This window comes from Pongo abelii, chromosome 18 (genome assembly GCF_028885655.2).
Source record: "Pongo abelii isolate AG06213 chromosome 18, NHGRI_mPonAbe1-v2.0_pri, whole genome shotgun sequence".
Classification (NCBI taxonomy): domain Eukaryota; kingdom Metazoa; phylum Chordata; class Mammalia; order Primates; family Hominidae; genus Pongo; species Pongo abelii.
This window is the reverse complement of record NC_072003.2, coordinates 33,265,674-33,319,823: the sequence shown is the minus strand read 5'-3', so window position 1 is coordinate 33,319,823 and position 54,150 is coordinate 33,265,674. Positions and strand designations below refer to the sequence as shown.

Genomic DNA, 54,150 nt, shown 5'->3' with positions numbered 1-54,150 from the left:
GAATCATGCTCTGTCGCCCAGGCTGGAGTGCAGTGGTGTGATCTCGGCTCACTGCAACCTCCGCCTCCGGGTTCAAGCGATTCTTCTGCCTCAGCCTCCCTGGTAGCTGAGACTGCAGGCGCGCGCCACCACGCCCATCTAATTTTTGTATTTTTAGTGGAGACGGGGTTTCACCATGTTGTCCAGGATGGTCTTGATCTCTTGATCTTGTGATCCGCCAGCCTCGACCTCCCAAAGTGCTGGGATTACAGGCGTGAGCCACCGTGCCCGGCCCGCTGAACCTTTTTAAAGGCTCTGGTACCTGAGGAAGCCAAGATGTGCCAATTTTCAGCGGGCGCTGCCCCCACTTTAACAGGGCAGAGCCAGAGCGGCCGCCCTGGTGGCCTGGAGCCGCACACTCGCGCTGGCCTAATGTCGCTCACCCCCCCCTTTTTTTTTTTTTTTTTTGAGATGGAGTCTCGCTCTGTCGCCTAGGCTGGAGTGCAGTGACGCGATCTCGGCTCACTGCAGCCTCCGCTTCCCGGGTTCAAGCGATTCTCCTGCCTTAGCCTCCTGAATAGCTGGGATTACAATCGCGCGCCACCACGCCCGGCTATTTTTTGTATTTTTAGTAGAGACAGGGCTTCACCCTGTTGGCCAGGCTGGTCTCGAACTCCTGACCTCAGGTGATCCGCCCGCCTTGGCCTCCCAAAGTGTTAGGGTTACAGGCGTGATCCACCGTGCCCAGCCAGTGCCCCATTTTTGAAGGTTGAAGAGCCTACTTGCCCTATTTGGGATACAGTTGGGGCGGGGAAAGCAGAACGGGTGTGTCCAGGGACAGCCCATAATTCATCCTCACAGGATAAAGTCTAAAGAAAGGAAGAGTTGGGCCGGGCGTGGTGGCTCACGCCTGTAATCTCAGCACTTTGAGAGGCCGAGGCGGGCGGATCATGAGGTCAGGAGATCGAGACCATCCTGGCTAACACCGTGAAACCCCGCCTCTACTAAAAATACAAAATTTAGCCGGGCGTGGTGGCACGCGCCTGTAGTCCCAGCTACTGGGGAGGCTGAGGCAGGAGAATCGCTTGAACCCGGGAGGCGGAGGTTGCAGTGAGCCGAGATCCCGCCATTGCACTCCAGCCTGGGGACCAAGAGCCAGACTCCATCTCAAAAAAAATAAAAAGGCCGAGTGCGGTGGTTCACGCCTGTAATCCCAGCACTTTGGGAGGCCGAGGCGGGTGGATCACGAGGTCAGGAGATCGAGACTATCGTGGCTAACACGGTGAAACTCCGTCTCTACTAAAAAAAATACAAAACAATTAGCCGGGCGTGGTGGCGGGCACCTGTAGTCCCAGCTACTCGGGAGGCTGAGGCAGGAGAATGGTGTGAACCCATGAGGTGGAGCTTGCAGTGAGCTGAGATCGCGCCACTGCACTGAGGGTTCTATGAGAGTCAGTAAAGGTTAAAGCCATTTATATATGTATGGTCCAACCATATACAATCGGCCCTCCATATCCGCGTGTCCCACCTTTGAAGATTCAACGAAGAGCGGGTTGAAAATACAGTGTTTAGGTGTGGTGGCTCACACCTGTAATCTCGCACTTTAGGAATCCAAGCAGGAGGATCGCTTCAGGCCAGGAGTTCAAGACCAGCCTGGGCAGCATAGAGACCTCCTTTCTACTAAAAATTTGGGGGGAAAAAAAATTAGCTGGGCCTGGGGGCCCGTGCCTGTAGTTCCACCTACTCGGGAGGCTGAGGCAGAGGGATTGCTTAAACCCAGGAGTTGGAGGCTGAGTGAGCTATAATCCCTCCACTGCACTCCAGCTTGGGTGACAGAGTGAGACCCTGTCTCAAAAAAAAGGGGGGAAAGAAAAGGAGGCGGGGCGCAGTGGCTCACTCCTGTAATCCCACCACTTTGGGAGGCCGAGGCAGGCAGATCACCTGAGGTCAGGAGTTCGAGACCAGCCTGGCCAACATGGCGAAACCCCGTCTCTACTAAAAATACAAAAATCAGCCGGGTGTTGTGGCGGGCGCCTGTAATCCCAGCTACTCTGGAGGCTGAGGCAGGAGAACTGCTTGAACCTGGGAGGCAGAGGTTGTGGTGAGCTGAGATCGTGCCATTGCACTCCAGCCTGGGCAACAAGAGTGAAACTCTGCCTCAAAAACAAAAAGACTGGGTGCAGTGGCTCACACCTGTAATCCCAGCACTTTGGGAGGCCGAGGCATGTGGATTACTTGAGGTCAGGAGTTCAAAACCAGCTTGGCCCACATTGTGAAACCCCGTCTCTACTAAAAATACAAAACAGTCAGGGGTGGTGGCGCGTGCCTGTAATCCCAGCTACTTGGGAGGCTGAGGCAGGAGAACTGCTTGAACCCAGGAGGTGGAGGTTGCAGTGAGCCAAGATCGCACCACTGCACTCCAGCCTGGCTGACACAACAAGACTTCATCTCAAAAAAGAAAAAGAAAAAAGAGGGAGGAAGGGAGGAAAAGAAAAGGAAAGGAAAGGAAATATTGTAAGGATGCAGAACCCACAGATCTGAAGAGCTGACTTCATATCTGCTGTTTGGCAGGGCTAACTGTAGGTAGGACTTGAACACCTGCAGATTTTCGTATTCACAGGCGGTCCTGGAACCAATCCCCAGCAGTGAAGCATGTATAACTATCAATCATATAACTATGTAACGGTTGAACTATCCGTCTTAACAATATACAAGTGTATTGCAAAGTGCCAGACAGGGTAGGTACTCAGTAAACATTCCCTTTGGCCATTCTCTGAATCTTGTTTGATTTATAATGTGGTTATTTGGCTTGGAAACAATTCTGAGAGGAGTGGAATGCTCAGGGCCTGAGGATGGGTCTCTCAGGGGTTACAAATCAAGAAACATCCAACAGGCATGGTGGCTCATGCCTGTAATCCTGGCACTTTGGGAGGCTGAGGTGGGTGGATCACGAGGTTGGGAGTTCAAGACCAGCCTGGCCAACATGGTGAAACCCCATCTCTACTAAAAATAGAAAAATGAGCTGGGCATGGTGGCACGCACCTGTAATCCCAGCTACTCTGGAGGCTGAGGCAGGAGAATCGCTTGAACCTGGGGTTGGCGGAGGTGGGGCAGAGGTTGCAGTGAGCGAAGATGGAGCCACTGCTCTCCAGCCTAGGCGACAGATTGAGACTCCATTTAAAAAAACAAAACAAAACAAAAAAACAATGTAGGTGCTCCACCCAGATCCTCTGGGAGTTGTTGCTCTTTCTGTGTGCCCATATTACCTTTGATGTGCTTTCAAAGGCCCACGCCAGCACCTGAGGCTCTTCTTAAAAAACCATCCTTAGGTTAATAGAGCTGTTTGCTTTCCCAACAGACTTTAACCAGTGACTGCCAAGTGGAGAAATTAATCAGTGACTCTGAGGTTTAGCTCTCTTACCTTCAACCCTGAGGCATAATTGACTGATTCTGGGCTTTTGCCTGAGGTCACATCCTTGCTTAGCTTCCTCCCCTTCCCCTTCCTGCTTCCCCTACTCTGTTCTGGGAGCACTTTCTTAAGAAATCATGTGGACATGAATCCTCTCAGGGACTCCAACCAGAAACATCCCTTCCCAGCTCAAAATCCACTCATGGGCCAGTTGCAGTGGCTCATGCCTGTAATCCCACCACTTTGGGAGGCTGGGGTGGAAGGATCATTTGAGCCCAGGAGTTCAAGTCCAGCCCGGAGCAACATAGGGTTTTGTAGAAACCTTGTTTCTACAAAAAATTTTAAAATTTAGCCTGGCATGATGGTCCCAGCTACTCAGAAGGCTGAGGTGGGAGAATCTCTTGAGCCCAGGAGTTCAAGGCTGCAGTGAACTCTGCAGCCACCATATTCCAGCCTGGGCAACAGAGCAAGACCCCATTTCTAAATAAATAAAAACTCACCCATGGATCCCTATGGCTCAAGATAAATCCCATGTTTCAGGGCCCTGGCCTCTGACTGCTACCTGCCTCTCCAGCCTCAGCGCCCTGCCCTGCAGCTGGCAGGATTTTTCAGTCTAGCAAGTCACTGTGGTTTCCTAGCCCCTGCCATTTGGCTTCCAGATACAACTTTCCCTCCATCACCATGAAGGGTAGGAGATGGTACAGGCCTAGAGCCAGCCTTAGGAAGTTTGCTGTGGGAGCTCACATGTGAAGGCAAGAGAACTTTCCAGTTCTCCTCCCAGCCCCACCAGGCCGCCCTTAGGCCTTTCTTCTTTCCTGGCAAGGTGGGTAGGGTATTCCCATCTAAGATGTCATCTGGAGTTCTGATTCAGGTCTAACCTTGAGCCTACCTGATATCTTTGCCCAAATCCTTGGTCCTCTCTATCAGGGCCCCACCTTTCCTTGTAGTGGGGCACCCAGTCCCTGCTAGGGCCTGCCAAGGCACAACCTTGTATGTTCTTTTCCTTGGCAGCAGCAGACACAGTATTTTTAACCTTACTCAGGCTCAGGAAGCAGTTGGCTCAGGAGTTTGCCCAGTCTGGTGACCTTCACCTCTAGAAACTGTGACTGCCAGGAAAGGAAGAGTCAAAACTGATGCCCGAAGCTGGGTCAGTCTGGGCCTTCAATATTATCTGGGACCCGGAAACATTTGTTCAACAAGATGAATGAAAGCTCTTTGTATAAGGTGCTGCAGTCATCCCACTCCCACCAAATCAAAGATGCAACAGACTTGGGACCCATTCTACTCCTGGCCCACCAGGCTCTCAGGGCAGGTAAGAGACTGGGACACGAACCAGTTCAACCCAAGGGCTCAGTGAACCTGAATGGGGGCAGAAACAAAAGTTCACCTGCCCTCCCCACACACGGGCCCGAGAGGGCATTCAAAATGTGAACTTTAATAACAAACAACAGGTCAGAGTGGGGGCTCCCCAGGAACGAGAATGACGGAGCTGGTGCTGGAGGCCTCAGGGTACCCACTTCCCCCCTCCAAGGTCTGGAGGCGAGGAGGCAATGGACCCTGTTGGGGCGGGGCGGTGCCCAGCTCCATGTAAGTCCATCTGTCTGGAGCCCTGAAACCCAAGATGCAGCAGTGTGTGGAGCAGGGGGCCACCCTGCCTGACCCGGGAGGTCCTGCAGGGAATGCGGCCCAGGCTGGTCGGGTGAGCAGGCCAAAGGCTGTGGGGTCAGATCCGGAAGCTTTCCTCCCGGCCATCGATGTGGCGGAGCCGCAGGTAGACGTCCGTGCCAATGCCCTGCAGGGACTGCAGCTGCAGAGACCCACCGAGGTACTCCGCGTAGGCCCGTGACGTGGGCAACCCGAAGCCAAAGCTGGGGGTGGGCAGGGGGACAGGACAGGAGGCTTCAGAGGCTTGAGTCTCCTGGGGTCCCCCACCCCTCCATCCTGGCCTGGCAGGGTCTCACCCGTGCATGGGTCCTGACTGGGCGCCACTGTGCATGTCCAGGTGGCCAAAGAGGGGGCTGATCCGGGGGTCCTGTGTGCTGGCTTCAGCGGTAGTGAAGTGGTAGTCCATGACCCGGTCCAGATCTTTGTGAGCAATTCCTCCACCACGGTCTGAGATCCTAGCAAGATGGCAACAACAATGGGCTTGGCTCAGCTTTGATGGGGTACTCACCACCCCCCAAGCAGACAGTGCAAAGTCTGCCTTCCTGTCCCTTCCACCCAGAGCTGGAATGTGGTCCACCTAGACCCTTGGGCCTTGTTTGTATCATCCTCACCCCTGCCAGGGCCACTGACTGCTTATACCTTCTCACAGGATGTGACATTTATCCTCGGCCCAGCATCCTAGACTGACTACTGACTGTTTCTCAATTTCAAGCTCCTCAGCTGCTGACAGAGGCAGGATACCTAGGCCTGCAGCTGGCCCCAGATCCATTAATAAGCAGCTCATGGCCATCTCAGGATCCAGAGAATAGTTTGTCTGGTCAGGGACCAAGTCCCAGAATGGGGCAGGAAGGGGCTCAAGGTCCTAAATCAAGTCAGAAACAGTGCCTAGACCCCCATCCCATCCACCTCAGCCCAACTCCCACTCGGAGCAAACCTGATGATCAGATCGACATCATTGTTGGCGATGGTGATGACCACATCTGGGACATTGTAGGGAGTGTCTAGGTGACTCTCCATTGTGGCTCTATGCAGAGGGGAAAGACCAGTAGGTAGAAGCACCCCGGTTCCTGTCCACCCCCAACCCAGCACATCAAGCCACCCCACCTCATGGCATTCTTGAGCAGCTCCGGCAGGATGTAGTCCAGTGGCATAGGGATGAAGGGGAACCGGGCAGCCACATGGCCATTGATGCGGACACGGGGCGCATTGCCATACTTGTGCTCACACAGGCGTCTGCGGACAGGAGCGAGGGTTCAGTCAGGGACCCCTCCACCAGTGGTTTGCAACTGGAGACAATTCTGCCCCCCTAAGTAATATACGGCAATGTGCAGAGACATTTTTGTTTGTCACAACTAGGCAGTACTGCTGGCGCCAGGGATGCTGCTGAACTTCCTAATGTGCATGGGGCAGCCCCTATGACAAAGAATTATCTGGCTGGAAATGTCAATAGTGCCATGGTTGAGAAACCCTGCTCCCCGCAGACCATGCCCCGGGCAAGGGCTCAGACCCAAACCTTCCCTGCCCCAGACGTCTGCCCACCCCCTGAGCCATTCTTGCCTCACCTGGCAAAGTCCACCCACTTCTCAATAATCTTCTTTGGTGAGAGACGAGTACAGATGATGCCGACAAAGTCAGGCTGGCCGGAGAAAGGAGGTCAGGACTACCCACGCCCCTAGCCCCACCGCAAGATGCTGGCAACTTCGGAACTGCCCCAAAGCACCAGCCCCACAGCCTCAGCCCCCAGGCCCTTGACCCGGATCCCCAGCCCAGTCTCCTCTGTCTCACTTAACGTTCCCAGGCGGGTCTCAGGTCCCAGAGCCCCACCTTGTCCTCGTGCAGCGCCAGGTGATGCGTGGCCAACATGCGGATTCCAAGCCTCGAAGTCAGCGTCTTGTCCAAGAAGTAGCGGACGAGCTTTTCATCCTGTAAAGAGTGAGGTCTCAGAATCCCGTGCCCTTCCCAGCCCCCAGCAGGCCCGGCCTCTCCTTTGCTGCCCCAACCTCTATGTGCTTCCGGCTCTCACGCAGGCCCTCTGCCAAGAGGGTCACCACATCCTTGTGGTCATCCAGCAGCTGTCGCACCAGCTGGCAGTACTGGGCCTCGTCCGCCTGGTCCTTGATCTGCAGGTCACAGAGTCATGAGGAAGGGTGGTCCAAGCCCAACCTCTTAGCCCCTCACCCTGCTCTGGCCCAGCACTCACCGGAGGGAAGTCTGTCAGCTTCTGGAAGGCACGGATGTATAGCTCATGCTGCAAGAAAGAGGTGTGGGAATTCACAAAGCCGCATGGGCACTGAGCAGAGAACAGCCACTCCCACCTACCCATGGGGGATCACCACCCAGCTGGTCGACCACGTGATCAAACCCCCACTTCGACCTTTCCAGGCTCCGTGAATACACACCTTTGGCTTCTGAAGGCCTAGGGTTGAATCCTGTGTGGCCCTGACACCTTTAGGCAAGCAATCGTCTGCCACTCTGGGCCCCAGACTCCCCACTTGCCCCCTGGGCAGGGTAGCCCGCTGACCTAAGGTCCTCTCTACCTTACCACGTGCAGTATGGTGGGGTTGCAGCCAATGATGAAAGGAAGGCAGCGGAAGCCCTTGATGCGGTGAGCAATCCTCACTGGAAGTTCTTGCTGCAGGTACCGAGCACTTTTCTAGGAGAAAAAAAGAAGGGAAGGCAGGGCTGGAGCCTGAGTGTCTGGGAGAACTCCAGGATCCACGAGGAAAATAGAGGGCGTGAATCTTACCAGAAGGTGGCTGCCGTCCTGAGAGCGGCCAGCGTAGAGCATCATGGTGGGCGTGAGGCGGACTGAGGGCTAGAGAGGGAGAGAGGCCTTGAGCAGAGAACCCCCAACACTCTCCCTCGCGCCCACATCTCGGACCCTGGGCTCGCCGCCCCCTTGCGCACCTTCTCCGCTGCCGCGTCGATGGCTGACTGGTTGTAAAAGGAGGTAACGGTCTTGGAGCGCTCCCGAGCCATCTCCACCTGGTGTGTGTCAGTGGCCGACGTCGAGCGGGCCCGGAGCGCGAGTGCGGGCCCCAGCAGGGGCCGGAGCGGAAGCCCGCCCCGGGGACCGCTCCCCAGCACCGAAGCCAGGATCATCGTCCTGCTCCTTTCAGACCCGGTGGCCGCTAGGACTGAGGATCCGCTAGGGCTGAGGACCCAGGCGACCCAAAATGGGGTAAGGGGGTGTGGGTGGGTAGGGGCCCTTCTCCGACTTCAGGGACCGCGGTGCGTCGAGGATGCTGACAGGCTCAGCCCGCGGAGAGCAGCTCCCATCTACCGGGGCGGGGAAGAGGAAGTTGTAAGGATCCGAATCCACAGAGCCCGCACCATCTCTCCACCTGTGCATCGGTCTCCCCAGACCCGGGCGACCTCCCACCGCCTCCCCAGACGCACACAGGCTGCGCCCAAAGGACCTAGCCTCCCGGGGCTTCTATTCCCCAACCCGAGGCTCTACTGGCGGTGGGAGGGCTGTCGGGGGAGGAGCGCCTCAGACCCTTCCAGCCCGAAAACCTCGCCCCGGCGCCCCGGAGTCCCGGGTACCCTTCTCAGGGGGCGGGGCTGCCCCTGCCTGCCCAGCGCCTTCAAACCCGGGCCCTGGGAGCGCGGCCAGCGGACGTGCTACACCAGCCCTGGGCCCCTGGGGCCGGCTCGGGAGGGTGCGGCACGGATTCCCCAGCGGGACCCCCCACGCGGGTCACTTGGTTCGGCCCGGATGCCCCCCATATGGTAGATGCCAGCCCCGTCTGTGCGCCCGCGCTGTGATGGAGGCTGCGGACGTGCGCCGCGGGGCCTCCGCGGACTGAGTAAGCCGGGGTCGCCCCACTTACCGCGGGGCCGGAGCCAGGGCCCGGGTCCCAGCGGAAGGGCTCGAACAGTCCACTCGCCGGGAGCCCAGCCGCCTGCGCCCTCCGCCGCCGTGACGTCGCGTGGGCGGCAGCGCCCGCTGGGTCCTGGGAGTTGTAGTTTGGTCTGAGGACGTGCAGCCCCGGGCGCCCGCGCATCCAGGCCACGCCCTTGCTCCCGGACCCCAAACAGCACCGCTTCCTCCACACGGCTCCCGAGGCTCTCCGTGTCCCTCCCGGCCTCTGTCTCCTGCTCTATGAAACGGGCTCCCTGGGAGCTGGAATATCTTATATGTAAAGCGCACAGATCACGCCCTACCTGACTCCTCGGAGGTCTTGTCCTCCTTCCAGTTCTTGGTTCATTTATGGGTAGCCAGGCTTCAAACCCCAGCTCGGCCCCTTAATATCTGGAGCAAGTTATTTAACTGCTCAGTGCTTGGTAAGATGAAGAGATATCATCAGTTTTGGGGTTGTGTGGATTTCATGAATTTATATGAGTGCCTAGAACAGTGCCAGGCGTGGAATTAGCACTATATAAGGGTTAGGCATTATTATTATTCACTCATGCCTGCAGAGAATGCAAGTCGCTGACTGGGTGTCTTTTCTGCACCAGGAGAGGAGATTGGGCAGTGAGTTGAATAGATCTTTCCGTGCCCTGCATAAGAAAACAGTTTCAGTATCATTGGCTGTGATGAGGACTTTCAGAGGAGGCTGCGGGAGCCTCAGATAGGAACTGAGACAGCTGGGTAGGTGCAGCCTGAGTAGGACTTGCAAGGGAGAGGGGTGGGAAGGGTGTGTGGCAGGACAGACAACAGCCCAGATGGTCTGAGTATATGGCTGGAGCCATATGGGATCTGGGAAGGAGAGGGGCGGCAGCAGAGAGCGAAGGATAAGTCTGCATTTGTCCTAGGGTAGTTAGGAACCACTGAAGGGTTTTAACTGGTGGGCTCTCCTCCTTAGACAGAACCCCTTGTCTGCAGTGATTTAGAGTGGGGCGTTTGGTGAGACCAAAGGCAGAGAAACCAATAAGAAGACAATTACTTTAGGCCAGGCGCGGTGGCTCACGCCTGTAATCCCAGCACTTTGAGAGGATGAGGTGGGCAGATCTCAGGAGTTCGAGACCAGCCTGGCCAACATGACGAAACCCCGTCTCTACTAAAAATACAAAAATCAGCCATGTGTTGTGGCGGGCGCCTGTAATCCCAGCTACTCGGGAGGCTGAGGCAGGAGAATCGCTTGAACCCGGGAGGAGGAGGTTGCAGTGAGCCGATATCCCACCACTGCTCTCCATCCTGGGCAACAAGAGCGAAACTCCGTTGCAAAAAAAAAGAAATTATCCAGACAGGAGGCGCTGGAAGGGAGACGTTTCAGTGTGTGCACGTGCATATGTGTGTAGTGTGTATTTGTACTAATTGCAGTTTTCTTTACCATGGTTATATATTTCCTAAGTATATTCAATAAAAAGTGCTAAGTGAAGCAAGTGACATCTTTGGAGGCTATCTTTATTTATTTATTTGGCGATGGGGTCTCGCTCTGTTGCTCAAGATGTAATACAGTCGCTCCATCGTAGCTCACTGCAGCCTCCAACTTAAGTGATCCTCCCACCTCAGCCTCTCAAGTAGCCGAGACTGTAAGTGTGCACCACTACCCCCAGGGTGATTTTTTCCCCCTCAAGCAATCCTTTTGCCACGGCCTCCCAAAGTGCTGGGATTACAGACGTAACCCACCATGCCTGGCCTATTTTTGTTAGAGCCGGGGTCTCGCTATGTTGCCCAGGCTGGTCTCAAATTCCTGGCCTCAGCCTCCTGAGTTGTTGGGGTTACAGGAGTGAGTCACTGGGCCTGGTGGCTGTCTTTAAACTTGGAGGTCAGCAGGGTGCAGTGGCTCATGCTTGTAATCCCAGCATTTTGGGAGGCCAAGGCGGGCAGATCACCTGAGGTCAGGAGTTCGAGACCAGCCTGACCAATATGGTGAAACCCTGTCTTTACTAAAAATACAAAAATTAGCCAGATGCGGTGGCACGCGCCTGTAATCCCTGCTACTCGGGAGGCTGAGGCAGAAGAATCGCTTGAACCCGGGAGGCAGAGGTTGCAGTGAGCCAAGATCGCGACAGTGCACTCCAGCCTGGGCGACAGAGGGAGACTCCGTCTCAAAAATAAATAAATAATAAACTTGGAGGTGAAAAAAATAAAAACTAATAATAAATATAAACTTGGAGGGAGGACCCCTCACCGTGGCTGGCCTGCCTGAGCAATTGGGGGAAGACCACGGGAAAGGGGCATCCTGCATCTCTGGGTTTCCTCTTTGCCCCCCACCCACACCATTCCCACCCGTTCTTTCCCAACGTCCTGGAGTACAGCCAGGAGGCGGCAGCCCCGAGGCAGGCACGGCTGGAGCCCGTGATAGAAGGGAGCGGGAAGGGTGCTCCTGGCGGGGAGGACAGGCTGCGCAAAGCAGCAAAGGACTGGCAGTGGTCTGTGCGCCAGAATCCGGCGCTCACGTGGCCGCGGCGTGGACAGGAGCCACAGGCGGAGGAGGCTGCGGCTGCCACCGAGGTGGAGACGTCTGGCACAGGCCTCACCCCATTTGACCCGGCTCGCTAGGCCCCGGCTCGGCCTGGACTCGCTGCTGCCCCCGGCGGCAGAGGTTGGACATGCACCTTGCGACCCCCTTTTCAGTATACTGTATACAGGTCAGGCGACTTTCTAAGCGCTTTCAATGTATTTTTAAAAATTTACATATACTCGATGTAAAAGAGAACTGTATGTATTTATTTATCGAGACAAGATATCACTCATGTCACCAAGGCTGGAGTGCAGTGGTGCGATCACAGCTCACTGCAGCCTCGAACTCCTGTTCTCAAGCAATCTTCCTGCCTCAGTCTCCCAAAGCACTGAAATTACAAGCGTGAGCCCCACGCCTGTCCTATAACATTTTTTATTTTATTTTATTTTGTTATTTTTTCTGAAACAGTGTCTCACTCTGTTACCCAGGCTAGAATGCAATGGCATGTTCATGGCTTACGGCAGCCACAGCCTCCCTGACTCAAGCGATCCTCCTACCTCAGCATCCCGAGTAGCTGTGACCACAGGTGCCTGCCACCACACCCAGCTGATTTTAAAAAAAAATTTGTAGGGACGGGATCTCCTTGTGTTGCTCAGGCTGGTATCGATGGACCTTCTGGCCTCAAGCGATCCTCCCATCTCAGCTTCCCAAAGTGTTGGGATTACAGGCGTGAGCCACTGGACCCAACCAACTTCTTTTTTTTTTTTTTTTTTTTGAGACAGAGTCTTGCACTGTAACCCAGGCTGGAGTGTAGTGGCACAATCTCGGCTCACTGCAACCTCTGCCTCCCAGCTTCAAGAAATTCTCGTGCCTCAGCCTCCCAAGTAGCTGGGATTACAGGTGCATACCACCATGCCCAGCTAATTTTTGTATTTTTGTAGAGATAGGGTTTCACCATGTTGGCCAGGCTGGCCTCAAACTCCTGACCTCAGGTGATCCATCCGCCTCGTCTTCCCAAAGTGCTGGGATTACAGGCATGAGCAACAGAGACAAGCAGGGCCTGGCCAACTTCTTACCATATAACTTTGACACTTCTTGTATCAAGAGGTGAGGGAGTCTGTGTTCCCTCCCCTTGGAACTGGGAAGGCTTGTGATTACAGTGGAAGGGATGCTATATGGCTTCTGAGTTTAGATCATAAAATATGTAGCTTCCACCTGGCTTTCTGGAGCACATGTGCTAGAGTCCTGAGCTGCCAGGTGGGCAGTCTGACTGCCCTATATTATTATTATTATTTTATTTTTAAATTGAGACAGAGTCTTGCTCTGTGACCAGGCTGGAGTGCAGTGGTGCGATCTTGGCTCACTGCAGCCTCCACCTCCCGGGTTCAAGGGATTCTCCTGCTTTAGCCTCCCACGTAGCTGGGATTACAGGCATGCACCGCCACACCCAGATAATTTTTAGTAGAGAAGGGTTTCTCCATGTTGGCCAGGATGGTGCCCTGTATGAATTATTTATTGCTGTGTAACAAATTACCTCCAAAATATAGCACCATGCTGCAGTGCAATGGCACGATCTTGGCTCACTGCAACCTCTGCCTCCCGGGTTCAAGCGATTCTCCTGCCTCAGCCTCCCTAGTAGCTTGGATTACAGGCGCCCACCACCATGCCCAGCAAATTTTTTGTATTTTTAGTAGAGATGGGGTTTCACTATGTTGGCCAGGCTGGTCTCCATCTCCTGACCACAGGTGATCCACCCACCTGAGCCTCCCAAAGTGCTGGGATTACAGGCGTGAGCCACACCATACCCGGCTCAAACATAACATCTTAAAAACATTTTTTTTTTTAATAGAGACAAGTTCTCACTATGTTGCTCAGGCTGTTCTTGAACTTGAACTCCTGAGCTCAAGTGATCCTCCCACTTCGGCCTTCCAAAGTGCTGGGATTACAGGTGTGAACCACTGCGCCCGGCCAATATCTTAAAACAATAAACACTGGCCGGGCGCGGTGTCTCACGCCTGTAATCCCAGCATTTTGGGAGGCAGAGGCGGGCGGATCACGAGGTCAGGAGATTGAGACCATCCTGGCTAACACAGTGAAACCCTGTCTCTACTGAAAATACAAAAAGTTAGCCGGGCGTGGTGGCGGGCGCCTGTAGTCCCAGCTACTCAGGAGGCTGAGGCAGGAGAATGGCGTGAACCTGGGAGGCGGAGCTTGCAGTGAGCCGAGATCGTGCCACTGCGCTCCAGCCTGGGCAATAGAGTGAGACTCTGTCTCAAAAAAAAAAAAAAAACAATAAACACTTATCACACACAGTTTCCTTGGGTTGGGAATCTAGGGGGGGTTCTGGCTCAGAGTCTCTCATGAAGTGCAGTCAAAATGTTGGCCAATGCTACTGTCATCTGAAGGCGTGACTGTTTTACAGAATCTGATTCCAAGGTAGCTCCCTCACATGCCCAGCAGGTTACTGCTGGTTGTTGGCAGAAGGCCTGTCATGCTCAGGGTTGGGGTCCAGCCCCAGCTGAGGTGTGAGAGGAACCAGTGGACGTGAGGCAGGGAGCTAGAAGAACACTCGAGAGACAGCAGGTAAATGAGACATGGCTTTATTCAGCAGCTCTCTCATCATCAGCATCTTACTCTAGCACTGTCTGCTCTGTCTCAGCTGCTTACTCTGGCAGCTCCCACACACACACAGCTGTGTGGCCAGCTCTCCCTTCAGGGTCAGCAGCTTCACTCTTTCTTTTCTTTTCTTTTCTTTTTTTTTTCCTGAGATGGAGTCTCGCGCTGTTGCCCAGGCTGGAGTGCAGTGGTGTGATCTCGGCTCACTGCAACCTCTGCCTCCTGGATTAAAGCAATTCTCCTGCCTCAGCCTCCTGAGTAGCTGGGATTACAGGCATGTGCCACCATGGCTGGCTAATTTTTGTATTTTTAGTTGAGACAGGGTTCACCATGTTGACCAGGCTGGTCTCAAACTCCTGACCTCGTGATCCACCTGCCTTGGCCTCCCAAAGTGCTGAGATTACAGGCATGAGCCACCACGCCCCACAGCCTTACTCTTTCTCCCTCTGGGCATGAGCGAGGTGAGCTGTGTCTTGGCTTCCCAAGACGGACAGCTCTGGCTTTCTTTCTTTCTCTGGGCACAAGCACCTGCACAAGAGCCATGTCCCATGTCAAGCCATGTTGGGCCGAGCCCTGTGCACAGTGTCAGCAGGGCAATTATACCTTTTACAGACAACAGTGGCTCAGAGCCAAGTGATGAGCCTTCCCATGTTATGGCTACACGGCTGTGATAACAAGTGGAGCTATATGCCTGCACTCTAAACTTACTGAGTCACTCTGGATGTTTACTTTGGCCTATGCCCACTTGACTGCAGCACACCCATGTTTCTTACAGGGCCTCAGTTCCTCACTAAGGAGACCTCTCCCTAGGGTTACTTCAGTGCTTTCATATCATGGTAGCTGGCTTCGTCTAGAATGAGTGATCTACAAAGGAGCAAGATGGAAGCCACAATATCTTCATGATTTAGCCTCTAAAGTCACACACTGTCATTTCTGCATTATCCCAATGGGCCAGTTCAGCCCCTTTCAATGTGAGAAGTGACTTCACAATGGTATCAATACCAGGAAGCAGGAATCACTGAGGACCATTTTGGAAGCTGACTATTAAAGCCTTGAGGCTGTGAGGAAGCCCAAGCTAGCCCATGCGGAGGACGACGACATGGATAGGCCCGGAGACTACTCAGAGAAAGGGAGAGAGAATGCTAGGTTATCTTTCAGCTGTTTTAGCTGCTTATTGTTCCAGCTTTAGCCACCATCTGACTGCAATTGTATGCGCCAGAAATAGCCAGGTAAAATTGTCTTCCCAAATTCCTAGTGCACAAAAACTGTCAGAGGCTGGGGGCAGTGGCTCACTCCTGTAATCCCAGCAGCACTTTGGGAAGCCAAGCTGGAAGAACTGCTTGAGCCCAGGAGTTAGAGGCAACATAACAACAACTCATCTCTAACAAAAAAAAAAAAAGAAAGAAAGAAAAAGGCCAGGCACAGTGGCTCACGCCTGTAATCCCAGCACTTTGGGAGGCCAAGGAGGTGGATCATGAGGTCAGGAGTTTGAGACCAGCCTGGCCAATATGGTGAAACCCTGTCTCTACTAAAAATACAAAAATCAGCTGCGCATAGTGGCTGGCGCCTGTAATCACAGCTACTCAGGAGGCTAAGGCAGGAGAATCGCTTGAATCCAGGAGGCAGAGGTTGCAGTGAGCCGAGATTGCACCACTGCATTCCAGCCCGGGCAGCAGAGCGGGACTGTCTTAAATTAATTAATTAATTAGTTAATTAATTAATTAAATGCTAGAAGAAAATATGGTCAAAATCTTTTATAACTCTTGAAGTGAGGAAGGCAATCTCGGCTCACTACAACTTCCACCTCCCGGGTTCAAATGATTCTTCTGCCTCAGCCTCCTGAGTAGCTAGGATTACAGGCACCCACCACCATGCCCGGCTAATTTTTGTATTTTTAGTAGAGACAAGGTTTCGCCATGTTGGCCAAGCTTGTCTTAAACTCCTGACCTCAGGTGATCCACCCACCTCAGCCTCCCAAAGTGCTGGGATTACAGGCATGAGCCACCATGCCCTGCCTAATTTTAAAAATGTTTATAAAGACAGAGTCTTACCACGTTGCCTAGACCTGTCTCAAACTCCTGGGCTCAAGTCATTGTCCTGTTTCAGCCTCCCAAAGTTCTGGGACTACAGGTATGCACCACCACACCCGGCTAATTTTGTTTATTTTTTATAGAGTGAGGGTCTCCCTGTGTTGTCCAGGGTGTCTCAAACTCCTGGGCTCAAGTGGTCCTCCTGTCTCAGCCTCCCAAAGTGCTGGGATTATAGGCATAAGCCACTGCACCCGGCCCCAATGTGTGTCTTCTGAGGCTGAGTCATAAAGAGATTGCGGCTTCTATTTTGCTTCCTCTTAGATCACTCATTCTGGGGGAAGCCAACAATAAATAACAGGAACACAGCAGGAGACCAGAGAAAGCTGAGATACAGGCCTAATGCCCAGGCCTCTGTATTCATTTCTAATTGCTGCTGTAACAAGTTACTGCACATTTAATGATATAAAACAACACAAATTTATCTTACAGTTCTGTAGCTTAGAAGTCTGACAGAGTCTCACTGGGCTGAAATCAAGATGTTGATAGTTCCTTCCTGGTGACTCTAGGGTGAGAATCCAGTTCTTTACCCTTTCTTGCCTTTAGAGGCCACCCGTATTTATTAGCTCACAATACCCTTCCTCCATCTTCAAACCAGAAACATTGCAGCTCTCTGTGTCTTTTTTCTTTACTCACATTTCCCTCTGACTTTCTTCTGCCATCCTCCTTCATTTGTAAGGACCCCTGTGGGCCAGGCACGGTGGCTCATGCCTGTAATCCCAGCACTTTGAGAGGCGGAGGCAGGCGGGTCACCTGAGGTCAGGAGTTCCAGAGAAGCCTGGCCAACATGGCAAAACCCCATCTCTACTGAAAATACAAAAATGGGGCCAGGCACGGTGGCTCACACCTGTAATCCCCATACTTTGAGAGGCTAAGGCAGGTGGATCACTTGAGGTCAGGAGTTCAAGACCAGCCTGGCCAACATGGTGAAACCCCGTCTCTACTAAAAAAAAAATTACAATAATTAGTCGGGCGTGGTGGCCGGCACCTATAATCCCAGCTACTTGGGAGGTTGAGGCACAAGAATTGCTTGAACCCGAGAGGGGGAGGTTGCAGTGAGCCGAGATTGCACCACCGTACTCCAGCCTGGATGACAGAGCAAGACTCTGTCTCAAAATAAAAATTTAAGATAAATAATACAAAATAAATAAAAATCAGCAAATTAGGCCAGGTGTGATGGTGGCTCATGTCTGTACTCCCAGCACTTTGAGGCAGGAAGGTTGCTTGAAACCAGAAGTTTAGACCAGCCTGGGAAACAAAGTGAGACCCCATCTCTACAAAAATAAAAATAAATTAGCCAGGTGTGGTGGGACATATTTGTACTCCTAGCTACTAGGGAGGCTGAGGTGCAAGAATCGCTTGAACCTGGGAGACGGAGGTTGCAGTGAGTTATGACAGTGCCACTACACTCCAGCCTGGATGTCAAGGGTCTTTGAAAAAATAAACAAAATAGGCTGGGCGCGGTGGCTTACACTTGTAATCCGAGCACTTTGGGAGGCCGAGGCGGGCAGATCACGAAGTCAGGAGTTTGAGACCAGCCTGGACAACATAGTGAAACCCTGTCTGTACTAAAAATACAAAAATTAGCCAGGCATGGTTGCACGCATCTGTAGTCCCAACTACTCGGGAGGCTGAGGCAGGAGAATGGCTTGAACCCAGGGGACAGAAGTTATAATGAGCCAAGATTGTGCCACTGCACTCCAGCCTAGGCAACAGAGCGAGACTCCGTCTCAAAAATAAAAATAAAAATAAATCAATAGAGCCTGGTGCGATGGCTCACGCCTATAATCCCAGCACTTTGGGAGGCCCAGGTGGGTGGATCATCTGAGGTCAGGAGTTTGAGACCAGCTTGACCAACATGGAGAAACCCCATCTCTACTAAAAATACAAAAAATTAGCCAGGCGTGGTGGCACATGCCTATAATCCCAGCTACTCAGGAGCCTGAGGCAGGAGAATCGCTGAATCGCTTTAACCGGGGAGGTGGAGGTTGTGGTGAGTCGAGATAGCACTATTGCATTCTAGCCTGGACAACAAGAGCAAAACTCCATCTCAAAAATAAATAAATAAATAAATAGGCCGGGCACGGTGGCTCACGCCTGTAATCCCAGCACTTTGGGAGGCGGAGGTGGGCGGGTTACCTGAGGTCAGGAGTTCAAGACCAGCCTGGCCAATATAGCGAAACCCTGTCTCTACTAAAAATTTTAAAAATTAGCCAGGCGTGATGGCGGGTGCCTGTAATCCCAGCTACTTGGGAGGCTGAGGCAGGAGAATTGCTCGAACCTGGCAGGTGGAGGTTGCAGTGAGCCGAGATCACGCCATTGCACTCCAGTTGGGCAACAAGAGCGAAACTCCATCTCAAAAACAAAAAATAAATAAATAAAATAAAATAAAATCAGGAGATTGGTCAGCTTAATTCCATCTGCAACCTTAATTCCCTTTTGGCCATTTAACCTATCATATTCACAAGTTCCAGGGATTCATGCAGGGACATCTTTGGAGACCATTATTCTATCTACCACACTCTCTAGAAGAGAGTAGATGTGAGAAAGAGCATCTGGAGAGGGAGGAGCCAGCAGGAGAGGGAAACATCACAGACGCCAGAGGAAGAGAGTTCCCAGAAGGGTGTGTGCAACAGTAAGGGATCCCTCTGGGAGGTCAAGCAAGAGAAGACCTGAAAAACAACCATTGGCCGCATGCGGTGGCTCACGCCTGTAATCCTAGCATTTTGGGAGGCCGAGGTGGGTGGATCACTTGAGGTCAAGAGTTTAAGACAAGCCTGGCCAACATGGTGAAACCCCGTCTCTACTAAAAATACAAAAATTAGCCAGACATGGTGGCAGGCACCTGTAGTCCGAACTACCTGGGAGGCTGAGGCACGAGAACCACTTGAACCCTGCAGGCGGAGGTTGCAGTGAGCCGAGATGGCACCGCTGCACTCCAGCCTGGGCGACAGAGTGAGACTCCGTCTCAAAATAAGTAAATAAATAAATAACCGTTGGGTCTAGCGTCTTGGTGACACCAACCACTAGGTGTCAGGGCAGTGCTGGAGGCAGCAGCTAGTTTATGGCGTGGGCAGCAAGGAAGAAGTGAGGAAGTAGAGACTGGGAGTGTAGAATCTTTCCAAAAACTTGAATGTGGAGGGGTAGATGGGATAATGCGGAGAGGGGAGGCTAGTGAAGGACCTCTTAGTGAAGGGAGATTTGTTGCTGTTTCTGAGATGGGAAAGAGGAACAAGTTGCAATGTAGATGGGGAGGATGGAGAGGTTGAAGGTGTAGGAGGGATGGGTCACCATCAGATGGGACGTCTGTGAAGGAGAGACCTCAAGCTGGCCCACAGATTGGAAAGGAGAGACTGACTGTTGAGTTGATCCAAGCTCAGGTGTTGCCAGGCGGGCACCATGATAGTAGAGAGGTTAGGATACTGTCAAGGGTGTGTGTGGCCAAAGGAGTGGTTCTGTGAATGTATGGGAGAAAGGGAGACCGACCAGCAGGAAGCACTGGTGAGGCAGGACCCGGGAGGATGGGAGGCTGCAGCCCAAATGGTGCCTGAAATAGTTTCAGGGGAAATGCTTGGTTCCCGAATCTGATCGCCGTATTCACTGGATCCCCTGATCCGCTGGTCTCTAGGTCCTGGATGCTGCAATTCTTAGAACAGGACTTGGCATAGGGTAAGCGCAAATGCTGTTAGCCACATTAACACACTTTTTTTTTTTTTTTTTGAGACATAGTCTCACTCTGTCGGCCCGGCTGGAGTGCAGTGGCACGATCTCGGCTCACTGCAACCTCCATCTCCCCGGCTCAAGCAATTCTCCTGCCTCAGCCTCCCGAATAGCTGGGATTACAGGCATGTGCCACCACGCCCGGCTAATTTTTGTATTTTTAGTAGAGACGGGGTTTCACAATGTTGGCGAGGCTGGTCTCGAACTCGTGACCTCAGGTAATCCGCCAGCCTCGGCCTCCCAAAGTGCTGGGATTACAAGCGTGAGCCACCGCGCCCGGCCAACACAGTTTTTAAATCTATGGAGACTTCATTTCCCTTGATGCCTTGCAGCCGCGCCGACTACAACTCCCATCATGCCTGGCAGCCGCTGGGGCCGCGATTCCGCACGTCCCTTACCCGCCTCACTAGTCCCGGCATTCTTCGCCGTTTTCCTAACTCGCCCGGGAACAGCCATTTGGGTCGCGGAGTGCGAGCCCGGCCGGCCAATCGCCGAGTCAGAGGGCCAGGAGGGGCGCGGCCATTCGCCACCCGGCCCCTGATCCGTGGCTGGTTTTCTCCGCGGGCGCCTCGGGCGGAACCTGGAGATAATGGGCAGCACCTGGGGGAGCCCTGGCTGGGTGCGGCTCGCTCTTTGCCTGACCGGTTTAGTGCTCTCGCTCTACGCGCTGCACGTGAAGGCGGCGCGCGCCCGGGACCGGGATTACCGCGCGCTTTGCGACGTGGGCACCGCCATCAGCTGTTCGCGCGTCTTCTCCTCCAGGTGTGCACGGGAGTAAGAGGCGTGGGGCATCGGAGCAGGGCGGCCAGGATGCCAGATGATTATTCTGGAGTCTGGGATCGCTGTGCCCGGGGAACGGACACGGGGCTGGACTGCTTGCGGGGTCGTTGCACAGGGGCTGAGCTACTCAGAGATACTGGTGTTCGAAATAAGAGTGCGAGGCAGGAGACCAGACAGTGCTGGGGACTGGGATTATTCCGGGGACTCGCACGTTAATTGGATGCCAAGGAATAACGGTGACCGGGAAAGGCGGGGAGGCAGGATGGCGGCAGAGATTGACGATAGTCTCAAGGACGGCGCGCAGGTGAAGGGGGGTGTTGGCGATGGCTGCGCCCAGGAACAAGGTAGCCCGGTCTGGCTGTGCGACATGGCCGGGCGTTAGCATAATGACGGAATACAGAGGAGGCGAGTGAGTGGCCAGGGAGCTGGAGATTCTGGGGTCCAGGGCAAAGATAATCTGCCCCCGACACCCAGTCTCTGATGCAAAACCGAGTGAACCGTTATACCAGCCTTGCCATTTTAAGAATTACTTAAGGGCCGGGCGCGGTGGCCCACTCCTGTAATCCCAGCACTTTGGGAGGCTGAGGGGGGTGGATCACTTGAAGTCAGGAGTTGACCAGCCTGGCCAACATGGTGAAAGCCTGTCTCTACCAAAAATAGAAAAATTAGCCGGGCGCTACGGCGGGCGCCTGTAATCCCAACTACTCGGGGGGGCTAAGGCAGGAGAATCGCTTGAACCCGGGAGGCGGAGGTTTCAGTGAGCCGAGATCGCGCCACTGCACTTCAGCCTGGGCCAGAGTGAGACTCCGTCTCAAAAAAAAAAAAAAGAGAATTACTTAAGGTCTAAGATGAAAAGCAGGGCCTACGGAGTAGCCACGTCCGGGCCTGGTCTGGGGAGAGGGGAGGATAGGGTCAGTGACATGGAATCCTGACGTGGCCAAAGGTGCCCGGTGCCTGGAGGTCATCGACCCTTGGACTAGGATGGGAGGTGGGGGAACAGAGGATAGCCCAGGTGGCTTCTTGGAAATCACCTTTCTCGGGCAGGGTCCAAGGCACTGGGTTGACAGTCCTAACCTGGTTCCACCCCACCCCACCCCACCCCTTTGCCAGGTGGGGCAGGGGCTTCGGGCTGGTGGAGCATGTGCTGGGACAGGACAGCATCCTCAATCAATCCAACAGCATATTCGGTTGCATCTTCTACACACTACAGCTATTGTTAGGTGAGTGGCTCCGCCCCCTCCCTGCCTGCCCTGCCCCTCATCCCCCTTGGTCAGTTCAGCCCCACTCCATGCAAGCTTGGTGATCCACACAGCTGACAGCCAGCTAGCTGCTCATCACGGAGCATCCAGCGGGTGGGGATGTGGGGAGGTAACTAACAGGAGTCTTAATTGGTTTAAGTACTGTTAGAGGCTGAAGGGCCCTTAAAGACATCCTAGGTCCCCAGGTTTTTTGTTTGTTGTTTCGAGACAGGGTCTGGCTCTGTTGCCCAAAGTGAGGTCTAGGATGCCCTTAGTGTGCACTGGCATGATCTCAGCTCATGACAACCTCTGCCTCCCTGCCCAAGTGATCCTCCCACCTTAGCCTCCCAAGTAGCTGGAATCACAGGCGTGCACCACTATGCCCAGCTAATTTTTGTATGTTTTTTTTTTTGGTAGAGACGGTGTCTTGCCATGTTGCCCAGGCTGGTCTCAAGCAATCTGTCTGCCTCAGCCTCCCAAAGTGCTGGGGGGATTACAGGCGTGAGCTACCATGCCCCACCAACACCCCAGTTTTGTGGAAAAGATGCCGAAATTCCTTTTTAAGGAGAAGCTGAGCATGAGCTATCTTTTATCTCATTTAGTGCTCAGCAGGAAAATTTGTATCTGGTCCCAGGAATTATTGAACAGAGAGAGGAACCAAGGGAGTGGGAGACGATGGTGCCCCAGGCCTTGCTGATGCCATATGCTGGAGATGAGACTACCCATTACCATCCTTCCCAGCAGGCTCCCACGCTCCCTTTGAGTCACCCTTCCCAGCTCCAGAGAAGGCATCACCGAGGGAGGCCCAGCACCATGGTCCTGGCTGACACATGGTTCAGACTTGGCCGATTTATTTAAGAAATTTTATTGCTCAGAACTTTCCCTCCCTGGGCAATGGCAAGAGCTTCAGAGACCAGTCCCTTGGAGGGGACCTGTCGAAGCCTTCTTTTTTTTTTTTTTTTTAAAGAAATCATCTTGCTCTGTTGCCCAGGCTGGAGTGCAGTGGCACAATCATAGCTCACTGTAACCTGGAACTCCTGGCTCAAGCGATCCTCCTGAGTAGCTAGGACTATAGGCATATGCCACTGCACCCAGCTAATTTTTTATTTTTATTTATTTATTTATTTTTTTGAGACATAGTCTCGCTCTGTCACCAGGCTGGAGTGCAGTGGCATGATCTTGGCTCACTGCAACCTCTGCCTCCTGGGTTCAAGCAATTCTCCTGCCTCAGCCTCCCGAGTAGCTGGGACTACAGGCGCGTGCCACCACATCCAGCTAATTTTTGTATTTTTAGTAGAGACAGGGTTTCACCATGTTGGCTAGGATGGTCTCAATCTCTTGACCTGGTGATCCGTCCACCTCGGCCTCCCAAAATGCTAGGATTACAGGCGTGAGTCAACCTCACCGGGCCTTTTTTTTTTTTTTTTTTTTTTTTTTTTTTTTTTTTTTTTTGAGATGAAGTCTCGCTCTTGTTGCCCAAGCTGGAATGTGGTGGCCTGATCTCGGCTCACTGCAACCTCCACCTCCTAGGTTCAAGCGATTCTCCTGCCTTAGCCTCCCCAGCAGCTGGGACTACAGGTGCCCATCAACACGCCCGGCTAATTTTTGTATTTTTAGTAGAGATGGGGTTTTGCCATGTTGGCCAGGCTGCTCTTGAACTCCTGACCTCAGATGATCCACCCCCATCGGCCTCCCAAAATGCTGGGATTACAGGCATGAGCCACCGCGCCCAGCTGAATTTCTAAATTTTTGATACAGATTGGGTCTTTCTATGTTGCCCAAGCTGGTCTTGAACTCCTAGCCTAAAGCAGTCTTCCCACCTCAGCCTCCCAGAGTGTTTGGATTACATGCATAAGCCACTACATCTGCCCTGGAGCCTCTTGTTTTAGAGACCCTTCCCAGCAGCTCCTGGCATCTAGGTGGTGCGGTGACATCATGGAGTGTTCGGGAGGTGGCCAGTGCCTGAAGCCCACACCAGACCCTCTTCTGCCTTGCAGGTTGCCTGCGGACACGCTGGGCCTCTGTCCTGATGCTGCTGAGCTCCCTGGTGTCTCTCGCTGGTTCTGTCTACCTGGCCTGGATCCTGTTCTTCGTGCTCTATGATTTCTGCATCGTTTGCATCACCACCTATGCTATCAATGTGAGCCTGATGTGGCTCAGTTTCCGGAAGGTCCAAGAACCCCAGGGCAAGGCTAAGAGGCACTGAGCACTCAACCCAAGCCAGGCTGGCCTCATCTGCTTTGCTTTGGCATGTGAGCCTTGCACAAAGGGGCATATCTGGGTCCCTAGAAGGCCCTAGATGTGGGGCTTCTAGATTACCCCCTCCTCCTGCCATACCCACACACGACAATGGACCAAATGTGCCACACACTCGCTCTTTTTTATACCCAGTGCCTCTGACTCTGTCCCCATGGGCTGGTCTCCAAAGCTCTCTCCATTGCCCAGGGAGGGAAGGTTCTGAGCAATAAAGTTTCTTAGATCAATCAGCCAAGTCTGAACCATGTATCTGCCATGGACTGTGGTGCTGGGCCTCCCTCGGTGTTGCCTTCTCTGGAGCTGGGAAGGGTGAGTCAGAGGGAGAGTGGAGGGCCTGCTGGGAAGGGTGGTTATGGGTAGTCCCATCTCCAGTGTGTGGAGTCAGCAAGGCCTGGGGCACCATTGGCCCCCACCCCCAGGAAACAGGCTGGCAGCTTACTCCTGCTGCCCACAGGAGCCAGGCCTCCTCTCCTGGGAAGGCTGAGCACACACCTGGAAGGGCAGGCTGCCCTTCTGGTTCTGTAAATGCTTGCTGGGAAGTTCTTCCTTGAGTTTAACTTTAACCCCTCCAGTTGCCTTATCGACCATCCCAAGCCAGTATTGGTAGCCCTGGAGGGCCAGGGCCAGGTTGTGAAGGTTTTTGTTTTGCCTATTATGCCCTGACCACTTACCTTCATGCCAAGCATTGTTTAAGAACTTGTGTTGGCTGGGTGCAGTGGCTTACACCTGTAATCCCTGTACTTTGGGAGGCCAAGGCGGGAGGATCACTTGAGGCCAGGAGTTCCAGACCAGCCTGGGCAAAATAGTGAGACCCCTGTCTCTACAAAAAAAAAAAAAAAAAAAAAAATTAGCCAGGCATGGTTGTTATGTACCTGTAGTCCCAACTAATCGGGAAGCTGGCGGGAAGATTGCTTGAGCCCAGAAGGTTGAGGCTGCAGTGAGCCATGATCACTGCACTCCAGCCTGAGCAACAGAGCAAGACCATCTCCAAAAAAAAAAAAAACAACTTGTGTTAACGTGTTAAACTCATTTAATCTTTACAGTGATTTATGAGGTGGGTACTATTATTATCCCTATCTTGATGATAGGGACAGAGTGGCTAATTAGCATGCCTGAGATCACACAGCTACTGCAGGAGGCTCTCAGGATTTGAATCCACCTGGTCCATCTGGCTCCAGCATCTATATGCTTTTTTTTGTTGGTTTGTTTTTGAGACGGATTTTCGCTCTTGTTGTCCAGGCTGGAATGCAATGGCACAATTTCGGCTCACTGCAACCTCCGCCTCCCAGGTTCAAGTGATTCTCCTGCCTCAGCCTCCCGAGTAGCTGGGATTACAGGCATGCGCCACCAGGCCCAGCTAATTTTGTATTTTTAGTAGAGGCAGTGTTTATGTTAGTCAGGCTGGTCTCGAACTCCCGACCTCAGGTGATCCGCCTGCCTTGGCCTCCCAAAGTGCTGGGATTACAAGCGTGAGCCACCATGCCCAGCCAGCATCTATAATATATGCTAAACCTTACCCACAGCTGCCTCTGTCTTGGGGTCAGGGTTCTTGAATGGTCTGGGCCAGCCTGAGTTAGGAGTGGGAAGAGGAAGAGGAGGCACACGCCCAAGTGTTCTTCCCGCCTGACCGAGTCCTCTGCGCCTGTGAGGAAGGTGGGCACTGCTGTCACCCTGTTTCCCCGGAAGCCAGCAGGCCCAGGGAGATACTGGGATTTGCCAAAGGCTCACATCGAGTGAGCAGCAGTGGGCGCTGGCCTCTCAACACCCAGCCTGGCACACACTGTCTCTGAGCAGACCTGGGAGAAGGCATGTGAAACCCACCCAGCCCTGGCTGGAAGAGAAGTAGGGGAGTGGAAATGAAAAGTGGGGAGTGGAAATGAAAAGTGGGGACTGGGAGGAGCTGCCCACGTGCCCTCCATGGTTCCAGGATGGCGCTTTCATGCTGGGAGTGAGCTTGCCCTGTGCCAGGCTGTCATTGAGGCGTTTTCCATTCAACAACTGTTTCTCAGACAAGGCGCAGGCAGGTTAGCTCTCCCAGGCCACTCAAGTAGTAAGGAAACAGATTTAAACCCAGACAGTTTGGCTCCATGGCTAAGGCCCAGAGAGGGATGATGACAAGCCCAGGGTCACACAGCCACAGCCCCAGAGCTAGGAACTGCTGGCTAGGGCAAGCAGACAGCTGACTCCTAGCCAGCTGGAGGTGGAGCAGAGGTGGAGCCAGGGAGACCCAGGTGGCCTCTCTCAGAGTGGAGCACAGGCGGCAGAGTGGCCCAGGGCAGCATGAAGTGGTGCTGGGGCCCGGTGCTGCTCATCGCGGGTGCCACGGTCCTCATGGAGGGTAAGCCGCCATGTGCTGGGGTATGGGCGTGGCCTGGTGGGGGCTCAGGGGCCATCTCTGCCCCAGCAGTCCCTGTTCCTTGGAGGGGGGACCGCCTGTGGGTGACAGTCCACTGGTGGGGATGTAACTCTGTGGGGCGGTATATGTAGCCACCTGTGTCAACATGGATGAGATTTTCTCGGGCCAGCTGCAGTTTGCGTTGGTGGGGCCTGTGGTCTTGTGTGTGTGTGTGATGCTGCCTGTGTGTGTCCTGTGCCTGCCTCCCCCTCGACTTCCACAATGACCTCAGGCAAACTCTGGGCTCCTCTGGCCTCAGTTTCCCTTTCTTTTCATCCATCCTCTGGGCAGCCCAGCTCAGCTGTCTCATGGGATGCCTGTGTGCCTGTGAGGGGCGGTGGGCAGGCGCCCTCTCTCTGGCGGGCCCTCAGGCAGTTTCTGGGAAGGTGGGAAAGACTGAGTCTCTAGACCAGGGTGAGGTAAGTCTCCATTTCTTGGGTCCCTCCCCACTTGGAAATGACGCAGGCCTCTAATCCTTCCTCTTAGGCCTCTGCTGCTAAGAGGACAATTAAGCTAATGCTCTCTACACACAGAGGCCGCCTGGCTGACTCAGTGGCGGGGGCAGGAGTTGGGGGTTCTGAAGCCTGGAGGAGGGCTGGCCTACTCCCAAGCTGAACCCCAAGCCCCGGAGTGCTGAGCACAGCTGAAGGAGAATTAATTACTGAGTGTGCACACTGAATAGGTTCCAATAAAAGCTGTCTCGACTTCATATAAATATTTTCATTCTGGGAGGAGCTGGTGAGGTAATCAGAGTCACAGGCAAGGACCCTGGGCCCGCCCCCCAGCCCATCCTCCCTCCTCCCCAAAGCTGGGCAGGCCTGGAGTCCCTGCGTCTCACCTGTGTCTCTCTCTTCCCAGGTCTTCAAGCCGCTCAGCGTGGTAAGATCTGGGGACACGGGGCCTAGGTCTTACTTGGTTCTGGGTCAGGACTGGGGTGAGGTCAGGACAGATATCTACTGTCAGTGTGACCCACCCCTCTCCACAGCCTGTGGACAGCGTGGCCCCGGCCCCCCCAAGCCTCAGGAGGGCAACACAGTCCCCGGCGAGTGGCCCTGGCAGGCCAGTGTGAGGAGGCAGGGAGCCCACATCTGCAGCGGCTCCCTGGTGGCGGACACCTGGGTCCTCACTGCTGCCCACTGCTTTGAAAAGTAAGTCATGGCTGGGGTCAGGCAGGGTCTCTGGCTCTGGGGGGTGGACGATTTGTCTCAAACCCCACAAGGCTAGTCCCTGCCTCTAGAGTAATAATAAAGAACCATTTACTGAGAATCTGCCATGTACTGGGTACATATTGTCAAGTTAATTTAACAACCACCTTTCATGGTAGAAGATTTACAAATCAGAAAACTCAGGTTGCAAGGGAATGACCTTGCTTAAAGTCACAGACTGAGGCCAGGCACAGTAGCTCACACCTGAAATCCCAGCACTTTGGGAGGCCACGGAGGGAGGATCGCTTGAGCCCAAGAGTTCAAGACTAGCCTGTGCAACATAGCAAGACCATGTCTCTACAAAAACTATAAAATTAGCCAGGCATGGTGGTGCACGCCTGTAGTCCCAGCTACTCACAAGGCTGAGGTGGGAGGATCGCTTGAGCCTGGGAGGTCAAGGCTTGCAGTGAGTCATGGTCATGTCACTGCACTGCAGCCTGGGCGACAGGACGAGACCCTACCTCAAAAAGAAAAAGCCGTGGAGTGCTCTCTGCTATCTTCCACCTACCTGTGGGGTCTCCCATGGTGTCACTGTCTACCCTTGCACTCAGCGGCCTGGACCTTGTCCTTCCCCTTCCAGGGCAGCAGCAACAGAACTGAACTCCTGGTCAGTGGTCCTGGGTTCTCTGCAGCGTGAGGGATTCAGCCCTGGGGCCGAAGAGGTGGGGGTGGCTGCCCTGCAGTTGCCCAGGGCCTATAACCACTACAGCCAGGGCTCAGATCTGGCCCTGCTGCAGCTCGCGCACCCCACGACCCACACACCCCTCTGCCTGCCCCAGCCTGCCCATCGCTTCCCCTTTGGAGCCTCCTGCTGGGCCACTGGCTGGGATCAGGACACCAGTGATGGTAAGTGCTGGCCCAGACTGAAGCTCGGAGAGGCACTCTGCTTGCCCAAGGTTACAGTCTCAGCTCCCAACTGTCCTGGCTTCCAGTCTCCCTTGCTTCCCAGATCCCAGACTCCAGCCCCAGCCCCGTCTCTTTCACCAGCTGCTGGGACCCTACGCAATCTGCGCCTGCGTCTCATCAGTCGCCCCACATGTAACTGTATCTACAACCAGCTGCACCAGCGACACCTGTCCAACCCAGCCCGGCCTGGGATGCTATGTGGGGGCCCCCAGCCTGGGGTGCAGGGGCCCTGTCAGGTTTGATAGGGAGAAGAGAAGGAGCAGAAGGGGGAGGGGTCTAGCCCTGGGCTGGGGGTTGGACTCACAGGACTGGGGGAAAGAGCTGCCATCAGAGGGTGTCTGCCATAGCTGGGCTCAGGCATCTGTCCTTGGCTTTGTTGCCTGGCTCCAGGGAGATTCCGGGGGCCCTGTGCTGTGCCTCGAGCCTGATGGACACTGGGTTCAGGCTGGCATCATCAGCTTTGCATCAAGCTGTGCCCAGGAGGACGCTCCCGTGCTGCTGACCAACACAGCTGCTCACAGTTCCTGGCTGCAGGCTCGAGTTCAGGGGGCGGCTTTCCTGGCCCAGAGCCTAGAGACCCCGGAGATGAGTGATGAGGATAGCTGTGTAGGTACGAGTGGGGCATGCTGGGAGTGGGTGGAAGCCACTGTGAAGCAAACCTCAGTTAGGACTAGAGAACTGGCACAGGCATCCACACCACCCAGCCCAATTAGGGGGGTCCTTCATCTCCTGGGATGGCAACAGCCCCATTAGGGCTGAGAGGCGCAGGCACTTTGGAACTCTACAGGTTTGGAGTTTAGGTGAGAAGAGTAATCTCTGAGACCTGACTTGGGTTTCTGGGGAAGTGGCAGGCTTCCAGCAGGGACCCAGCGAGCCTGCACAGGGTAGGGCTCCCAGTCAGAATTCTGGCATTAAGTGACTGGCATGCAAATTGAATGCAAAGTAATTCCTGGGATGGATATTATGTCTTGATGGTAAGAGATGCACTAATGAGCGGAGGCAGGCCCAGCCTGGAGGGTGCAGACGGGTGGAGCAGGGGAGTGACAAGTAGGGGCATTCCCACGAGGCTGGGACAGGGGTCCCATCAGACCAACAGGGCTAAAAGCTCAGGCCCTGGCTTGTGAATCGCAAGTCTGCCACTTGCCTGTAGTTACAGAGCAAGGAAGTCTCTAAACCTCTCTGGAACTTTGGTTACCTTCAGTAACGAGGGGAACAAAACTCAATTTCAAAAGATACTGTGAGGATTTGACGGGAAGTGGGAAGCGCTTAGCAAGAAGTCAGATGAGGCACTCATCTGTTTCAGCCTGTGGATCCTTGAGGACAGCAGGTCCCCAGGCAGGAGCACCCTCCCCATGGCCCTGGGATGCCAGGCTGATGCACCAGGGGCAGCTGGCCTGTGGCGGAGCCCTGGTGTCAGAGGAGGCGGTGCTAACTGCTGCCCACTGCTTCATTGGGTGAGTCTTGGATCCCTCTCTGCTGTGCCCCCTGCCCTTGCCGGCAGCCCTGTCACCTGGTGCCGTCCACACTGCCTCTGCACAGGCGCCAGGCCCCAGAGGAGTGGAGCGTAGGGCTGGGGACCAGACCGGAGGAGTGGGGCCTGAAGCAGCTCATCCTGCACGGAGCCTACACCCACCCTGAGGGGGGCTACGACGTGGCCCTCCTGCTGCTGGCCCAGCCTGTGACACTGGGAGCCAGCCTGCGGCCCCTCTGCCTGCCCTATGCTGACCACCACTTGCCTGATGCGGAGCGTGGCTGGGTCCTGGGACGGGCCCGCCCAGGAGCAGGTAGGCGGGCACAGGGCCAGGGCCGCTGTCCATCCAACCTGCAGGTCGGGGCAGCCAGCTTTCCCTTGCTCCACAGGCATCAGCTCCCTCCAGACAGTGCCCGTGACCCTCCTGGGGCCTAAGGCCTGCAGCCGGCTGCATGCAGCTCCTGGGGGTGACGGCAGCCCTATTCTGCCGGGGATGGTGTGTACCAGTACTGTGGGTGAGCTGCCCAGCTGTGAGGTGAGCCCCAGGCCCCCACGCCTTACCTAATAGGCCCCGGGCATCCCCTCACCCGGTAACTCAAGAACGGACCTTCCAGGCTTGGCCTCTGGACCCACCTCCCACCCGAAACTAAGCCTTTTTGCCAATTAGCCCCCAAACAGCCAGAGCTTCCCTAGCCCGCTCTACCGTCCTGCACAGCTGCCTATAAAAAGTCACCCAGTGTCACCTGACCCCTGACAGGGCCTGTCTGGGGCACCACTGGTGCATGAGGTGAGGGGCACATGGTTCCTGGCCGGGCTGCACAGCTTCGGAGATGCTTGCCAAGGCCCCGCCAGGCCGGCGGTCTTCACCGCGCTCCCTGCCTACGAGGACTGGGTCAGCAGTTTGGACTGGCAGGTCTACTTCGCCGAGGAACCAGAGCCCGAGGCTGAGCCTGGAAGCTGCCTGGCCAACATGAGTATGTGGCCCTGGGGCCTCCTGCCAAACCCTGCCTCTCCAGGACCCTTCTCTCTCCAGTGAGAACGCGCCGTTCTAACCCACTCCAGTTGCCCTGGGTAGAGTGGAGCAACAGGCAGACCCATTTGATTCAGATTCTGGTTCTTTGTCATCGTGTGACTTGGAGCAGGCTGCTCAACCGCTTTGAGCCTCAGTATTCTCATCTGTCATGGCGGCCAAGACAGACCCTGTTCCTTCGAGGAATGGGGAGGGAGGGAGGGACCAAAGCCGTGAGGATGAGGACAACTCCACCCTCCTTCCTTCCCCACAGGCCAACCAGCCAGCTGCTGACAGGGGACCTGGCCATTCTCAGGACAAGAGAATGCAGGCAGGCAAATAGCATTACTGCCCCTGTCCTCCCCAGCCTGTCATGTGTGATTCCAGGCACCAGGGCAGGCCCAGAAGCCCAGCAGCTGTGGGAAGGAACCTGCCTGGGGCCACAGGTGCCCACTCCCCACCCTGCAGGACAGGGGTGTCTGTGGACACTCCCACACCCAACTCTGCTCCGAAGCAGGCGTCCCAGCTTTCCTCTACCTTTACCCTTTCAGATACAATCACGCCAGCCACGTGTTTTGAAAATTTCTTTTTTTGGGGGGCAGCAGTTTTCCTTTTTTTAAACTTAAATAAATTGTTACAAAATAGACTTTAGAAAATAAGTTACAAATTGTAGCAAAAGGCTCCCTTCCACAGGCAACTTTCCCACCGGTGGGGCTCTGCATCCGCCTCTCCCTGGTGTTGCAATCTGGCTGTTGAGGGTGGCACGGCATCTCGGCAGAGGCTGGCACTGGGAAGAGCACGGTGATGAGGCTGGGGGAAGGAGGTCCTTCAAGGACAGGGACTCGAGGAACACCCCACCCCCTCCTTGGGAAAGAAGCCAGATCTGGGTCCTCTTCACAAGGGGAGAGGAGAAGATATGGGGATGCCCGAACTACTCCTGAGAAAATGTGGAGATCAAGCCCCTCCCTGCACGCACTCCCTCCCCCAGATTCTGATCTTTGGAGACTTGAAGTTCAGAGGGAGAAGCTGAGGTCTGCAGGCCACTGGGGTGAAGGATCCAGGAGTGGGGTCGTGGGGGTGGGTGGAGGGGGCAATGGCAAGTCCCCTCTGCCCGTCGCTGGTGCCACTGGGGCTCCTGGGGGGAGAGAGAGAGGAAGTCACTGAGGGGCAGACCCCGCACAGCGTGTACCCCATCCCAGCCCTGCAGGCCATTCCCCCGCCCATGGCCCCGGAGGCCCAGATGAGAACAGGGATTCTAGGCCTCCTAATTATTTTCCCAGCCCTGGCAAACTGGCTCCTCACTCATATCCCTTGAGGTCATGAGAAATCTTCTATCCTTAAAGCCATTCCTTCAGCTTTCAGGTGACTCCCACCCGCCCTCTGCTCTGACAAGGCCTGTCAAGGGCCTACCATCTCAGGGCAACCCACCCTCGGTGGCCACTAGATGGAATGGGTCCGCCTCTACTAGAGGAGGTGGAGAGGCCAGCCCAGGTCCTGCTGAGGGAACCGGCCGCCCCACTCCCTGGCAGCCGCGGCCTCTGGCAGTGCTGGGTGGAGGCGATTCCCCACGGAGATGCCCTCTGATCAGGGATGTGACACGGGCTAATGACTGTTGTTGCTGCAGCTGGGCCTGGACTTCAAGGAAACAATTATCTGTGACTCAGTTCTCCAGTTAAAGGTGTGCAGAGGGTGGCAGGGTGCGCAGGTGGAAAGGGTGGTTTGGTTGGATCCTAAAAAGGCCGTTGGCAGCAGAGGGAGAAGGGGTTGAATTAAGGTTAGAGAAGAGATGGGAGCAACACTGACAGGGAGATCTAGTTTCCAAGGAGAGGAGCAGCAGCGACAAGGCGCAGGGAAAGGGACAGGGAGTAGGGTGCCAACCCAAGTGACCCAGTTTCCGTGGCCAAGTCAGCAGGGAAGCCGTGGAGCCCATGCCCAATCCCTTGTTCCTTGGCACCCGGCCTGCTCTAGGAAAGAATGGAACCTAGACCAAACCAATGGCTTCCTCTTTCTCTGGAAGTCATTACTTTACTGGCTGACTCAGGAGGGTTTCCAGACACAGCAGCCAGGGGGTACCCAGTGACCTTCCCCTGAACAGAAAGACCATTCCATTCTGGCCACAGTGTAATGGAGGAGCCCAGGCAGCAGCCTCGGCCTGACCATGCCCCCGCGTGCTGCCCAACCCACCCTATTTGTTATACCTTACCTGCGGGTGCTCAGCTCAGCACATCCTCAAACTACTTCTCTCACCCCATAGCCAAGCCCCCACCCACCTCTTAGAATCCCCGGGGCTCTCTCCTCTCACTTCTTGCTCCCCCACCCACTTTGGGGCCGGACTTCACCCTCCACTGTGTGCCCACCTCCTCCTGGGACCCATCATGCCCCCTACCAGAGCCGGCCACTGTCCACTCCTCCTGGTGCTGCTGCTGGTGCTGCACGAAGCTGATTCGGCGGCGGAAGTGGCGGGGACAATGGGGGCAGGTGAAAGGCCCCTCCCGGGGTGCGTGGACCCGCCCGTGGCCCTCCAGCCGGGCAGCTGTCCGGAAGGCCTTGCCACAGATGCTGCAGCAGTGGCGCTTGGGGTCCGTGTGGGTCCTGCTGTGGTTCTTAAGAGACAGCAGGTTAGGGAGAAGTTTGGGACAGAGGGAGCAGGGGTACAACCCTGTGGTGTGGGCCTTCTGGTGGTTCAGCAGGCTGCCGGCGTGGCGGTAGGAGCGCCCGCACTGGGCGCAGCGGAAGGGCCGCTCCTTGTCCTCAGCCGCCATGGACGTCACCGCTTGTTCTCCCCTGGCTCTCTCCACACTCTCTCCTGGGCCTCTGGGGGTTTCTGATGGGGCCTCCTGGGCTTTCCCTTGACCAGGGAGAACCACCTGGTCCTCCCCAGTCCCAGCTTTGGGATCTTTGGCCTCTTCCATCTGGGGTGGCACCTGGCTGTGGCCCTGGGCATGAGCCTGCAGGTGGCTGGCCAGTTCCTGGTGGGACTCAAAGGCCTTGCCACAGTCAGGACAGGCAAAGTTCTGGGCATCTATGTGGTTGTGGCTGTGGCTCTTTGTGGCCACAGGATTCAAGAACTCCTTGGAGCAGAGCAGGCAATAGTGTCGGTCTGTCTTGTGGGTGTTGTGGTTCAAGAGGCTGCCCGACTGGCAGTAAGTCTTGCCACACTGGCTGCAAGAGGAGGAGTGGCTCCCTGGCTGCAGCTGAGAGCTGTTGTCTCTGTTGTCCCAGCTATCCATGTGACTCAGAGTAGGTCCATTGAGCTGGCAGTCACCAGCGTGGCAAGGACTCCTGTGGACACTGTCCTCTGGCTCCTCTGACCTGGTCAGGAACTGAGGAACCCAGCCTCCACTATGATTCCCCAGTCCCCCACATACTGGCCACCCACCTGCCTTCCCTGCGCCCCAGGACAGTGGCTCTGGGGCTTCTGAGCTTGCTGCCCTGATGGGGCTCTGACTGCGCTCCCCTGGCCTCGGGACTCCATCCTCCAGGTGGAGTACTGGCTCAGCACCACCCAATTGGGCCTCTAGTCCCTGGCTGCCAGCCAGGTTCGCCTCACTGGCCGCTGTGCCATCCAGGCCTCCCTGGCCATTGGCTGGCTCCCTTTCTGTCTCCTCCTCATGCTCCCGCAGGTGCCGCTCCAAAGATCCCCGGCCAGGGAAGCCGCGGCCACAGAGGGCGCAACGCACAGCTGCGCGCCTGGACCGTCCAGCCCGTCGCCGCCGATTCTCTGAGTGCAGCCTCTGGTGGTCCTTCAGGGCCATGCGGTTGGAGTAGGTCTTGGGGCAGGTGGGGCAGCTGTACTGGCCCGTCTCGTGGCTGCGCCGGTGGTTCAGGAGGCTGCCGGCGTGGCGATAGGTCCGCCCGCACTGCCCACAGCGGAAGGGCCGATCTTCCCGAGTCGCCTTTCGGGTGCCCCCACCCCCACGCCGCTCCACGTGGACCCGCTGGTGGCTGGCCAGCTGTTTCCGCAGGCGGAAGGCCTTCCCACACTCGCTGCAGCGGAAACGTCGGGGATCTGCATGGATGCGCCGGTGGTTCTTGAGGGACATGAGGTTTGAGAAGCCCTTGGAGCAGGCCTGACAGCCAAAGTGGCCGGTCTGGTGGCTCTGCCGGTGGTTGATGAGGCTGCCGGCGTGCTTGTAGGATCGGCCACACACCTCGCAGCTGAAGGGCCGCTCAGAGCTGGCTTCAGTCTGGCAGCCCTTCTCGGCGGTCTCCAGCCTGGGCTCTATCTCCTCCCCCTTCACAGTGGTCTCCTCCCACACCTCTTCTTTCACCCTGGCCACTTCCTCCAGGGGCTCCACTTTAAGTTCTTCCTGGAGCTTCTCGACTTCTGCTTGCCCCGGCCCCTCCTCTGCCATGTGCTGGCGCTTGCTGCTGCCTCCTTCTGGGATGGGCCCAACCTGCGGCTCACTGCTACCTGCTGCCTCTGGGATGGGCCCAACCTGGGGCTCAGAGCCTTTGCAGCGAGGGTGGTTCCGCAGATGATTACGGTAGGCAGCCAGGTTGGGGTAGCAGCGGGAGCAGACAGGGCAGAGAAAGTCTCCAGTCTGGTGGATCTTGCGGTGGTTCACCAGGCTGCCCCCATGGCGATAGGTCTTGCCACACTGGTTGCAGCGGAAGGGGCGGGGCTGAGCCTCCAGCAAACTTTCCCCACCCTGGATGCAGAGGCCGTCTCCCAAGGGGGTGCCTGCTCCCTCTTGAGACTTGGCATCTCCACCCTCTCCAGAGACAGAATTCACTGTGTCCTCCAAGACACTGTCCACGACCATCTCCGTGGCATCACCTGCCACTCCCAAGGGGCTGGGAGCCTTGTCTGCAGTAGTCCCGGAACTCTGACTTTGGTGGTGACGCTCCAGGCTTCCCAGGTCATCGTAGGTCTGACCGCAGCAGCCACAGATGTGCCCATACCCTGCACTGTCCAGCGCTTCCACCTCCCGCTGCAGCTGATTCAGCAGCTCTGCTTCCGAGAGCTGCAGTGGCGGACTGCGTGCAGGTGCTGCCTCTGCCACTCCTTCCTCTTCCCCCTCCTCCTCTGAGCCCTCAGTCATGCCAGAGGAGCTGTGGGCCTGGCGCCGGTGAAGCCTGTAGCCAGCCCGCCCGGGGAAGATCATGCCGCAGAGGCAGCAGAGGAAAGGCTGTGCTGAGGTCGCCTCCCCAGGCCTATGGTTCTGGAAGTGGCTGCGGAGGGCAGGCAGAGAGTCAAACTCCTTCGGGCAGAGGGAGCACTGATAGATGCCTGGTGGGTGGCAGGGCCTGTGGCTCAGCAGGCCAGTGGCATGGGGGAAAGAATGCCCACAGTCAGAGCATGTGTGAGCGGCCCCAGCCTGCCAGCCAGTGACAGCGTTGGCAGAGTGGGAAGAGGAGTTGGGTTGGCCAGTGGCTGGCTTCTGGTCTTCATCCACCCCAGTGAGGCCATCACAGAAGCGAGTCCCACCACCTTCCTCACCCGGGATGTCCAAGTTGTCAAGTAAATTGGCATCCTTCCTTTCCAGTCCTTCCCCAGTGCCTCCGCTCTCTTTATCACCCTGGAAATGGGTCTCATCTCTCTGAAGCCCACATTTGTGCCCTTCAGATTCAGCCTGCAAACAGTCCCCATCACTTTCCAGGTTGCCTTCAGCCCCGTGAGGACTTTCCCCTGAAGGGTCTTGGGGAGACTCCAGGCCTTCATTGTCTTCTAGCTCCCGGGTCCAGCTCTCCGCTGCCAAGAGTTTGGCTTCTCCCCCACCACTGGCACCACCAGCCCGCTTCCGATGCCGCCTGCTCCGCCGCCGACTGTGCCGGCGCAAGTGGTTCTTCATGGCAGCCATGGTGTGGAAGTGCTTGGCACAGGCCCCACAACTGAAGTCTCCTGTCTGGTGGGTCTGCCTGTGGTTGATAAGGCTGCCGGAGTGGCGATAGCTCTTTCCACAGTCTCGGCAGGCGAAGGCCCTAGGAGGTGACACTGTGGTCTCTGTCCTGCTATTTTCCTTTTCCCCTGCCCCATGAGTCAGGCCATGATGTTCAAGGCTCTCAGGGTCTTCAAAGAGCAGCCCACAGATGCTACAGATATGTGCTGCTGTGCTGTCTGCTGCTGGGGTGATGTCTGTGGCCTCCTCTTCATGTTTGCACACATGGTCCTGATCTGTGTGTGGGGCTGCCTCTGCCTCCACTGGGTCAGGCGGGAGTTCTACTTTGAGGTGGCTGGGGGCACCCTCAGCCCCGATGTCTGCACTTCGGCGAGCAGCCTTGCAATGTACCCGCACATGGTTGCGCAGGGCCATGAGATTGGGGTACTTGCGGGGACAGAGTGAGCACTGGTACTCTCCAGTCCGATGGCTGTGGCGATGGTTCACCAGGCTCCCCCGGTGGCGGTAAGCACGACCACACTCACTGCACTTATATGGCCGATGGTCCAGGGTGGTGGTGGGGTCCTCTTCCTCTTTGTGGGTGGTCTCAGCCAGCAGCAAGGGAGCTGGTGGGACTGATGGCTGCCCATTTTCCCCAACTCCTTGCCTGGGCCTGTGATGAGCCCGCACATGGTTTTTGAGGGCAGCCGCATTGAACAGCTGCTTAGAACAGAGTGAGCAGGGGTAGACACCTGTCTGGTGGCTCTTTCGATGGTTGATGAGGCTCCCAGCATGGCGGTAAGTACGGCCACAGTCCCCACAGCGGAAAGGCCGGTATTCCTCCAGGCCACTGTCCTCCAGCTCCCCAGAGGTGCTGAGCTCCGCAGAGCCATTCAGCATCTGTGCACTGGGGAGCCGGTCCTGGCTGCTCTCATCTGTGTGCCCATTGGTGGTGGGTATCCCTTTCTCCTCCCAGGGTGGCTCCTGCCTTTCACCCTCATGGGACTGCTGGTGTTCCAGCAGCTCCCGGGGGAGCCGGAAGGCACGGGGGCAGTGGGGACAGTGGTAAGGCCGATACTGGGCATGCAGTCGAGAGTGGTTCTTCAGAGCCATGAGGTTAGAGAACTCCTTGAAACAGACGGCACAGGGGTAGATGCCCAGCGTGTGGCTCTGGCGGTGGTTGGTGAGGCTCCCGGCGTGCTTGTAGGTCTTGCCACACTGACTACATTTGTACCGCCGCTCCTCCTCGGCAGGAGGGGACTGGGTGGGCTCCTGGCCCCCTGTGAAGTTCACTACTGATTCAGCCAGATACTGTTCCAAGTTGCTAAGGAGGCTGCTGGCTGGGATGGGGAGAGGAGGGGCTCTGGCAGAGTTAGTGGAGGGTCCCCAGCCGTCTGCACCATCCTCAGGACCTGGGTGGCTTGCCAAGCCTTCTCTTTGTCTGGTGGGCAGATCTTCCCATGTACCCGAAGCTGCCCTGGGATCAGGTACAGATTCACAGTTAGGTGTCTCTTCTGTATGTTTTGTCTGGTTTTCCCAGCCTTCACTAGAGCCAAGCCTTTGGCCCCAGGAGTCAGTGGACACCGTCTCACCCTGGAGGCATGGAGTGGCTTCCTTGGGGCGTGGGGGCCTGTGCCTGCGGCGGCCCTCAGGAGCATGAGTCCTCATATGGCTCTTGAGAGCCATGGGATTACAGAAGTCCTTGCCACAGGTGGTACAGGGGAAAAGGCCAGTCTCGTGGGTCCGACGATGGTTAACCAGGCTCCCGGGGTGACGGTAGCCCCGCCCACACTGCTGACAACGGTAGGGCCGAGGGATGTTGTCAGCCTCCTCACTGTCCTGGTTGGGAGATGGATGGAGCAGTTCTCGGTGCCGAGAGAGCTCTGGGAGGCTGGGAAAGTGGCGCTGACAGTCAGAACAGCTGAGTGAGGGGGGTGTGTCCTCCATGGGGCAACGTAGCAGAAACCTGGAGGTTCAGAAGGAGCAGACACGTGGCAGCACCTTCCTCTGGTGGAGGGGCCGAGGCCTAGGAAGAGGGGGCAGTGGTCAAAAGGAAGGCCTGAATTAACTTCGCCTCTTGGCTCTACGAGCAACAAGTTCACCTGAAGTCACTGAGAGGTTCCCCAAGCATCCATGCCCAGTGACCTGCTTTCTACTAGACCCAATCTGCAGGCACCATCATTTAAGGCCTCCCTGTGTACAAGCTTCCCAAATATAGGAGCTCCCATAGGCTTAAGTCATCCCTACAGGTATAGCTAAGTCAAGAGAGATGCAACCTACTTCTGATCACAGACCTGTTATCATGTTCTTCAGACCAGACTCAAAAGGCATTACTGTCCTTTAAAAACAGTAGGAATCTGCTCGCTACAATCCTGAAACAAAAATTTTCTGTGACATCTTAAAAGGACACTAGAACCTTCTCTAGGCCTTTCAATAAGAGAAGTCCAAATCTTCCTCCTTCATCTCTCAGCTAAACAGAGTAGCTGAGAAGCACTGAAAAAGCAGCTGTTTCCTCCAGTTAACAGCTGAGGACCTCAGAGAAGAGGTTAGAGGCCTCCTTCAGGGAAAGGGCTGGCTTGCTCCCCCGCCACCCCGAGTCATTTCAGTGTCACAAGATCGCTTTTCCTTGTGACAAGAGAGTTAAGAGAGTTAAGACTCTCTTAACTGGGCCAGGCGTGGTGGCTCACGCCTGTAATCCCAGCACTTTGGGAGGCCGAGGTTGGCGGATCACCTGAGTTCAGGAGTTCAAGACCAGCCTAGCTAACATGGTGAAACCCTGTCTCTACTAAAAATACAAAAATTTGCCGGGAGTGGTGGCGGGCACCTGTAATTCTAGCTACTCAGGAGGCTGAGGCTGAAGAACTGCTTGAACCTGGGAGGTGGAGGTTGTGGTGAGCTGAGATCCCACAATAGCACTCCAGCCTGGGTGACAGAGCGAGACTCCGTCTCAAAAAAACAAAAACAAAAAACCCCAAAAGACTGTCTTAGCGACTTATTTTGTCTACTTCCCTTGAACTCAAATTATCTTCCATGTTGGGAATAACATCAATATCAGGTTGTAATGTCACTTCATTGCCTACCTTTTCTCTCCCATGCCTCCTGATCTTACCCTCACCAGTCTTTCTCATTTTTTTCTTCTGCCTCCTCTCTTAATACTGATGATGACAGCAACTCATGAAGAGTATTATATTACCATGTGCCAGGCACTGTGCTAACTATATTCATTGTGTCACTCAATCCTCAGAACACACAGCAATGCCTGTTATCCTAGTTCACGTAAGAGCAAACCCACTGACTGAGGCGGTCTTCATCCCAAAGCCCTTGCTCTCTCATGCCTCCTACATCCTCTTGTCCTTCTCCAACTCTGACTCTTCTTCCCATGGGACCCCAATACAACTGTATTGGGGTTTACAACTGTAAACCCCTTCACTGAACCCGCCCCCGGAATTCTCACCTCACAAAGCCCCTTGATCAAAAGTCCCCTCCCCTAGTCAACCACCAATGAAGTCCTCTGACCTCACTCATCTCGTCTGCCAATTTCCTCTCAGGACGCCTACCTCGCACCGGCGGCCCCCTCTCCTTCCCGCCGCGGGCGCGTCAGTTGGGGACCGCGAACGGGAGCGCGCCTGCGCACTGGGACCCTTACCCTAACTGCAGCCGCGCGCCCCAAGGGGTGGCTGTCGGGGGGCTCTCGCGCTCCCACACACGCACACTCAGCCAGGGTTCCCGGGAGGTGGGAGGGAAGGGAAAGAGGGAAAGGAGAAGGGGGAAAGAGGAAGGAGGTAGAGAAAAGAGGGCGCAGCTGGCATGAGCCAGGAGTCTACCCCCAGCTCTGCGGACACTTCCTATTGTTACTAGGAAACAGGAAGTGTCCTTAAGTGCAAAAGCTTCCCCGCGAAACTTCCGCTTCGGGAGCTCTGCCTGTCCCGCCTCCAAGCCGCCGTTTTACGCAGACACACTTCCGGCGCTAGGTTCTAGCTCTGCACGACTGACTCCGCCCACGTAGGTCACAACGCGGCGTCTTTGCACGCTATGCTAGCCACACTTCCGGCAAGAGCAGCTAGAATCGTTCCGGTGCATATTGAATAGGCGCAGAAGAGGGAGAAAAAGATTCTACAGCCCTGGCCACAGTACTTTGGTGACACTTTTCCTGGGGCTCCCTGGAGGACTTTTCCCAAGGCAGATGGAGAAAACTTCGTGAAATCCACTCCTTGCTATTAAAGGAAATGTTGTGGAATATAATTGGACTTAGGTTTTGCAGAGCTTGAGCATGGCCTTTTTGTCCTCCCACCTTCTGGTTCTTGAAGACATTGCCGGTGACCTGGCCCCAGACTAACACGAGGCGGGCGTATATCGTCAGCCTGCCCGGCGTCCCCTTGCCTCAGCACACACAGAGACCTCTTGCAAGATGCTTCTCTGCCGCCATAGGCTGGAGATTCCCCGGGAACTTTCCCTTCCTTCCTAGCTGAGGAAGATCCCTCACTTCCGCTCGCCGCGCCACCGGTCCCACCTCCCCGCCCCCCGCTGGGTCCTAGCGCCGGCCCCTCTTTGGCAGAGTCCGGGCTCCGTCGGTGCGAGGAGCCGACGCCGACGCCACGGAGTCAGCACAAGTCTCATCAGGTAGGAAACGCCGGCGGGAAGCCGCGAGGGCCCTGGGCAGCCCCCACGCGGCTGCGATCCGAGCTGGCCTCAGTTTCCCTGCGGGCGCCGAGGGCGGGCCGGGTTGGCCCAGCGCGAGCAGCGCGGGCGGGGCGGGCGGTGAGCGGCCCCGGGCGCATTGCGGGCCCAGCAGGTCCTAGAACCCGCCGGCTGTCTCCGCGGTTCTGGGCTGCGGACACCCAGGCTCGGCCCGCGCGGCTGCCGGCCCGGCGCGGTGCGGTCCCGTGGGTCCTAGAGCCCGCCATGTTGCGGGTTTTTGTCTCGGCCGCGCGGCCCGCGCTGCAAGATCCCCGGCGCCGGCGGCCCCCTCCCCTGCCGAGGCCGGGCCACCACTCCCGCGGTCCTAGAGAACGCCATCTTGCAAGCCTTTGTCCCTCATTCGGCCCTCTGTCCATTCATTTGTTCATCTCCTCATCCTTCGTTCAGTTCTCCTTGCCACGTCCTCCGAGGCCACGTTTTCTGAGGCTCATAACCGGGGTCCTGCCCCCCAGGGGCTGCCTGGCTGGCGGGGGCGCCGCGTACAGACGGTTGCGAGGAGCGAGGAGCTCTGGGTTTCTGCAACTCTCGGCTCCTCGGCGCGCTTCGTAGGCCCCACCGCCCTTCAAACTCCCACAAACTTAAGGGACTCCATTTTACTGATGAGGAAACTGAGGCCCAGAGCGGCGTGGGGCCCTTACCTCTCTACTGCCATTAAGTATTCCTGAGGGCACTGGGAAAAGGGGTTCTTGAAGGATGTAAAGGGGCTTTCCCGTTGGAGAAGGCAGGCAAGGGCTCCCGAGCCCAGGAAACTGCATCTAGAGGTGGAGGGTTGAGAATTGTGGCTGGAGGTTCGGTCGCTGCCGGGAGGAGGACTCTGTCGCTGGAGCTGAGGCTGGAAAACTAGGTTGGGATCAGGTTGTGAACTGGCCCGGTTGGAGGCCTAGGATATGATTAGCGCTCACTTCTGCAGGGTTCATCTGCTCACTAGGTCACTACTGGCCGTGAGGCCTGTGTGGTGACTGCTTGTTTAGAGATGGGAAGATTGAGGTGCCTCCTTTTTCTCCTCATCCCTGCCCCAGGGTCCTAGCCTAGGATTTTTGAAAATTGAATCTCTGCTTGCCTAGTGAGACAGCAGAACTTCATCCCCTTCCTAAGCCAGTAGTGAGGCAAAGCAAGGCTTCATCGCCACGACAGGGAGCCCACTGTGGGATATTGGGGCAATAGTTGGGCCTTGTGGACTTGGAAAGGTGGAAGTATTTAGTTAATAAACAGTTATTGGTGGACATTCTCACAAACTCCTACCTTGGAGGAGGCAGAGGCTACAGACCTGGGTTCAAATTTCATCTGAGGTTGGTTCTTTCCATTTGTTTTGGGTCACCACACAGGGTTCTGGGTGTAGAGGAGGCAGATGATCGGTTTCCTAGCCCTTTGTCAGCCTGGACTCTGGTGCTGGTGATGAAGAATTAACAGCCAAACTATAAGATGTGTAATGCTAGCAAAGCAATAGTCAGGGCTCAGAGAGCAGGTGTTGGGATTTGAACACTGGCTGGGACCGTGACTAGTAAGCTTGTTTCTTTGTGGTGTCACTTCTCATAAGAACGCTAATCCTGTTGGACCAGGGCCATACCCTTATGACGTCATTCAACCTTAATTACTTCCATAAAGGCCTTATCTCCAAATACAGTCACAATGAGAGTTAGAATTTCAATATATGAATGGACAGGGAACACAAACATTCACTCATAATGAACTTCTAGGCAGCTGTGCAATTGGCTTGAGTAGTTGAGTATTATGCACAAAATGCTTAGAATGATACCTTGCCCATGGTAAATGATACCTTGCCCATGGCAAGGAGTATTGTCCAGATGACACCATAAAGGAAATTAGAGAGGAGGGGGCTGGTCACTGTGGCTCATGCCTGTAATCACAGCACTTTAGGAAGCCAAAGTGCAGGAGCACCTGAAGCCAGGAGTTCTCGAGACCACTGTCGGCAGCGTAGTGAGACCTCCATCTCTATATACAAAGAATTTTTAATAAATTAGCGAGGTGTGGTGGTGGGTGCCTATAGTCCTAGCTACTCAGGAGGATTGCTTGAGTGCAGGAGTTCGAGGCTGAAGTGAGCTATGATTGAGCCACTGCACTCCAGGGTGACAGAGTGAGACCTGATCTCTAAATAAAAATAAAGGCCAGGCACGGTGGCTCACACCTGTAATCCCAGCAGTTTGGGAGGCTGAGGCGGGCGGATCACTTGAGGTCAGGAGTTCCAGACCAGCGTGGCCAACGTGGTGAAACCCTATCTCTACTAAAAATACAAAAGTTTGCCAGGTGTGATGGCTTTCACCTGTAGTCCTAGCTCCTCGGGAGGCTGAGGCTGGAGAATCACTGGAACCCGGGAGGTGGAGGCTGCAGTGAGCTGAGATGCAGCCACTGCACTCCAGCCTGGGCAACAAAGACTTTCTCTCAAAGAAATAAATAAATAAAAATAAAATAAATAGACCGGGCATGGTGGCTCAAGCCTGTAATCCCAGTCCTTTGGGAGGCCAAGGTGGGTGGATCACCTGAGGTCAGAAGTTCCAGACCAGCCTGGCCAACATGGCCATCTCTACTAAAAATACAAAAAATTAGCTGGCCGTGGTGGCAGGCACCTGTAATTCCAAATACTTGGGAGGCTGAGGCAGAAGAATTGCTTGAACCCAGGAGGCAGAGGTTGCAGTGAGCCGACATCACACCATTGCACTCCAGCCTGGGCAACAGAGGGAGACTCTGTCTCAAAAAATAATAATAATAAATAATAAAATAAATTAAATAAAAATAAGCCAGGCACGGTGGCTCATGCCTGTAATCCCAGCACTCTGGGAAGCCAAGGCGGTGGATCATCTGAGGTCAGGAGTTCGAGACCAGCCTGGCCAACATGGTGAAACCCCATCTCTACTAAAAATACAAAAAATTAGCCGGGCGTGTTGGTGGATGCCTGTAATTCCAGCTACTCGGGAGGCTGAGTCAGGAAAATCTCGTGAACCGGGGAGGTGGAGGTTGCAGTGAGCAGAGATCGTGCCATTGCACTCCAGCCTCAGCAACAAGAGTGAAACTCTGTCTCAAAAATAAATAAATAAATAAAAATAAAAACAATTTTTAAAAAGTAAAGAGGGCTGGGCACAGTGGCTCATGCCTGTAATCCAAGCACTTTGGGAAGCCAAGGTGGGTGGATCACTTGAGGTCAGGAGTTCAAGACCAGCCTGGCCAACATGGTGAAATCCTCTCTCTCCTAAAAATACAAAAATGAGCCGGATGTAGTGGCAGGCGCCTATAATTCCAGCTACTCGGGAGGCTGAGGCAGGAGAATCGCTTGAACCTGGGAGGCGGAGGTTGCAGTGAGTAGATATTGTGCCATTGCACTCCAGCCTGGGTGGTAGAGTGAGACTCCGTCTCAAAAAAAGGGCCAGGCGCAGTGGCTCACACCTGTAATCCCAGCACTCTGGGAGGCTGAGGCAGGTGGATCACGAGGTCAGGAGATTGAGACCATCTTGGCTAACACAGTGAAACCCTGTCTCTACTAAAAATACAAAAAATTAGCCGGGCGTGGTGGCGGGCGCCTGTAGTCCCAGCTACTCGTGAGGCTGAGGCAGGAGAATGGCATGAACCCAGGAGGCGGAGCTTGCAGTGAGCCGAGATTGTGCCACTGCACTCCAGCCTGGGCGACAGAGTGAGACTCCGTCTCAAAAAAAAAAAAAAAAAAAAATAGCCGGGCATGGTGGTGGGCACCTGTAGTCCCATCTACTTAGGAGGCTGAGGCAGGAGAACTGCTTGATAGATAATCATGAGATTCCGTCAAAAAATAGTAATAATAATAAAGAGTAGATAGAGAGTGATTATCAGGGGTAAAGATAGCATTGAGAAAGGTAGTCATTCGGTGCTCCTTGGTTGGTTAAAAAAGGAAAAAATTTGGAATATTAAAAGGGGGGAAGAAAAGGAAAGGTGGTCAAGAAAGCTCTTTTTGAGGAGGTGTCTGGGAGCTGAGATCCAAATAACACCAAAAAAGACAGCTACACAAAGATCCTGGGAGAAGAGTGGCTCAGACAGAGGGAACTGCTAGTGCCATTGCCCTGAGGTGGGAAGGAATTTAGTTCTTTGAGGAGAAGAAAGGGGGCATCTGTGGGTAGAGCCCAGTGGGCCAGGGAGAGGAGTGGGAGGTGAGGTTGGCAGGATTTTTTTTGTGTGTGTGTGTGTGTGTGTGTATTTTTAGTAGAGATGGGGTTTCACCATGTTGACCAGGCTGGTCTCAAACTCCTGGCCTCAAGTGATCTGCCCAGGTAGGCAGGATTTAGATGGTTTGGGGCTATGCTGGCCATGGAAAAGATATTGGTCTTTTTCCTGGGAGCAGTGGGAAGTCTCATGATTCAACCTGGGGGAGAGAATGGAGACTTGGGTTCGAGTCTGGCTCCTTGGCCAGCTGTGTGTCCTTGTGTACAGTTTTTCCTTTATGGGGGCCTTAATCTCAATATCTGAAAAAGAGGTGTAGTGAACACTTAAAATGCTCCTCTCCTAAGAGCTTGTGGAGACCTAAGGATGTGTGTTTGGTTCTTCAGTATTGGTTGGGCCAGGCATGGTGGTTCATGCCTGTAATCCCAGCACTTTGGGAGGCTGCAGTGGGAGGATCACTTGAGCCCAGGAGTTCTAGACCAGCCCAGGCAACATAGCAAGACTTCATCTCTACTAAAAATAAAATAAAAATTAGCCAGGCATGGTGGTGCATGCCTGTAGTCCCAGCTCCTTGGGAGGCTGAAGTGGGAGGATTGCTTGAGTCTGGGAAGTCAAGGCTGCAGTGAGCCATGATTGCACCACTGCACTCCAGCCTGAGCGACAGAGTGAGATCTTGTTTCAAAACCAAACAAACAAACGAAAGTATTGGCTGGAATGATCCAGAGTGTATTTAAAATACAGATTCCTGAGGCCTACCTCAAGCTCTTTAATAAAAAAAAAAAGACCAGGCGTGGTGGCTCACGCCTGTAATCCCAGCACTTTGGGAGGCCGAGGCGGGCAGATCACAAGGTCAGGAGATTGAGACCATCCTGGCTAACACAGTGAAACCCCGTCTCTACTAAAAATACAAAAAATTATCCAGGTGTGGTGGCAGGTGCCTGTAGTTCCAGCTACTCGGGAGGCAGAGGTTGCAGTGAGCCAAGATCGCGCCACTGCACTCCAGCCTGGGCAGCAAAGTGAGACTCCATCTCAAAAATTATATATATATATATTTTTTTTTTAATGGTGGGATGTTAGACAGAGACCTAGCCTACCTGGCCTCTTTGTGTAGCTGGGCACGTGCTGAGACCAACCTGGCACTCCCCTACCTTTTCCCCTGGGAAGTGCCATGGGAGGAGGGATTTCCCCTCCAGCTACCTGGTGTCTGACTCACAGATAGGGAGGCTGAGACCCAGAGCTGGCAAGAGGCAGTAGAAGGGCCAGAGCTCAGAACCACTGGGCCAACCCTTCTGAGAGGGAAGCAGAGACATAAAGGGTGCCGGCCAGGGTCTCAAGGCAGTTCTGCAAGGATGAGAGAAGACATACGTATGACCTGAGCTCAGGGTTCTGGTCACTGTGGGGCTGGCCGAGGCAGCAGACAAGCCTAAGAGGCCCCAGACCACTGAGCAAGACCCCAACAACTTAAGGCAAATTAAACACCTGGACTGAAGTCCCAGCTGCTTAGGTTACCCATTGTGGGACCATGGGCAAGTCACTTAACTCTTGGAACCTCGATTTATTCCTCTGTAAAGTAGGGACAAGAATCCCTATCTCAGGAAGCTGTAAGACATTAAATTAAATAAACTAGCACACCCAGCAATGTGTCTGGCTCTGAGAAGACTCTGATAATTGAGGACAGTAATTATTTTTGACTCATTCATTCCTCACCCAACCCTGTCAGGTAAGTACTATCATTATCTCCATTTTTCAGATTAGAAAACTGAGGTTCTGAGACATGCAGTACATTACACAAGGTCACATCAGCTGGGAATTGATGGAGGCAAAATCTGAAGCCAGACAGTTTGGCTTCAGGGACTGGGCACTTAACAAAATACTGAACCATTTCTCTGGACCTTGGTTCCCTTATCTGTGAAAATGGAATAACAGAACTTTCCTCATGGGATTGCCATGAAGGGTAACTGAGCTAATACACATAAGGAGTTTAGGATACTGCCTGGTATTTGGCGAGTGCTCAGTAAATGTGAGCTATCTTTTTTAATATTTATTTATTTATTTATTTATTTATTTATTTTTGAGATGGGGTCTCACTCTGTTGCCAGGCTGGAGTGCAGTGGCACCATCTTGGCTTACTGCAACCTCAGTCTCCTTGGGCTCAAGCATTTCTCCCACCTCAGCCTTCTAAGTAGCTGGGAGTACAGGCATGCACCACCATGCCTGGCTAATTTTTGTATTTTTTGTAGAAATGGGATTTTGCTATATCGCCCAGGCTGGTCTTGAACTCTTGGGCTCAAGGGATCCACCCGCCTTGTCTTGAACTCCTGGGCTCAAGCGATCCACCCGCCTTGGTCTCCCAAAGTGCTAGGATTACAGGTGTGAGCCACTGAACCTGGCCCAAGCTATCATTTTTATTAAGGAGGAACATTATCAGGCAGACTCTCCAGAAACCATCTGGAAGAGGTAGTGAGTACCTCATCCAGAAATAGGGAGGGATCCCTTGGAAACTGTAGGAAGAATTCAAGTCATCAGGAAGGTTAGAATTCAGTCCCTTTAACTTATCTTCAAGCCCCAGGATTGATTGATTGATTGATTGATTGATTGAGACAGTGTCTTGCCCTGTCTCCCAGGCTGGAGTGCAGTGGTACAGCCTTGAACTCCTGGGCTCAAGCAATCCTCCCACCCCAGCCTCTCAAGTAGGCAGGACTACAGGCACATGCCACCACACCTGGCTAATTTTTATTTTTAGTAGAGATGGGATCTCACCAGGTTGCCCAGGCTGGAGTGCAGTGGTACGATCATAGTTCCCTGCAGCCTCGAACCCCTGGGTTCAAGGGATTCTCCCGCCTTAGCCTCCCACGTAGCTGGGACTTCGGGAGCCTGCCACCACACCTAGCTAAGCCCTAGGATTTAGTGGGAAAAGTGAAATAACCGAAAAAGTGAAATAACCAAGTGAGGATAGAATGGAGTTTTGTAGGACTGGGGCCAAACCCAAAGGGGAGATGCTTGAGGATCCTCCTGGTGGAAGTGGGGCTCCAGTGAAGGACTTGTCAGATTTGGAACAAGTAGGAAGAACCTGGGGATTTGCATGGTGTGGTGGAAGCCACGGAAAGTTCTTGAGCAGGGAACAGGAAACATCATTCATTACTTTTGGGAGAAGACCGGCTGCATGGGGTTGGGGAGGGAGGGCAGCGTGCAGGCCTGAGGCTGGGACTTTAGGCAGAAGGGTGCTGACTCTAAGGATGTGGCCCTTGCCACGCGTCAGGGGCTCCTGTGTCCTCCCTGGGTCAACCATGTAAGCTGCTTCTCCTGCCCTTTCCTGGCATAAGGGGCCCTGAGTCTCTGTATTTCCCCTAGCACACTTGTGGCTCAGCTCAGTTTCCTCCTCCTGAACCCCAGTGTCATAACTTAGAAGCTACAAACCCCTAAGGTGTTCAGATGAGGAAATAGTCTTTTTTTTTGAGATGGAGTCTCACTCTGTCGCCCAGGCTGGATTGCAGTGGCGCGATCTTGGGTCACTGCAAGCTCCGCCTCCCGGGTTCACGCCATTCTCCTGCCTCAGCCTCCCGAGTAGCTGGGACTACAGGCGCCCACCACCACGCCCGGCTAATTTTTTTTTTGCATTTTCAGTAGAGACGGGGTTTCACTGTGTCAGCCAGGATGGTCTCGATCTCCTGACCTCGTGATCCGCCCCCCTCGGCCTCCCAAAGTGCTGGGATTACAGGCATGAGCCACCGTGCCCGGCCGGAAATAGTCTTATGTAAACAACACTCATTTCACTGAGGTCTCATAGTAATCCAGGGGGCTGAAGTAGAACGTAGGCCTCCTAGCCTCTGGGCACACCTGGCTCCCTGCAGCCCCCACTCCTCAGACCCCTTCCCCCAGCAGCAGCTACTGAGCACTCCTTAAGTGGATCTGCCATAATCCTCTTCCCTTCATCCCACAGGGAGGATGAGCTGGTGTTAAGACTAATACAGCCATTAATCCTGTTTCCTCCCAACCGTGATCCCCAGGAGCAGCTGGGTGGAGGGCATCTGGGTTCTGGACCACAAAGTAGGGATCTCAGCTAGAGCTGGTATCCCAGGAGGCCATGTTAGATCAGATACATCAGTTATGATTCAGAAAGAGGCTTCTAGCTGCTAGCAATGGCTCAGGCTGCCTTGAGTGATTCTCCATTACCAGAGTTGTGGGAACAGGCCAACAAGATTCCAGAGCAGAGAGTGGACAGATTCCAGTCTGGGGCGGAGGCCCATACAGCTGTGCAAGGCCAGAATTCTGTGTGAACAATTGCTGTCTCTGAGGGCTAACCATCCAGAGGAGGAAAGAAAACACAAATGCTGGGGACCTGTCACTTCTAGACAGTGCCAGCTACCAGATTTAGCCCATTGGCTCAGCCCTTTTCTGGTCCCAGGTCTGTCTTTTCTGGGCGCTTGGAGACCTTCAGGCCAGGCCCATGTCTGGGTACACTCTTTATCCTGGCATATAGTTCTTGGACACTGAGCTGAAGAAGGAAGATGGTGAGACAGATAGAACCTGGGCCTCTGGGAATGCCACAGTGTTTGGAAAAGCCCGTTGAGGGGGGAAGTGTAGGTGAATCTTTTGTGACCCCCAGCCTCCTTTCTTAGTGGTTCTGCCGACCCTTGGTCCAACTCCTTTCTTCAATGAGCAGATCAGGGAGGAAACGAACGCAGGGTGTCAGAGCCAGGAATGCTGGGCAGGAAGGATGTGGGGGTTCCAAGGTGAGAAATGCAGATGAGATAGAGTTCTCTCTGAGGCCTTCAGGAGTGGCGAAGTTATGTGGCTTTGGTCTAACTTTGCTTCTCTTGCAGAGAAACCCCGTTCACCAAGGCCATGGAAGTGGAGGCTGCAGAGGCCCGGTCCCCAGCCCCCGGCTACAAGCGCTCGGGCCGCCGCTACAAGTGCCTGTCCTGTACCAAGACATTTCCAAATGCGCCCAGGGCAGCGCGCCACGCTGCCACACATGGGCCGGCAGACTGCTCTGAGGAGGTGGCCGAGGTGAAGCCAAAGCCAGAGACAGAAGCTAAGGCAGAGGAAGCCAGTGGGGACAAGGTGTCAGGCTCCGCGGCTAAGCCTAGGCCCTATGCGTGTCCGCTATGCCCCAAGGCCTACAAGACCGCACCCGAGCTGCGCAGCCACGGGCGCAGCCACACGGGGGAGAAGCCCTTTCCGTGCCCCGAGTGCGGCCGCCGCTTCATGCAGCCCGTGTGCCTGCGCGTGCACCTGGCCTCGCACGCTGGCGAACTGCCCTTCCGCTGTGCGCACTGCCCCAAGGCCTATGGCGCGCTCTCCAAGCTCAAGATCCACCAGCGTGGCCACACAGGCGAGCGGCCCTACGCCTGCGCCGACTGCGGCAAGAGCTTTGCTGACCCTTCAGTGTTCCGCAAGCACCGGCGTACTCACGCTGGCCTGCGGCCCTACAGCTGCGAGCGTTGCGGCAAAGCCTATGCGGAGCTAAAGGACCTCCGCAACCATGAGCGGTGAGGGTGCCTTCCGGGGCAGGGCGACAGCGTTGCTGCAGCCAGTGGGGCCTGGGGTTGAGTCTCAGGGTAAAGTGAGCCAATGGGAAGGTGGGCATGGCAGATCCAAGGGGAGGGGCTAGGCATGTGGGAGAAATTGGTGCCCCTGATTGGGCAGAGGTGGCAACCGCCTTGAGGTTGATCCCTGAGGATGGGATTGGGTCAGATTGGCCTCCGTTCCAGGCCAGCTGGAAAGGGGGCGGGGTTTGGAGTTGGGCAGTTCTGAGGGTCTTTTGTGGAGACCAGGAGGTGTGAGTGGGGCCTGGTTTGTCTAGGTCATTTTTTTTTTCTTTTTCTCAGCCTCTACATTAATGACATGTTTCTAGGCTGGGCACAATAGCTCACGCCTATAATTCCAGCACTTTCGGAGGCTGAGGCAGGAGGATCGCTTGAGCCCAAGAGTTCAAAACCAGCCTGGGCAACACAGCAAGCCTCGTCTCTATAAAAATAAAAAAATTACCTGAGCGTGGGGATGTACACTTCTAGTCCCGGGTACTTGGAAGGATAAGGTAGGAGGATGGCCTGAGCCCGGGAGGTCGAGGCTGCAGTGAGCCATGATCAGGCCACTGCATTCCAGCCTGGGGAACAGGAAAAAAAAGGCGGAGGACATATATCTTGGTTTTTTGGTTTTGTTTTTGTTTGTTTGTTTGTTTTTTGAGACGGAGTTTTGCTCTTGTTGCCCAGGCTAGAGTGCAATGGCGCGATCTCGGCTCACTGCAAGCTCCGCCTCCCGGGTTCACGCCATTCTCCTGCCTCAGCCTCCCGAGTAGCTGGGACTACAGGCGCCCACCACCACGCCCGGCTAATTTTTTTTTGCATTTTCAGTAGAGACGGGGTTTCACTGTGTCAGCCAGGATGGTCTCGATCTCCTGACCTCGTGATCTGCCCGCCTTGGCCTCCCAAAGTGCTGGAATTACAGGCGTGAGCCACCGCGCCCGGCCCATATCTTGGTCTTTGGAATAGAGACACCCAGCCAGCCTGAAGGCTGCTTCCTCTGGGGTGCAGCCATGTGGCTCTTAGGGGATTAAGCCTAGGCCCCCACGGACGTTTGGGGAACCCCTAAAGTACAGCCCAGACAGGCAGTGGGGTCAGGTTATGGGTCTGTCGCCTTCACGCCAAGTCCTCCACACCCCCGCAGGTCCCACACCGGCGAGCGCCCCTTCCTCTGCTCCGAGTGCGGGAAGAGCTTCTCCCGCTCATCCTCGCTCACATGCCACCAGCGCATCCACGCGGCACAGAAGCCCTACCGCTGCCCGGCCTGCGGCAAGGGCTTCACGCAGCTCAGTTCCTACCAGAGCCACGAGCGCACGCACTCGGGGGAGAAGCCCTTCCTGTGCCCGCGCTGCGGCCGCATGTTCTCCGACCCCTCGAGCTTCCGTCGCCACCAGCGCGCGCATGAAGGGGTGAAGCCGTACCACTGTGAGAAGTGCGGCAAGGACTTCAGGCAGCCGGCGGACCTGGCCATGCACCGGCGTGTGCACACGGGCGACCGGCCGTTCAAGTGCCTACAGTGTGACAAGACGTTCGTGGCGTCCTGGGACCTCAAGCGGCACGCGCTGGTGCACTCTGGCCAGCGGCCCTTCCGCTGTGAGGAGTGCGGGCGAGCCTTCGCCGAGCGTGCCAGCCTCACGAAGCACAGCCGGGTGCACTCGGGGGAGCGCCCCTTCCATTGTAACGCGTGTGGGAAGTCCTTTGTGGTGTCGTCGAGCCTGAGGAAGCACGAGCGGACCCATCGAAGCAGTGAGGCCGCGGGGGTGCCCCCTGCACAGGAGCTGGTGGTGGGGTTGGCGCTGCCTGTGGGTGTGGCAGGTGAGAGTTCAGCCGCCCCGGCAGCAGGGGCGGGGCTGGGGGACCCTCCAGCAGGGCTGCTAGGGCTGCCCCCGGAGTCAGGTGGTGTGATGGCCACACAGTGGCAGGTGGTGGGCATGACGGTGGAGCATGTGGAATGCCAAGATGCTGGTGTCCGGGATGCTCCTGGTCCCTTGGAAGGGGCAGGCGAGGCGGGGGGTGAGGAGGCTGACGAGAAGCCCCCCCAGTTTGTGTGCCGAGAGTGCAAGGAGACCTTCTCCACAATGACGCTGCTGCGTCGGCACGAGCGCTCACACCCGGAGCTCCGGCCCTTCCCCTGCACCCAGTGCGGCAAGAGCTTCTCTGACCGGGCTGGGCTGCGCAAACACAGCCGCACTCACAGCTCAGTGCGCCCCTACACCTGCCCCCATTGTCCCAAGGCCTTCTTGAGTGCCAGCGACCTGCGCAAGCATGAACGCACCCACCCTGTGCCCATGGGGACCCCCACACCCCTGGAGCCCCTGGTGGCTTTGCTAGGAATGCATGAAGAGGGGCCGGCCTGAAGCCCATGACCCCCCAGCACCACACTCCGGGAGCCCAGCCCCCACAGGGGCTTCCTGTACCTCCTTTTGCCTGGCTCTGCTCTTTAGACTCCAGATCCTTACCCCTCAGCAACTAGCTCACCTGTCGCGCAGCTAAGAGAGCTGGGACAGTGGAGGCTGGCAGAAGCTGATACTTGACTGTCTAGGAGTAACACTCATTAAAGCTTTCATTTTGGCACCAGATCGTCTTCTGTGTTCTGGTTGGGAGTGAATGGGTGGGAGTTTGGGCATCAGGTAAGGTTCAGTGAAGACCCCTGGATCCACAGATTTGAAACTAGAAGGGTCTTTGGATGCAGTTTCCCAAAGTATGTTTCAGGATGTCTAGTGACAAAAGGTTTCATGGGCAGGTAAGAAAGGAAATTCCCGTGCCCTTCTTGGGATTCTTGGTGATCAAAACTTGGTGATCAAAAGTGGGCTGGGGTGGCCCTGGAGGAGCAGTCCCTCTGGCAGCTAGGAGCTGGCATCTCCAGGCCCACTGCC

At 55.1% G+C, this 54,150-nt stretch overlaps 5 protein-coding genes across 20 annotated transcripts; 3 read left to right on the top strand and 2 right to left on the bottom strand.

Moving 5' to 3' along the window:
- Positions 1 to 4,803: 4,803 nt before the first annotated feature.
- On the bottom strand, positions 4,804 to 16,819 carry BCKDK (branched chain keto acid dehydrogenase kinase). Of its 2 annotated transcripts, XM_054533802.1 has the most exons (13): positions 16,540 to 16,819; positions 8,887 to 9,556; positions 7,961 to 8,332; positions 7,800 to 7,868; positions 7,596 to 7,706; positions 7,254 to 7,301; positions 7,054 to 7,173; positions 6,878 to 6,976; positions 6,616 to 6,689; positions 6,158 to 6,286; positions 5,988 to 6,077; positions 5,350 to 5,508; positions 4,804 to 5,256 (listed from the first exon to the last, which is right to left on the bottom strand). In XM_054533802.1, exons 3-13 carry the CDS (start codon positions 8,153 to 8,155, stop codon positions 5,112 to 5,114), a joined length of 1,239 nt encoding a protein of 412 aa, XP_054389777.1. In that variant the 5' UTR covers positions 8,156 to 8,332; positions 8,887 to 9,556; positions 16,540 to 16,819; the 3' UTR covers positions 4,804 to 5,111. The 2 variants fall into 2 exon arrangements, with proteins under 2 accessions (XP_054389777.1, XP_002826417.1); XM_002826371.3 differs by lacking the exon at positions 16,540 to 16,819 and having other exon boundaries at positions 8,887 to 10,052.
- Positions 16,820 to 20,181: 3,362 nt separating this feature from the next.
- Positions 20,182 to 24,333, top strand: VKORC1 (vitamin K epoxide reductase complex subunit 1). Of its 2 annotated transcripts, XM_002826370.6 has the most exons (3): positions 20,182 to 20,591; positions 21,720 to 21,829; positions 23,845 to 24,333. In XM_002826370.6, the coding sequence occupies exons 1-3, from the start codon at positions 20,419 to 20,421 to the stop codon at positions 24,051 to 24,053; spliced, it is 492 nt and encodes a 163-aa protein (XP_002826416.1). In that variant the 5' UTR covers positions 20,182 to 20,418; the 3' UTR covers positions 24,054 to 24,333. The 2 variants fall into 2 exon arrangements, with proteins under 2 accessions (XP_002826416.1, XP_009248946.1); XM_009250671.4 differs by lacking the exon at positions 21,720 to 21,829 and having other exon boundaries at positions 20,214 to 20,591.
- On the top strand, positions 24,331 to 31,731 carry PRSS53 (serine protease 53). 5 transcript variants are annotated; one of them, XM_009250669.4, is made up of 10 exons: positions 24,481 to 26,441; positions 27,357 to 27,377; positions 27,484 to 27,646; positions 28,284 to 28,549; positions 28,691 to 28,845; positions 29,000 to 29,219; positions 29,913 to 30,063; positions 30,149 to 30,393; positions 30,470 to 30,615; positions 30,838 to 31,731. In XM_009250669.4, the coding sequence occupies exons 1-10, from the start codon at positions 26,384 to 26,386 to the stop codon at positions 31,114 to 31,116; spliced, it is 1,704 nt and encodes a 567-aa protein (XP_009248944.1). In that variant the 5' UTR covers positions 24,481 to 26,383; the 3' UTR covers positions 31,117 to 31,731. The 5 variants fall into 5 exon arrangements, with proteins under 5 accessions (XP_054389776.1, XP_054389774.1, XP_054389773.1 ...); XM_054533801.2 differs by lacking the exon at positions 24,481 to 26,441 and adding an exon at positions 24,331 to 24,412 and having other exon boundaries at positions 27,357 to 27,646; XM_054533799.2 differs by lacking the exon at positions 24,481 to 26,441 and adding an exon at positions 24,331 to 24,412 and having other exon boundaries at positions 27,357 to 27,646; positions 28,653 to 29,219; positions 30,838 to 31,054; positions 31,364 to 31,731.
- On the bottom strand, positions 31,663 to 40,674 carry ZNF646 (zinc finger protein 646). 7 transcript variants are annotated; one of them, XM_054533795.1, is made up of 4 exons: positions 40,558 to 40,674; positions 33,476 to 38,937; positions 32,518 to 32,724; positions 31,663 to 32,224 (listed from the first exon to the last, which is right to left on the bottom strand). In XM_054533795.1, exons 2-4 carry the CDS (start codon positions 38,856 to 38,858, stop codon positions 32,103 to 32,105), a joined length of 5,712 nt encoding a protein of 1,903 aa, XP_054389770.1. In that variant the 5' UTR covers positions 38,859 to 38,937; positions 40,558 to 40,674; the 3' UTR covers positions 31,663 to 32,102. The 7 variants fall into 7 exon arrangements, with proteins under 7 accessions (XP_054389770.1, XP_054389769.1, XP_054389768.1 ...); XM_054533794.2 differs by having other exon boundaries at positions 40,469 to 40,604; XM_054533793.1 differs by lacking the exon at positions 40,558 to 40,674 and adding an exon at positions 40,428 to 40,524.
- Positions 40,675 to 41,295: 621 nt separating this feature from the next.
- ZNF668 (zinc finger protein 668) lies at positions 41,296 to 53,851 on the top strand. Of its 4 annotated transcripts, none has more exons than XM_002826367.3 (3): positions 41,296 to 41,531; positions 50,573 to 51,241; positions 52,419 to 53,851. In XM_002826367.3, exons 2-3 carry the CDS (start codon positions 50,595 to 50,597, stop codon positions 53,629 to 53,631), a joined length of 1,860 nt encoding a protein of 619 aa, XP_002826413.1. In that variant the 5' UTR covers positions 41,296 to 41,531; positions 50,573 to 50,594; the 3' UTR covers positions 53,632 to 53,851. The 4 variants fall into 4 exon arrangements, with proteins under 4 accessions (XP_002826413.1, XP_063573330.1, XP_009248943.1 ...); XM_063717260.1 differs by lacking the exon at positions 41,296 to 41,531 and adding an exon at positions 49,294 to 50,260; XM_009250668.3 differs by lacking the exon at positions 41,296 to 41,531 and adding an exon at positions 49,294 to 50,482.
- Positions 53,852 to 54,150: the final 299 nt, after the last annotated feature.

Excerpts from the sequence above, each read along its gene's own strand:
- BCKDK (XM_054533802.1), bottom strand. The coding sequence starts at position 8,155 with ATGATCCTGGCTTCGGTGCTGGGGAGCGGTCCCCGGGGCGGGCTTCCG. Across the intron at positions 7,302-7,595 it reads ACCCCACCATACTGCACGTG|CATGAGCTATACATCCGTGC; the intron begins GTAAGGTAGAGA and ends TCTTTCTTGCAG. Across the intron at positions 6,977-7,053 it reads AGAGCCGGAAGCACATAGAG|GATGAAAAGCTCGTCCGCTA; the intron begins GTTGGGGCAGCA and ends CACTCTTTACAG.
- VKORC1 (XM_002826370.6), top strand. The coding sequence starts at position 20,419 with ATGGGCAGCACCTGGGGGAGCCCTGGCTGGGTGCGGCTCGCTCTTTGC. Across the intron at positions 20,592-21,719 it reads TCGCGCGTCTTCTCCTCCAG|GTGGGGCAGGGGCTTCGGGC; the intron begins GTGTGCACGGGA and ends CCCCTTTGCCAG. Across the intron at positions 21,830-23,844 it reads CACACTACAGCTATTGTTAG|GTTGCCTGCGGACACGCTGG; the intron begins GTGAGTGGCTCC and ends TCTGCCTTGCAG.
- ZNF646 (XM_054533795.1), bottom strand. The coding sequence starts at position 38,858 with ATGGAGGACACACCCCCCTCACTCAGCTGTTCTGACTGTCAGCGCCAC. Across the intron at positions 32,725-33,475 it reads GTGGACAGTGGCCGGCTCTG|TCCAGGCCCAGCTGCAGCAA; the intron begins GTAGGGGGCATG and ends GTTTCCTTGAAG. Across the intron at positions 32,225-32,517 it reads CCATCTAGTGGCCACCGAGG|GAGCCCCAGTGGCACCAGCG; the intron begins GTGGGTTGCCCT and ends CTCTCCCCCCAG.
- ZNF668 (XM_009250668.3), top strand. The coding sequence starts at position 50,451 with ATGCTGGGCAGGAAGGATGTGGGGGTTCCAAG. Across the intron at positions 50,483-50,572 it reads AAGGATGTGGGGGTTCCAAG|AGAAACCCCGTTCACCAAGG; the intron begins GTGAGAAATGCA and ends CTTCTCTTGCAG. Across the intron at positions 51,242-52,418 it reads GACCTCCGCAACCATGAGCG|GTCCCACACCGGCGAGCGCC; the intron begins GTGAGGGTGCCT and ends ACACCCCCGCAG.
- PRSS53 (XM_054533798.2), top strand. The coding sequence starts at position 24,359 with ATGGACTGTGGTGCTGGGCCTCCCTCGGTGTTGCCTTCTCTGGAGCTG. Across the intron at positions 29,220-29,912 it reads TGATGAGGATAGCTGTGTAG|CCTGTGGATCCTTGAGGACA; the intron begins GTACGAGTGGGG and ends CATCTGTTTCAG. Across the intron at positions 30,616-30,837 it reads GTGAGCTGCCCAGCTGTGAG|GGCCTGTCTGGGGCACCACT; the intron begins GTGAGCCCCAGG and ends GACCCCTGACAG.